At 58.8% G+C, this 69,238-nt stretch overlaps 2 protein-coding genes across 2 annotated transcripts; one reads left to right on the top strand and one right to left on the bottom strand.

Annotated features, from left to right (window-relative positions):
- The first annotated feature begins 20,696 nt into the window (after positions 1 to 20,696).
- LOC120762077 (actin-binding protein WASF3-like) lies at positions 20,697 to 47,891 on the top strand. Its single transcript, XM_040084096.2, is given in 10 exon segments — positions 20,697 to 20,741; positions 31,106 to 31,253; positions 33,358 to 33,492; positions 33,609 to 33,762; positions 35,213 to 35,330; positions 35,523 to 35,698; positions 36,134 to 36,394; positions 37,813 to 37,918; positions 37,920 to 38,190; positions 38,953 to 47,891. Coding segments are annotated over 9 exon segments (1,512 nt in total). The 5' UTR covers positions 20,697 to 20,741; positions 31,106 to 31,120; the 3' UTR covers positions 39,111 to 47,891.
- A 6,086-nt stretch (positions 47,892 to 53,977) lies between these two features.
- LOC120761939 (G-protein coupled receptor 12-like) lies at positions 53,978 to 55,728 on the bottom strand. The gene is made up of 2 exons (XM_040083731.2): positions 55,632 to 55,728; positions 53,978 to 55,175 (listed from the first exon to the last, which is right to left on the bottom strand). The coding sequence occupies exon 2, from the start codon at positions 55,171 to 55,173 to the stop codon at positions 54,127 to 54,129; it is 1,047 nt and encodes a 348-aa protein (XP_039939665.2). The 5' UTR covers positions 55,174 to 55,175; positions 55,632 to 55,728; the 3' UTR covers positions 53,978 to 54,126.
- Positions 55,729 to 69,238: the final 13,510 nt, after the last annotated feature.

The raw sequence follows: 69,238 nt of genomic DNA, 5'->3' as shown, positions 1-69,238 counted from the left end.
CACCAGCCAGGCCAGTTCGGGTGGGGAAAATCCCCAAATTGACATTGGGAGTGCTCAGCCTCCTTGATGGTTCCACGGGGAGAGCGGAAAACTGGGACCACGTGAGGCAGAGACAAGCAGAGCTCTGGATATCGCAGCCAGCGTCTCTCACCTCTCCCACACCACCCCAGCAGGCTGCGAAAGAGTTGCCAAACATCAAATTTTCATTTTCCCATCTGGGTTCCGGGGCAGCGATCGAGCATTTCGCTCATGACACTGAGAGTGGAAAAGGCTGGTGTGAATGGCTTTAGGATTCGCTCCCAGCTGTTCCTCCCAAGGGCTTCCAGACCCCCAGAATCAGCCCCGTGCCCTCACACAGCCGTGAGTGTGCACCCCACACCTGCTGAACAGGACAGGAAAAACCTGCAAGGAATGGAAATCTCATTCCCAAGGTGCAAGGGAAAAGCTGTCCACAGAGTTGTTGACGGCATCCCTTGTCAGTCCTCACCCCGTCCCCTCCCAGGCTGGGTTCTCACCAGCTCCGGAGAAGTTTCCCTGGCATCGGGACAGTCGGCGCGGCGTTTATTTAATGCTGGATTTTCCCCTGGGTAGGGGAATGGTGGGGAACAGGCAGGAGGAGCCTCACAAAGACCTCAAACCTCCAGCAGTGCCGAGGCTCCAACGAGTTTATATTTAAAAAAAAAAAAAAAAAAGATAAGAACCCAATAACACTGATATTCCCACCTTGGAAACGGCCTCTCCTCCTATTATGGCACTCCTATCATTACGCTCTGCAATTAAGTGATAAAGCTGTAATTGCTTTATCTGACGCAGATGGGCACAGCAGCAGAGCAGGAGGTGGCCTCGCATTCATCACCCTGGGCGTTTTAAAGCCACCCTGTCTGAAAGGATCCTCCTGCCTTGTGGACAGATAGACCTGCAGGACCCCCCAGCAGCTCCCCGGGGCAGCGGCGTCGCGCCCGTGCCGTGCCCTGCCCCGCTGCCATCCCCAGCTGCCGGCCACAGCACGCTCAGCATGGAGCTCACGGGATACAAGGGGCAGCCCCGAGTCCTCTCTGGCTGTGGGACGGCAGGAGCAGATGGTGGAGGGATCAACCCCACACCCCCAGTGACTCCCCGAGCCCTTCCCACATCCCTGCTCCGGCATCCTGGGGAGCAACAGGAGGCCAGGCAGTGGGGAGAGCCTGCCAGGGCGCAGGGCACCGTGAGAGCAGATCCCGGTGTGGGATCCAGCTGTACCAGTGGGATTGGGGCACTGGATCCAGAGGAGGTGACCCCAGTTTTGCAGCCTGATGCCTTGGCATGAGGAGCAAAGCCACACCCAGCCGCTCTCAGGCCACAGAAAGCCCAATTTGCTATTTCAATTCACGTTCATCGCTTCTAAAGGAGCTCCGATGAGCTGCGGCATCTTCCCAACAGCTCCAGCCCTGATTTCAGCCATTTTAAAGCATCGTGTCCCCTGAAACCTGATCCTTGCCATTTTTCCAAGCTTTTTACTACTTGACCTCAACACCGCTCCTGACCCTGGGGACCTGGCACCAGAACTTCGGGAAAGAAAACCCCAAAATCCTCCCCGGATGAGCGTTCCCCAGACACGCCCCAACGCCCCTGGCCATAAAGGGCAAAGCCCCCGCGCCCCTGCAGCCCCAGCCCAGGGGCCAGGGCCAGGGGACCGTGCCCGTGCCCCCCTGGCAGGGCGGGCAGGCTCCCGCCGGGAGCAGCCACAAGAAAGGCCGATGCGATTTGCATCGTTAGCATTCTTTCCCTTTTAATAACCCAAGGTGTTACCAGCAACACTGTTACTGATTTTTATCTCCGCAGCGCCTTTTAAGAGCCCCAATTTGTTTTTCTTGGAGATCTCGTTTTGTTTTATTAAAGCTGACACCGAAGAGGGGAAAAGGAGACAGTTCTGGGCCCAGAACGAAAATATCCCGTTTAAAAAACCCGTATTATTTTCTTGGAAACGCTTCTCCGTTGACTTTAATTAAGCTCTCCCAGGGCTTGCAAGCTTGGCGTGCTTGGCTCTCAGGCAGGTTTAATCCCAGACAAGCTCCCCACACCCCCAGTTGTCCCCGCTCCCACAAATCTCAAGGAACAAACTGGGTTTTGCTAAAATACGCGGATTAGTAGCTGGCCCACCATCAAGAACATCCTGACGTTGCCTTTTCGTCACCGGTCACGGCGTAAGCGCAGCGCTCTGCTCGCTTTGCCAGCAAATCCAAAAAGCAGCTTTACTCCCTTATTTTTTTTTTTTTTTCCGTTCTCCTTTATTTTATTGTAGTTTTATTGGCATTGCAAGGCTGGGGGGATGCTTCTCTTGTGCCTGACCATGCCCCAGAGCTATGAGTGTGGCCACAGCCCGGCTCTGCTGACCCCGGCGCTGCTGCTGAGCCTCGTGCCGGGTGCTGCCGTAAAATCAATAACAATCCCTCCCCGCTCCTTGGGAGAAGGAAGCTTTTCAGGATGATTGCAAACACTCCAAAAGTTGGGAAATCCCAGGAGGGAGCTTGTCTGGGCATCATCTGGCGCATGCCCATTATGTAATTACCGTCAATCTTTAATCACAGATGATACTTTTCCATCGGAATCGAATCAGACGGAGCATGGGAGGCGCAATCCTCACTGAAGGAGCTGCCATTAGATGTGATTCCCACCTCGGTGGTGGTTTATTCACTGAGCTCCCTCTGCTTTTTTTGTGCAAAAAAACCCCCTCCAGCTCCCTGGCAAACACCCAATCCCCGCAAGAGGGAAGGATTTTGCCTCCTTTTTGCACAGGGGATCTGCGGGTGGACAGATTAAGGCCGAGATCTCGAAACAAAAGCTTTGTTTTGGTGCTCGATGTGAGATGACCAGGGGCCTTTGGGGATGCCACCGGGCAGGGTGGCCACGTGCCCTGGGGTCCCCAGCTCAGCTGGCCGCCAGGGCAGGGTGGTGGGTGGGTGCTCAGAGCAGGTTCCTTGGTTGCAGGCACTGTGGTAGGGTTGTTTCTCCTCCCTGAGAAGGGCCCTGGTGTTTGCCCGGGGCGAACCCCAACAAGTCAGCCCATGCAGCGAGCGCCTGAGCTGCCGCAGAGCACGCGGGGCTGCCCGCCCCGCGAGAGGCAGCTGCTCTGCAGGGAGCCCTGGAACGCTTTGGGTCGGAAGGGACTGCAGAGATCCCGGTCCAACCCACTGCCATGGGCAGGGACAGCTTCACCGGGCCGGCTCGCTCTAACCCCATCCAACCCAGCCACGGCAAAGCCAGCAAAACCCACCGCCAGCTGCTAAATCCAAACTCGGAGCCAAAAAAACCCCTAAAGACGCAGAGGAGAGGGATTCGGTGAGCTCGCCTCCTCCAGCGTGGGGTTTTGCAGACCAGATCCTGCCAAAACCACGCCGCTGGCAGCAGTGACCCCAAAACACCGTCCCCAGCCGGCACGGGGGCGCCTGCAGCGGGACACGGTGTGGTGCACTGCTCCTCTGCCCTCGCCCTGCGGGACATCCCCGAGGTGGAGCTCCCCTGGGCCACGCAGAGGGGTGCCGCGGCTGCAGTCCCGCCATGCTGTCCTCTCGGTGATCCCATGTGAGGCCGGGATGTTGCTCAGAGCACACCGGGCTGCTCCTTGCGCAGAGGCCAGCGTGGCACGGCGCAACATGGCACGGCTGCCAAGGATGCCCGAGGCGAGTTCCAGCAAAACAACTCTCCAGGGACACAGGGCTGTGACCCAGCAGCTCTTCCCAAGGGTTTCCCCCCGTGTTTCACCCCGCTCCGGCTCTCGAAGGACGTGCTGGAGACACAATCACGCGTCGATTAATTTTTTAGGGATCTACGGCTAAAAGGGCAAAGGCTGGGGGCGAAACCCTACAAAGGCGCGGGTGGAACGCGGGGCTGTGCCCCCCTCCCTGCCCACGGGGCGCACCCCAGCGAGGCCGGAGCAGCGGCCGGAGCCGCGGGCGGGCAGCGCAGCGGGCAGGGCGTGCGGGCAGCGCCGCGTCCCGCCGGCCCCGGAGCTGGCAGGACCTGTTGTGCGAGGTGCCGGGGAGAGGCTGGAATGGCTCGAGCCTGCGAGCGTGTTGCAGCAATTCCCAGCGCACGTCACGGGGGTTTTGCAACCGCCCCAACTGTCTCGGGGTGGATGCGCCGAAAGGGCCCGAGGAGAACCGAGCGCTCCGGGGCCCGCGGCGGGCACGGCGACGCCCGGCGGGACAGCCGGGCACGGCCCCCGGCCACGGCCCACACCGCTCCAGCGGGCCTTTTTCCGCAGGGCTGAACGCCACAGGGCAGCATCTCCTTCCCTGGCAATAGGGAATAATCAATCCTTCGAGGAAGAGGAAGGGAAAAGCCAGCAAAGCCCTGCTGGGGTGGGCGCAGCAGCGTATTTGCACACGTGCTGGATCTGGTGTGCAGCCCTCCTGCTGCCCATTGCCATGGAGATGCCTTGGAATGCACGGGCTGAAGGCTCCGGAGATCCAGGGAAAAGCGATTCCTCGGGGAAAACACCGGCCGCAAGGTGTGGGTGCGTGGCCTCTGTCTCAGCCGGGAAATTCTGGCATCCTCCTCCATGCCCTGACCCGCTCATAAGAAACCCCTGAAGGGTGATCATTCCAAAAAAAGCGAGTGGGAGAGATCGAGGCATTTGGTGACGTGCCAGAAAATTCTGTATGGCCAGCAGCCAGCAGTGGGCAGAACCCCGAAACGGACTCGGTGATCCTAGCGGCCTTTTCCAACCTATTCCGTGATTATGGAGCGGGAGGTGGAGCCTCACATGATTCCAGCACGGGGGCTTTGGAAATGCATCACCCCAAATGGGTGGCATCGCCCCAAATGCCGCCGATGTCCCCAAGAGCCGCGTGTCACCTCATCCGGCCGCGCCGTCCCCTGCTGCTGGCACGCGCCACGCTGGCTGGGTCCCGGGAGCGCGTGGGATAAAACAGCAAAAGGCAGCTCTGGGCTGCTCTGGGCCGCTCTGGGCTGGCGTCCAGATGGTGCCAAACCCTGCTAGGCACAGCAGCAGTGCCACTGTCCCACCGGGGTCACCTCCCCGTCGGCAGGCAGGAGCGGGGCTGGCTCGCTGCCACCCAGGGAATTTCCCCCGTGCGCGCCCGTGGGACACAAACATCAGCCCTGGGAGGTGGAAAACCAGGTAACTCCTCCTCCCCCCAAACCGCCCAACAGGGAATTCGGCTCCACACCCGCCCATCCCGATGGTCCCCATCACACCACAAGATTTTTTGGAAGGCTGACGCTGGTGGTGACCCTGTGAATGGATGCGTCTGGAGAAACTGGATCAGGAGAGAGAGAGCCAGAGGAGCTGTCCCAGGGACACGGGCAGGTGACAACGCCCATGGGAGCTATGCACAGCCAGCCCCCGGGCGCTGAGCGAGGTCAGCGGTGCCTCCCAGCTGGGGCTTGGCCCAGCCTGATGGGTTAGCTCTGTTTTAAGGCGTCGGATGAGAACCATCCCAGCTGATGGGCGGCTTCCAGCTGCCGAGGGGTTTTGAGGAAATTAAAGGCTGACTTGTCAAACTTGCGGATTTCTCCCCCAAACAGGGAATGAAACCAGCCCGTTGTCACCTCGTGCCACCACATCCATGTGATCTGCAGAATTAACCCCTTCATCCTCCAGTCCCTGCTCCTCCTCATCCTCCTCCTACTCCCAGTCCAGTCTCAGTGATGGAGCGGCAACTCAGCACCTTCAAAGTTTAACCCACGATCCAAACCCCACAAAGTGGAGGTGGTTTTGTTCATTTAGTAGCAACTAAAAGGACCAAACCCCTCCAAACCAACTGCACAACTCTGTGTTCCACTTCTTCTTAGGCCACGGTGGGGTCATGGGAGCTGCCACCACTCAAGGACAATGGCCACCAGGAAATACAACCTTACATCTTCTTGGCTGGCTGGTGAAGGACACTTAAAAGCAAATTAAAAACCACTAAAATGGCAAATGTGCTGGCTGAGAGGGCCCCCGGAGTCTTGAAAAACAAGAACCTCCCTTAGAAACAGCACTCCGGCCTCCTAATAACCTTAATCGCTCCCGACAGCCCCAAGAACCAGGTTTAACAACATGACTGGGCTTTGTTTGCTTTTCAGGCTGCTTTATCTCACACGGCCCCTTGCAATCAGCTCAGGCAAAACCCCAGTTCCTCTAAAACTCCCCCCTGTTTCCCTGTAGACACAGACTGCATCTCCCAGAGCAGGGGCAGCTGAGCTGGGCGCTGGCATGCTGGCATCCCACCATGGGAAACCCCCAGTAAATCTGGGAGAGCTCCGTGCTGCCCTTTGTACTCCCCAGCTTGCAGGGCAAGGGAATAGAAACATCTTTTTTTAATCTCTCTCTGCTGGATTTACATCCCCATCTGGGCTACGTAGATACTGCTCGTGTCAGTGCATCCCTCTGTGGGGTTAGGCGAGGGTTGGGAGCCCGGATGGATGTGGGAAATGCCCCAGGGATGCTGAGATCCACAACACCAATAAAGCTGTGAAACAGGGCCAGCACAGCGCCCTGGTAATGAGTAAAAGCTCCAGGTACTGCAGATTTGGGCTAGAAGGTGACAACCACAGTGGCACCTCCAGGACACGGGAGGTCCCCAAGTGCCAGCCCTGGATGATGGCCCCATCATCCCAACTTAGCTGGGATCATTCCCAAGGAATTACCTCGTGCAATCAAAAGCAATGTGGCCAACGGGTTGAGGTGGGGGATTCTCCAAGAGACCTGGACTGGGACAGGACACAGGGAATGGCTCCCACTGCCAGAGGGCAGGGCTGGATGGGAGATTGGGAATCAGGAATTGTTCCCTGGCAGGGTGTTGAGGCCCTGGCACAGGGTGCCCAGAGCAGCTGTGGCTGCCCCTGGATCCCTGGCAGTGCCCAAGGCCAGGCTGGACATCGGGGCTTGGATCATCCTGGGACAGTGGAAGTTGTCCCTGCCCATGGAAGGGGTGGAACGAGCTGATTTTTAAGGTCCCTTCCTACCCAAAGCACTCTGTGATTTATCCTCAACTTGGGATTTTTCTTCCCAGCTCCTAAAGCTCCAGCCACACTCACCCACCCACAGAATCTTCTTCAGCCCAGAGAGGAGTCCAGGGTTTCTCCTCCCCCCCTTTCACATGACTGTTAACACTGAAAGGCTTTATTTTCTAAAAAGAAAACCAAAAAAACGAAAAACCCAACCCTTGCTTTTTCTTACCAAGCCTTCATTACAATGCTGGAGTAAAAATAGCCTTTTCCACCCAGGCTCACCTGTCCTAAGGATGTGAAATCAGCACAAAGAAATTCCCCAGCAAAACAGACGGGAATTCAGGAATAAAGGTGACATCAGCCCCGCCCCGGCCTCAGGATCTGGTCAGTCAAGGGCTGTGATCCATGCACCATCCCCAGGCACAGGGAGCTCCAGCAGCCTCTGCTCCCTGCCTGCAGCTGGAATAAAGGGGGAAAGCTGTTCCCCAGATTCTTGCACACAGATCAGAGGATGCTGATGGCCACAGGGATGCACTCAGGGGAGCTGCAGCCAAACCAGACCAGCTCCTCAGGCTGTCTCTCCGAATGCTTTCAGTTCCATTTCCAGGCACCAAAACATTAAATATTAAGCAAAGAGAGTTAATCTATACCTGGGATATTGACACAAAGCGGAGGAGGGGAGAATGAAAAAGATAAAGAGACCTTTTTTATTTTAACCCAAAATCTGCGTGCCTCCCTGCAGGCTGTCCCACCGAGGCTTTCCAGACCTCGGGCACGGTACCAAGGACGAGTTTGGAGGAACGAGATGCACCAGGAAATGTCACTCCCCTGGCTCTGCCCAGGGAGCTGGAGCACCCTCTGGGACCCTTGGGTGGCTCCTTGGCTGAGGGCACAGCCCTGGCAGGGACAAGGTCACCTTGTGGCCCCTCTCCCGAGGCTGGGGCAGCATCCGAGCAGCGGCAGCAGAGCAGACGGTGATGTAAGGAGATTAATGCCCACTTAAATCTCACCAGGACCCTGCTGCCACTCAAAAGGGCTTCTGGAGCTGGGGAAGATCAGGCTGCTGGGGTGGCTCATCCGGCCCTCGGCTCAGGGTCAGCCCTCACCGTGGGACCAGCACCGGGACAGCCACGGATCCGCGGCTGCCTCAGCACCGGAACGAGCCTTGTACAACCCAAAGGAAACGTCACCGCTCGTCTCCCAGCAAACACCCTCAAGCATCACTCAACACCTCTCCAGCAAAGCTGGTTGTTTTATTATTAATTTTTTTTTTTTTCCTGGCGAAGTGCTCACATGTATATTATTCTTTTTTTTTTCTTTTCTTTTTTTTTTTTTTTAAATATTCCGGTCTCAGCATTCCTCCACTCCCCCCGCAACAGGAAAACAAACCCGAAAGCACAGAATGTGCCTCGCACAGGCCCCGGCGCCCCGCGGGGCAGGGGCACGCGGTGGTCGCAGCAGCCCGCCCGCCCCAGCCCGCCGTGCTTGTTGACATAGGCAGCACAGTATATTTCTTTAAAGACAGGAGCCTATGCATTCGATGCATCGCTGCCACGGGGTTTGTTTTCAAAGCCTGACCCCGGACCTGAACTCCACGGATCCTGCGTTTCTCAAGATCAAACGCGAGAAAACGTGACCAATGCAAACAAGAAATAAACCTTGATAATTATAGCCGGGGCGGCTATTGTTTAGTGCCGACTAGCACCCGCTTGAGCATAAACAGAACCCTATTTTTAAAGGGATGCCTGACCGGCCGACAGCATCACTCCCCACTTCGCCTCCGAGCCCCCTCTTTGATACAAACCCACCTCCCTGAGACCTGGAGGTGGTTTGAGAGCCGAGACAAAAGGCCGAGGCCACGCTGGATGCCGCCGTGGGAGCGGGGAGCGGATCCTCGTCCTCCCAACCTGCTCCCTGTTGGCGGGGGATGCGGGGCACCCTGGGGTCCGGCTGTCGCTCGCAGCTGGCGGGCCCAGAGTGACGTCGGAGGACAAACAGACGGCACACCGGTCTTTTCAGGAAGGCCGTATCGCTCAGCGCTCGGAAAGGAGCGACGATATTTTTCCTGATTATGTTTGCACGCAAAACGAGCGCCGCGGGGAAATTATGCAACGCTGAGCGGGGAGGGGTGGGAGCGAGGGAGGAAGGGCTGGAGGGGGGCCCCAGGCTGCACCCCGCTGCCCTCAGCCCCTGCCAGCGCAGCTGCAGCCCCGGAGGTGCCGCAGATGGGCTCCGTCACCGCCGCAGCCTGGCAGCCACGGCTGGGCAGGGGTTATTAACGGCCTCCTCATTAAGCGCCCAGACCAAAATGCATATATTCCTCACCCAGGCAATTTAATTACCCAGCCCGGGTTCACCTCGCACACCCACACACCTTTCTTTTTCGAGGCCTCCGTGTGGTCACGGCCTTAAATAAATAGATGGCAGGGGCAAGAGGCAGATGCTGACTCCTACAAGCTCTGTCTCGGGCACAGAGCCTTTAAACCACCAGAACTCGCAGTATTTAATTTCTTTTGTTACCGCTTCTACCTTTAGAGCCCTGCCTTAGGCTTTCTAGATGCAATCACAGGCGGCAGGAAACAGAGAGCTACACTATGAGCTTCCTGGGCATCACACGCTCGCACACACAACGCACACGCTCCCAGCCCATCAATCACCCTAATTACAGCCGGCCACACGTCCGCAGCTCGCTGTGGCGCTCCGTTAGTGCCCGTAATTACACGGTCGCCTCGTTTCCCTGGTAAGAGTATCAGGGAGTTAATTTGGGACTGTAGATGTGGTGGATCCCGTAATGAAATTCATCCTGGCGCGCTCCCCGCCACGCTCGCCGGCCATGCGCCAGCTGAGGGAGGGAGCGCGGGCGGTGCTGGTCCACAAAACAAGGATTTGAGGTCCCTACACACGGCTGGCGCTCGTCTCTGCCCAGCACGCTCCTCGGTCCTGGCTGCTGCCCGCGCTCCATCCAGAGTCAGGACAGCACCACAGGCAGGCTCCCTCAGCGCCAAGCACTCGTCTCCACCTGGCAGGTCAGAGCAAGGCGGGCCACGGGTGTCCACCACAGGGATGGATGCGATCTTCCAGGGGGGACAGCAGGACCTGGGACAAGGCTGGGCCTCCCAACACCGGTGTCCCGCAGGCTGGCATCCCCTCTGCCAAGTCCGCTCCAACAGCGGGGTCTTGGGCAGCAAGAAACATCCCTTTTCTGCCTGTTAACCCTACCCAGCGTGCATCCCGGCCGGGCCCGTCGCTCCCACCACAACACGCAGCCCGCGGATCTCGCTTTTCAGGGATGCCCGGCGCTGCAGACCCCGCGCCGCCGCCGGAGCGAGGCGCGGGCGGCGCTGCCAGCCCTGCCCCGCGCCGCTGTCCCACTGAACGGACACGGCTGGCAGGGAGCGCGCCAGCACGGCAGATGCTCTCCCGCAGCCACCCCCGGCCAACGGGGCGGCCAGACGGAAAGCTCGAAAAGCCATCAGATAGAACAATAATAAAGAAAGCTAGAGGGGGCGGCTCACGCCCAGCAGCTGATTCACCAGCGCTGCTCCGCTCTACCTCGAGACACACCAGCAGGACAAGCCGAGGGTGTGTTTTTCAGCCGAATTACTTTTAATTGAGTACATCGGAGCTTAGAAACACATGATGCCGTCGGTTGATAAATATAGCCACGGCTACGAGGATAGAGGGGGCAGGGAGCAATCGAGGTTCAACACAGCCGAGAAGGAGCTTCCAGCTCCGGGAGGCAGCGCCGGCCGCGCCGCCGCACCTTTCCCCCGTTCCGCCGGGGCATCCCCGCTCCGCTCGGGCACCCCCCGCACGCCCCGCCCGGCCCGGGGAAGGGGCCGCGGAGCCCGTACCTGTTTTAAACTCTAGCGCCGGGTCCTCCTCGCCCTCGCCCAGGTCGCTCTGCAGCATCATGTAGAGGATCCCGAAGGAGTTGTGGATGCCGAAGATGGAGCCGTTGCACCAGGCGGCGGCGAAGACCACCACCCAGCCGAAGCCTCCTTCGGGGGGCTGGAAGGGCGCGGCGACCCCGCTCTGTCCCTGCTCAGCCGCGGCCCCGGCCCCGGCCCCGGCCCCGGCCCCGGCCCCGGGCTCGCTCTCGCCCGCCGCCGCCGCCGGCACCTTCTCGTCGCGTTGCGCCATCGCGGCCGCTCTCCGGCCGCCGCCCGCCGCCCGACTGCCCCGCAGCCGGTCCCACATGCCCGCCGTCCCCCCCGGCCGGCCCCCCCGCCCGCCCCCTCCTGCCGCAGCCTCACTCCCCGCCTCCCCTCCGCCGCCTCCATCCTCCTCCTCCTCCTCCATCGCGCCTCTCGGCCCCCGCGTCCCTACCTGCGGCGGGGGCCGCCCGCCCGCCCGCACCCCCCTCCCGTCCCCCCGCGGCGCTCAGAGCCGGCCCCGGGCCCGGCCGCGGCCCCGCACCGCCCGCCCCGAGCCGCCGCGCCGCCCCCGCCGCCGCATCCTGCGGAGGGCCCGGCCCGGGGCGGGTCCCCGCCAGCGCCGCCCCCGCGGGGCTCGGGGGGCGGCGGGGAACAGCGGGGGAGCCGCCGCCGCCCCCCGAGCCCCGCACGGTGCCCCGGCCGCGGGCATCCCGCGGGAGCGGCCCGGCCGGGGATGCTGCCGCTTTCCCCCCGCGTCCCCGCGAAGAAACCCCCGAGCAGGTGGCAAAGAGCGGGCGGGGGGACGCGTTTCCTTCCAGCCGGGCGTCCCGGAGCGGGGGGTTTGGAGTGCCCTGCCCCGGAAAGTTTGGAGAGCCGCTGTGTGACACCAAGCCGGCTTGCGGCCGGAGGAAGCCGCCAGCATCACCCCGGCAGCGGGGCTGTCCCCGGGGCCGCGGTCAGCCCCACGCTGCCTTCTCCGGGCGGGGGGACAGCAAGCACCCGAACCCAATGGTTTTGGGAGCTGTTCCCTCTCCTCCGCCTTGTTTTTGCAGAGAGCTCTGCCTTTTCTCTTCTTTCAATAAATAATTACAAACCCACCAATATATTAAAGCCTGTCTTTTCACACGCCGAAGGTATTTACACTTTCATATATGCCAAGTCTGAGTTATTATTCTTTCTTTTCCCTAATGGCTGTGTCAGTGTCAGATTCCTATCAGGGTAAAATAATACATCCCAACCTCCCGCTGCTCTTTCTTTACCTCCAGGGATATTAATTACAGGGCAGGGTGCGGAGCCGGCAGGGAGGCGGCGGCAGGGCCGCACCATCTCCCTGCCTCTCCCGCAGCCGGGGAGCAGCGCCCGGCCACGGGCTGCGGGCTGGGAAGGCTTTTGTCTACGTGCTGCGGCTCGCCGGGCTCGGAGAACCGCTCTGGGACACGGCTGCAGCGGGGAAAATCTCTCCTCGGCCCTCCCGCCTGCCCCCGCCGGCAAATCACTGCCAGCTCCATCGCCATCCGCTTCCTCCCCGGCAGAGGATGAGGAGCGGTGGCTGTGCCGGGCTCTGAGCAGCCTCTGTGCGCGATGGCGAGACCCGAGCCGCAGGGATGCGCCGATGGGAAACGCGGGGTCCTGCCCTCGCCTTCCCTCCTGGAGGGAGGATGAGCCCCAATCCCCGCGCCCGGTGGGGTGCCCGGCGGGAACGCCACGCTCAGGTCAGCCTCGCTGCTGGAGGAACTGCATTTTTATTTCCCTTCCTCTCTGGTGGAGTCTCCTCCCCGGATCCCCATCTCCACAACGCGGCCGGGGGAGGCTTGGGAGCTTTGGAAGCATCTTCCACTGCCCTCTGCCGACACAACGAGCGGCTGAATTTTAATATCCGCATCACCAGAGAGACGGCTGAGGTTCCCGGCCTGCTGGATTTATTGTGTTAAGCACCGGCAAGCTGAGAGAGAAGGGGCCTGGGGTACCCCGGGTGCTGCGCAGGGAAGCCGCCCCCCAAAATGTTAATTCTCGGCAGCACCAAGCAAGGCTGGGTTAAAAACAGCAGTGAGAAAGGTGGGAAAGCCCTTTGCCATAGAAAACACCAGATTATGGAGACCTCTTTCCTCTGGAGGTGCAGAAGGCTGTCACAGAGTGGGGAACAGGAGGTACATATTCCTTGGACCTTGGGCCAGGGAGCAGCATCTCTCCCGGATGTTGGCTGCACTGTGCCTGGACAGAGCATTTTTTAGCCCAGGCATCACTGGGCTGGACCAGACTGGTGAGACTAGGGAGTAAAATCACAGGAGGGGCTGGCAAAGTGGGGGTTAAAGTCTGAGCTGGGTGAGATGATGGAGGTTTAATGGAGGAGGGAGATGCAGCCTGGGAAGCTCTGGGAAACCCAGGCAGGAGCGGCTCTGCCTGCTGTAAGAGCACGGAGCTTCCCACCCAGAGGCTCTGCGGCTTCATCACCACAAGATGAAAGAAATGCCGAGGAAAACCAGATAAAGCTGCTCTTCCCTCTTGAACTCGATGCTAAAACACCCTTCTGTGTCTCCACGCGGTTTTCCTCAAAGCCCTGAGCCTGCCAGCTTGCTGAGGGATGCAGTGGATGGCAGCAGCACCTCCAGACTCTCCAGATCCACATCTGGCATCCCTGGAGAGCTGGCAGGGAGCGCCTCGTGTCACAGCTGACGAGCCCCCGGCCACCCGGGCAAAGCGCGGCTGTCAGCGGCGTGTGCTTGGCTCCAAACCCCGGTGCCAGAGCCTCTGCCAAAGGGATTGGCTCCTGCTCAACGTGTGTGCCTGCTTTTGCAGAAGGGGAGAAAGGAGTGGAAATATCCCTGCAAACACCTTGGGAAGCGCTGTGAGAGGACGTGGCCTTGGAGAACACAAATTCCCAGCGGCTTCACAACCTGGCTTGGTGGGGACATCTAAGGTTGTCCCAAGGACAAAACCTCCCTGACAGCATCTGCTGCAGGGCCGAAAGCTGTGGGAAAACATCTCTAGTGGCGAGCAGCTCGTGGCAGAGACATTCACGTGCTGGGCACAGCCCCTTCCTGTCGTTAACAATGCTCCTTTCTTTATTGGAGCTGCAGTTGAGACAGCTGCTACGTCTGGCCTGGCACAGACACTGCCCCAGAGAAAAAAGGAGCTCGGGGGCAGCCTTAGGGATGTGTCAGGACTCACTCCTTGGCAGGGATGCTGGAATGCAGCGTGTGGAGCCCGAGGCTTGTCCCAGGGAGAAGGCAGAGGACCAGCGCACTTCCTCTGCCTCAGCTTCCCAACGTTTAGGATCAAAAATATCAGGGGCGGCATTTCCCGCCTTTTTAGCAAAGACTGAAGTCGATTCTGCTTCGCTCGGCTGAAAAAGGAGGCAACTTAAAAGTGCTGGTGTGAGCAGTGGGTTTTCGGGGCACCTCGTGTCACCAAACCCCACATTTGGCTTCATTTTGGCAGCGGAAACCTCAGCACCGTGTCTGCTCCAGCGGCTCCCGGCTGGGTGAGGAACACGGTGCTGCTCAGACGCTGCTGCCCTCCCTGATTTCTCATGCACTTGAGCAAAACCCCCATTTCTGGCCCAAACAGAGGAACGGGGCGGATCTGTGTTGTATTAAAGGGCTTCTGCAGCCACGCAGCTGCCTGCTCGCCTTGAACCATCCAGCTGCACAGGTGTGCAGGGCATTTTCTGAGAGCGCCTCGCTGGTTTTCCATATTTCCTTTGAAATAGGAGCTGGAAAGGCACGTTCCTGTGGGGAAGTGGAAGTTCCTGCCCAGCCCCACCAACCCCAACCACGACTCCGCCACGTAACCCCGCAGGACCCGGGCGCGAGGTACCAGCGATGCTCTGCTGATGGGAAGAGCTCGAGCCGGCACACAAAGGAGGCAAGGATCCAGCTGTAAATTAATATTTTATAGAACACCGAGAAAAAAAATCAGAGAGGCTAATTACAGCGATAATCATCGTGGCCCAGAGGCATTTCCATGGAAGTCAGGAATTACCCAGGATTACCTCAGCCCTCGCAGCAGCCCGCGCGGGAGGCGAGCGCGTGCGGCCGTGGCGCGGCACCCGCCAGCTCCTCCTGCGCCAGCCGGGGGTCCACAACCCTGAGCGGAGCTCTGGCAGCCTCCTGGCATCCCTCTCCAGGTGTGCAGCCTTTGGCTGGTCGGGATGGATGGAGGGCTGGTGGGTTTGGGGCTGGCTGCTCGCCTGGGCCCCGCTGTGCCTGTTTGTCCGCAGTGTCACTGATGTGGGAGCCGTCGGTGACCCCAAGCTGCTCAAAACCCTGAGGGGTTCAGGGAATCGCTGGTAAAAATCTGTGGATGTGCCCCCAGGATAAGTTTTTATTTTTCCCTATGGTTCATTAATTTACTGTTATTAACTGATATTTGCATAGTTTATCCAGTGACGGAATGGATTCCCTCGGGAAAGGGGGAATTCCCCATCAGCTCCTCGCTTTGGAGGGCGGGGGCACTGCCCAGCTCCAGCTGCAGCATGGCACAAAGCTGGCTCGTGGCAAGCCCAGCACATCTCCGGGAGCTGCGTGGCCAGGAGTTCTGCAGGCTCCTGTCCCGCAGCCCAGGACAGGGGAGCAGCCTGGGGAGCCGAGAAAGCTTGGTGCAGCTGCTTTGTGCCCCTGAGCTCGAGCAGAGGACACTGCTGCTCTGACACTCAGAAAAAACTCTGGGGAGAGCCTGGGCTGAAGCTGGCGCTGGGCTGAGGGTGCTGGAGGCTGCTCAGATCTGTGGGTGCTGCTGTCTGCACCCTGCCCAAGCTGTGTGGGCACCCAGGGCGTGCTGCTCGTGCCCCCCGAGCCCGGGTGTGTGCGTGCCCGAGAGCACCCGGGAATACAGGATGTGGTCTGGGGGCTCCAGGGGCCGAGGCCTGGGGCAGTTGTGGCACCCTTTGGGTTTGCTCCTGGCAGTTTGAGGGTTTGTGACGAGCTGAGCTGCTCCTGGCAGCACTGGGAGCTGCTCTGAGAGCGGGCTGGGGGTCACCCGGGGCTGCAGGCAGGAGGGCACAGCTCTGTCCCCGGGCACAGCACAGGGGCTGCTCAGCCCTCCCGTCCAAACGTGAATCCTCCAAATCGCTACCGGGGGCTGTCACAGCCTCCTGGCCCTGACAGGCTGCACTTGCGCCTCTCTTTGGGTCACGGGAATCTTTCACTTCGCTTTTTGAGATGAGAACACCTCTGGTAACACCAGCACGGGGACAGGACCGCCGGCCAAGGCAGTCCGGGATGGATGTGGAATGTCCAGCCTGAGTGTCCGCGCTGAGCTGGCTGCTCGGGGAGGGGACGCTGGGGACACGGGCAGAGGGGACGGGAGTGAGGGTGCTGCAGCCGGGGCTGCAGAGCTGCCCGAGCTCCTCCGGGCACAGCGGAGCCACCCGAGCTCCTCCGGGCACGGCAGAGCTGCCCGAGCTCCTCCGGGCACAGCGGAGCCACCCGAGCTCCTCCGGGCACGGCAGAGCTGTCCGAGCTCCTCCGGGCACAGCAGAGATGCCCGAGCTCCTCCGGGCACAGCAGAGCCGTCCGAGCTCCTCCGGGCACAGCAGAGCTGTCCGAGCTCCTCCGGGCACAGCAGAGCCGTCCGAGCTCCTCCGGGCACGGCAGAGCTGTCCGAGCTCCTCCGGGCACAGCAGAGCCACCCGAGCTCCTCCGGGCACGGCAGAGCCGCCCGAGCTCCTCCGGGCACAGCAGAGCTGTCCGAGCTCCTCCGGGCACGGCAGAGCCGCCCGAGCTCCTCCGGGCACAGCGGAGCCACCCGAGCTCCTCCGGGCACGGCAGAGCTGCCCGAGCTCCTCCGGGCACGGCAGAGCCACCCTTGCTCCTCCGGGCACGGCAGAGCCGCCCGAGCTCCTCTGGGCACGGCAGAGATGCCCGAGCTCCTCTGGGCACAACAGAGATGCCCGATCTCCTCCGGGCACAGCAGAGATGCCCGAGCTCCTCTGGACGCGGCAGAGCCCCCCCTCCCCAGCTCCTCCGGGCACAGCAGAGCTGTCCGAGCTCCTCCGGGCACGGCAGAGCTGTCCGAGCTCCTCCGGGCACAGCGGAGCCACCCGAGCTCCTCCGGGCACGGCAGAGCTGCCCGAGCTCCTCCGGGCACAGCAGAGCTGTTCGAGCTCCTCCGGGCACAGCAGAGATGCCCGATCTCCTCCGGGCACAGCAGAGCTGTCCGAGCTCCTCCGGGCACAGCAGAGCTGTCCGATCTCCTCCGGGCACAGCAGAGCTGTTCGAGCTCCTCCGGGCACAGCAGAGATGCCCGATCTCCTCCGGGCACAGCAGAGCTGTCCGAGCTCCTCCGGGCACAGCAGAGCTGTCCGAGCTCCTCCGGGCACAACAGAGATGCCCGATCTCCTCCGGGCACAGCAGAGATGCCCGAGCTCCTCTGGACACGGCAGAGCCCCCCCTCCCCAGCTCCTCCGGGCACAGCAGAGCCCCCCCAGCTCCTCTGGGCAGGGCAGAGCCGCCCTTCCACCGCTGCCGGCAAGAGACGGGCTCTGGGCTGGGACACAGCCTCGTGTGCTCTCAGGAAACTGCAGCCGTCCCTTTTGGGGTCCCCTTCACCCCGTGCCGGTTTTCTCTTCCTGACGAGCGCCGGGAGCCGCGCTGGGGGCTGCGGGAGCGGCAGCCTGATGCGCTGGGAGTGAGGAGCTCTCCCCGCTGCCTGCACGCTGTTGGATGCGGCTCCTTCCCGACAAACACGGCTTAATCCCGCCCTGGAGCGCTCCGTAAAGAAATCAAAGCGTGAGTCATCTCCCTCCAAACCTCAAACCGTGTCACAGATTATCCCTCGTGCTGCTGAAGTTCTTTCTTCCCCCACACGCCTCAGCGCAAGGGGAAGCGAACGCGTTTCCCACATCGCAGCTCCCGCGCAGCTCCAACCACCTGTCTGTCCTGGCTCACTCTGCCCTCTAGCAGCGGCTGCATTTACAGCAGCCGGAGAATCAATCGTGGAACCGTGGAATTGCTTAGGGTGGAAAAGCCTTCATCCGGTCCAGCCATTCCCGCGGCACTGCCAAACCCAACCCTAACCCACGTCCCCAAGCGCCACATCTACACATCCTTTAAATCCCCCCAGGGATGGGGACTCCCCCGCCGCCCTGGGCTGCTCTGCCACGCCTGGACAGCCCCTGCAGCCAAGAGATTTTCCTTAACATCCAATCTAAACCTTCTCTGAGGCCGTTCCCTCTCCTTCTGTCCCTGTTCCCTGGGAGCAGAGCCTGACCCCCCCCCCGGCTGTCCCCTCCTGTCAGGAGTTGTGCAGAGCCACAAGGTCCCTCTGAGCCTCTTTTTCTCCAGTCTCAGCCCCTTCCCCAGCTCCCTCAGCTGCTCCTGGTGCTGCAAACCCTTCCCCAGCTCCATTCCCTTCCCTGGACATGCTCCAGCCCCTCAATGTCTTTCTCGAGGAGCCCAGAACTGCCCCCAGGATCTGAAGTTCTGTTTCTGTGGGTGCCTTGCTCTGCTGCACCCCCAGCCTCCAGCCCAGAGCACCCCTTGGCTGGGCAGGGGCACGGCCAGGGATCTGGGGAAGGGCTGTGGGGTCACTGGAGCCTGCCCTGGCTCTGTTGGCACCCTTGGCATGGACGTGCAGCTGCCACGGGCAGAGCTGCGTGGTTTTCCTGCAGTCTCAGCCCTTGAAGGAGTAATTCACGTCACTCCTTAGCCAGCCTGAAAAATCCCTGCCAGTCACTGGGGCTGGGGTGTGGACACAGCCTGGAGTGGGCTTGGTGTGGGCTGGAGCGGCCTGGGAAGGGCAGAGCCCTGAGGTGGGGTCCAGGGAAGGTGTCTGTGCCCAGGGCAGAGTATTGGGATTGGATTGTCCTGGGAAGGTGTCTGTGCCCATGGCAGGGAGTTGGGATTGGATGTGCAGGGAAGGTGTTCATTCCCATGGCAGGGAGTTGGGATTGGATGTGCAGGGAAGGTGTTCATTCCCATGGCAGGGAGTTGGGATTGGATGTGCAGGGAAGGTGTTCATTCCCATGGCAGGGAGTTGGGATTGGATGTGCGGGGAAGGTGTTCATTCCCATGGCAGGGAGTTGGGATTGGATGTGCAGGGAAGGTGTTCATTCCCATGGCAGGGAGTTGGGATTGGATGTGCAGGGAAGGTGTTCATTCCTGTGGCAGGGAGTTGGGATTGGATGTGCAGGGAAGGTGTTCATTCCCATGGCAGGGAGTTGGGATTGGATGTGCAGGGAAGGTGTTCATTCCCATGGCAGGGAGTTGGGATTGGATGATCCTGGGAAGGTGTTCATTCCCATGGCAGGGAGTTGGGATTGGATGTGCGGGGAAGGTGTTCATTCCCATGGCAGGGAGCTGGGATTGGATGTGCGGGGAAGGTGTTCATTCCCATGGCAGGGAGTTGGGATTGGATGTGCAGGGAAGGTGTTCATTCCCATGGCAGGGAGTTGGGATTGGATGATCCTGGGAAGGTGTTCATTCCCATGGCAGGGAGTTGGGATTGGATGTGCAGGGAAGGTGTTCATTCCCACGGCAGGGAGTTGGGATTGGATGTGCAGGGAAGGTGTTCATTCCCATGGCAGGGAGTTGGGATTGGATGGTCCTGGGAAGGTGTTCATTCCCATGGCAGGGAGTTGGGATTGGATGTGCAGGGAAGGTGTTCATTCCCATGGCAGGGTGTTGGGATTGGATGTGCAGGGAAGGTGTTCATTCCCATGGCAGGGAGTTGGGATTGGATGTGCAGGGAAGGTGTTCATTCCCATGGCAGGGAGTTGGGATTGGATGGTCCTTAAGGTCACTTCCAACCCAAATAATTTTGGGACTCTGGGACTCCCAGGTTTGGGTTTTGTTGGACCCCCAAACAGATGAGACTCCTGCAAGTGTTTGCACTCACCGTGGTCCAGTGCTGGCACTGGGGCACAGAACCATGGCTGGTTCAGGCTGGAGGGCATCTTCAAAAGCCTTCCAGTCCAGCCCCCTGCCATGGCCAGGGACACATCCCACTCTCCAGCGTGCTCCAAGGCCCATCCATCCTGACCTTGGACACTTCCAGAGGTCCAGGGGCAGTCACAGTTTCCCTGGGCACCCTGTGCCAGGGCCTCACCTCCCTCATTGTAAAAACTCCTTCCTCATATCTGGTTTAAATCGCCCCTCTTTTATTTTAAAACCGTCACTTCCTGTACCATAACACCAGGTCCTGCTAAAAAACTTTATCACCATCTTGCCCGGAGCCCCTTCAGGCCCTGGAGGGGGCTCTGGGCTCTCCCTGGATCCTTCCCTTCTCCAGGTGAGCACCCCCAGCTCTCCCAGCCTGCCCCCAGAGCAGAGGGGCTCCAGCCCCTGGAGCATCTCTGCGACACGACCAAGGAGAGGACCCCGAATCCTCGGGCACCAGCGCCTGGTGACGGTGACAAGCCGGGGAGAACCACGCTTTTCCTGGAGCTCCATCACCACCCCAGACCAACCCCGGCCTTGGCCTGGATGTGATCCGTGGGGAGACACCCGGGGAGCCCGCGGGGCACAGGGGAAGCGTGAGGAAGATGGTGGCACCTCCACACCTGGAGAAGACGCTGCCCAAACCTCCCCCTCCCAGCGGAGCATCGCCTCCCCTCCGCACCGCTCCGCACCGCGCCGCGCCGCGCCGGCGGAAGGATTTCCAGCGGGATGCTCCAGACCCGCGGCTCACGGCCGGAGAGCCGCGGGGAATCTGGCATTTATTAGAAGTTGTGAGGGCGGCTCCGGGGGTGCCGCGGCCGCTCGGGGAGCCCCGGGCGGGCGGTGCGGGGCGGAGCGGGGCGGGGGCGGTGCGGGGGCACATGCGCCGTGCGCGCACTGCGGAGCGGAGCGGAGCGGAGCGGGCAGCGCCAGCGGAGCGGGGCGCGGGGCGCGGGCAGCGGCGGCGGCGGCGGCCGCAGCCCCGCACGGCCCCGCACGGCCCCGCACGGCCCCGCCGAGGCAGGGCCCGGCCCCCCCCGACCCGGCGGAGGTGAGCGCAGGGGATGCGGGAATGACGCGGCGCAGGGAAATTGGGGGGGTCCCTGTGCCCCCAGGGGTGAGCGCGCATGGGGGGACATCCCTTGGAGGGGCGTTGGGGGCTTTGCAGCATTTTTGTGGGGGTCTCCCTTATCTTTTCATCTTTTTTTTTGGCCGGGGGGGGGGGGGGGGCATCGTTGCGTGGAGGGGATCCCCCACCGCTCTGCATCCTGGCGTGGGGGGTGGCTGATCCTCTGCTGCTTTACATCTTTCCGGCGGGGGGTGGCTTTCTCCATCCCTTTGCATCCTTTCGGGGGGATCCTCCATTCCTTTTCACCCTTTCCGGGGGGGGTCTTCCGTCCCTTCTCCTCCTCGCGGAGGGGTGCGGGGGGGGGGGGGGGATGGCCGCTCTGCATCCCCGTTTTGCTGCATCCCCCCCAGCCTTGCAGCCGAGCCCGGGGGCGGGGGGCTGTCCTCCATCCCTTCGCATCCCTGCTTTGGGTTCCATCCCTGCGAGGGGGGGGGGGTCCCTCCGCGTCGCAGCTATCCACGGCCGGGGGAGGGGGGGGGGGTGGAACCCTGCGGGTTTTGCACCTTTCCCGGAGGGGAGGGGAGGGAGGGGAGGGGGTCGGGCTGCTCTCATGGCCGGGATGGGGAGGAGGGATCCCGGCAGCGCTTGGCACGTTCGCACCGCGGTGCTCCGGGCCTCTCTGCACCCTTGCGCTGGGGAGGGGGGCTGTGCGCCGTCCCTCGGCATTCCTGCGTGGAGAGGGAGGGGGCCAGGCTGCTCTGCACCCTCGCGTGGGGGCGGGGGTGGGGGCGGGGGGCTTCGCCTGTCATCCTCGCCACGCTGGGGAGGGAGGATCCTTCCTCTTGACATCACCGCGGGGGATAAACCGGGCCCACGGCTGCCTGTGCACCCACAGCCAGCGCAGAGCAGGGCTCATCACTGGGGAGCTGGGGGGGTCCGGGGGGCTCTGCAGGCCGGTGCGAGGCTGGGGACGCAGAGGGGACAGCGCTGAGCAGGGCACAACCTGGTGTCACCTGTCACGCGTGGGCCCACACTCCCCATCCTGGTGCCCTCCCAGGGATTTGGGGCGCCGCTGGGTTCAGAGCCCCCTGGGTGACCCCTCCCAGGCCGGGTCACCCCCATGGGCAGAGCCTCAGGTGGTCCCAGAGCCCCTCGGAGGTGCCGAGCCTGGGCCTCCACGCTCAGTGATTCAGCTACTTGCAGGGAGCTTTAATTGTATCGCCTCGAACTCGAGTCCTTGCTGCCTCGTGGCGCGATGGAACACCCGCGCATCGGGCTGGTTTTAGCGGAGCCAGCGGCCGGACACGCTGCCGGAGGAGAGGAGCGCAGCCCCGGGCTGTGCGGGCTGCTCGGGAGCGGCAGCATTAATAATTCATCTCCCAAACTTCGGCGTGCCAAGGCACACCCCTCACGCTGCGGCTCGTCGCCTGGCTTTTAAAGAGGTTGCTGGCATCGTTTTCTCGTTTAAAAATTTTGGTGTTTCGGCGGTGTTTGAGTGTCTCGGTAGCTGCCGGGGTGACGGGTTGCGGAGCTCGGTGAGGAGGGCAGGGTGATGGCAGCATCGGCACAGCCCTGGCAGGTAGAGGGTTAACGTGCACCGGGCTGCGCGGTCGCAAACGCGGAGCAGGAGAAGGAAGGGCTCTTCCCCAGAACGCTGTGATGCAGCTCAGACCCCAAATGTCCGCTCCTTTTGCCGGGAGCTGAAGCCCGCGGTGAGAACTGGAGATGAAGCACATCTTGCTTTGAGCTGTCGTCTCCCTTGGCCCAGTTCTGAACCAAAGATGCTCATCCTCCATTTTATGGCGGATGACAAATCAGCCGCCGATGCCAAGATCTTGACAAGTTACGAACAACAGCCCTCGAGCCAGAAGTGTTAAGGAATAAAAAAACCGAAGCAAGAACGGTTTGGGTTTTTTTTTTTCTTTTTCTTTTTTTTTTCCCCCTCCTTTTTCAAAGCTGCTCATCCAAAAAGACACCCTCCTCGCTGCACCCCGCGGGCGAGAGCCGCGGCATTCCGCACGTCTCTGAGCAGCCAGGCTGCAGCCAGCTCCAGGCTGGGATGTGCCGCCCCTTGCCCACACCCGCCCGGAGTTTTGTAGGGTGGGCTTCCAGCACTGACGGGAAAACCCACGGGTGGGAGCCGGCTGGGAGAGCTCTGCTCCTCGGCTGGAGATGCCAATCCCGCGGCTGTTCCCAAAGGCAGCGGCGGCAGCGCTTTTCCAGAAATCCCCTCGCTGCTGGCCGAGGGTTTCCCCGGTTTATCAAAGCGCCTTCTATAGCGGGGAGAAAAAGGCCGGTTTGTTCGGCAGCGTCCCGCACAAGCCGGCGGCGGGCGAGGGAGATCCTTCTGGTAATGAGCTGGGCACAAAAAGGGGGGGGAAAAAAGCTGTCATTGAAGGTTTTCCTTTGGTGATAGAGTCATTAAAAACAACACATGATTCCTGGGCCGGCGGGGATCTTCTGCAGCCAAAGCAGAGCTGAGATCCGTGCCGTGTTCCCACAGCCCCTGACTCCTCTGAAGATGAAGGCAGTGCCGCTGCTCCCGGGCGTTCCTGGCACAGGAACCGGCCGTGGAGCAGCCGTGGGGTGATGGAGGAGGCTCCTGCACAGTTCCAACCACATCTTTCCCCCTCCAGCATTAGGATATGGGGATGGATGTCCTTTTTTTTTTTTTTGCATGGATTTTGCACGGATATGGACTTTCTGATCTCTATCCGTGGCAGAGACAGAGCCAAGGGGTGAATGGGAAGGACCTGGAGAAGCGGCCCTCAGCTCCATGCCTGCCCCGTGCCAGGGGACACTGGGGGCTCCCCGTTTCTGAGAAATCCAACAACAGAACCCAAACTCCGTGTTAACTAAACCCCAAGGAAAGCTACTGCCTGAAAATCCCCTTGCCAGAGATGGGGCTGCTCAGCCTGGAGAAGAGAAGGTTCTGGAGAGATCTTGGAGCCCATTGCAGTACCTCAAGGGGGTTTATCAAAAGGAAGGAAAGACTTTTTACAGGTGGAAATAGCAATAGGTCAGTGGGGATTGGTTTTGAACCAAAAGAGGAGAGATTTGGATTAAAAGTTAGGAAGAAATTCTTGGCTATGAGGGTGTTGAGGCCCTGGCACAGGGTGCCCAGAGCAGCTGTGGCTGCCCCTGGATCCCTGGCAGTGCCCAAGGCCAGGCTGGGAAGGGCTTGGAACAGCCTGGGGTAGTGGAAGGGGGTGGAATGGGATGAGTTTTAAGGTCCCTTCCAACCCAAACCCTCCTGTGATTCTGTGGTTGACAGAATTTGCTCTCACCTACTCTAAAAGAAACATCGTTCAGATAAAGCCCCTCCAGGAGGATGTTTGCTCTAAACCAGGCTCACAGCAGGGCGAGGGTTCCGTCCTGACCCCGGGGTAACGAGGCAGGTGCTTTGTTTTCATCCTCCAAGCCGGGCTGGTGCTGGGGTTTAGGGACACTTCAGTTCCTGCAGCGGAAACATTTCACAGTGGGAATGGGGTGAGAAAAAAAACCCCAACCCAACCGCCAGCGGCGGCATTCGCCGCTAGAGCTCCCGAGGAGCATTTTTAGCCCTGGTTTGAGGCTGTGTCGGGCTTTGCTGCGCGCTGCTCGCTCCCGGGGCTGGCAGGGGAGAGGCGGGCAGCGCTGCCCGCTGGGACACAGGGCACGGCTCCAGCCCGGCCAGGGAGCCACGGCCGGCCCGGCACAGCCTTGGCAGGAGGGCCTGGCCCTTCCCCAACCCCACCCAAATCTGTTCCCGGCCGGCAGCAAAGGTCCCTCTGCGCCCCGCGGGGCCGGGACCTCTCCCCTCGTTTCACGGCGAGCTCACAGCCTTCAGCTCCCCAGGCTGATATCCCGGGCGTGGGGGACAAAAACACCATCCACACCCCGGGGTTTTGCACCCGCTGCTTTGCTGACCCTGCAGCGGGGCCGGGATCCTTTCCAGGGCCCCGGACCCTCTGTAAAGCCGGGCTCCTTTGGGATGCAGAGGTCTCAAGAGAGGGGCAGGCAGTGGCATCGCTTCTCCCACGCCCACCAGCCCTCAGTGCCGCCCTGACAATTTACCCTGGCTGAGGTCCCGCCCTCCTCTGCTTTATTTTGAGCCGGGGGAACGCTTGGGATCCAGCCGGGTTTTAATTTATTTAATGAACCTTTGGACGGCAGCTCCGGAGCGCTGCTCACCTTCGCGGGGAGCGCTGACGTTTGTCCTGCCGGGTGCTCTCGGCCTCTCGGGCTGGCGACAGATGAAGAGGTGGTGGCAGATGCATTTTGTAAATTAGAGCCACGGGTCCGTGCGGCGCGGCTCCCGCTCCATTTTGTGGGAGGTAAATAACTCAGCAGGTCTGGCCCGGCTCTCCCAGGCAGGTTTTCCCTGCACCACAAAGAGCTGCCTGCACGGTTTTTCCTGCCTGAATTTCTCCGGAGACAAAAAAAACCCCTTCAGCCCCTGTAGGCTACCGGCTCTGCTCTCCCGTGGCCCATAGGAAAGCAGGAGTTCAGGGCCACCCGAGCCAGGGGTTCTCCCCCAACCATGAGGTGGCTGCTGGTGGCCTCTGTGTCCTCTGCAGGTTTGTCCTGTTGCTCTCCGAGCCGTCCCACGCTGGTTTGCACCGCGCTGCGACAGAGCTCCGCAAATCCACACCTCGAGGACCTGCTGCTTTCACACCCAGCTCCTATTTCTGTCTGCTCAGAGCATCGCACACCCCCAGATCCTTCCCAGCCCTCTCCTGTGCCAGATCCACCCTGCCAAATCCACGGGACGGGCTCCTTCAGGCACCTACAAGCCCCATGAGTGTCGGCTCTGCCTCTTGTCCTTTCCCTGACTTCAGATTCAGAGGTTTTGCTGCTCCTTTCACAATTTTGGGACTGCTTTGTGCTTCCCTCCTGCTCCCAGCCCTTCCTCACCTCTCCCACCTCTCCATCCCAAGCATTCTGCGCCAAACCCTGGTCCTGAGCAGCCACCGTGAGACCTGGCACTTCTTGTTTGTTTAATATTTGCTTATAATTTTTTTTTTTTTCAAGGTTAATAGATTTTTCAATGTATCTCTTGTTTTTTTCACTACTCTGCCTCCTGGAATCTGACCAAAGATTTGCTGCCTTGCAAAAATCTCTGGTTCCTGGCAGTGGGTGCTCCTCAGGGCTCAGGAGGATCCTGGGAAGCCCAAATCGGGAAAGAGCTTCGACTGCAAGGGCTGAGCAAACAAACTGCCCCAAAGCTTGGCCTAGAACTGAGCTTAGTGCAGGGCTGAGCTCAACTCCCAGGCTCGAGGCGTTTGCTTCACCGCACACTTCACCCAAATCCGAGCTCGGGGTTTTTCCCGGTGGTCTGACACAGAGTGAAGGAGGTTTCCCTCATTCCTGCTGCTCCATGCACCCCCCAATTCCATCAGAAATCTCGGAGCTGCCTGGATGTGCAGCCTGGACATCCTTCCCACCAGTGCTGCTCATCTCTTCCGTGCCTCCTCTCCCACGCCAGGTTTCTCCTGCAGGGAACACCCAGGAAAAACGAACCCCAAAATTGTTTTCTGCTCCAGCACAGCCCAGTGAAAGAAGGTGGGAGCCAGGACACTTCTCCCTCCTCTCTCATGTGACATGGAGCAGGGCTCCAGGGCTGCAGGTGCTGAGACCTGACCAACCCAAAAATCTGCCACGGGAATTATCCAGCGCCAGAGCAATCTGTGGCCACCAGCCTGTCCCCTCCTTGCAGGGCCACCCAGAGCTCAGCTGGTCCTTCGGGCCACTTTGGCTCTGCCTGCAGGGCTCTGAATCACAGCCCAGCGGGAGAGGGTGGGTTTGGGGACAGGGAGGGGCTGAGGGCATGTGAAAAGCTCTGACAGAGAATGTGAGGAGGGATGGCTGGACACAAAACTCCTTTTTTTGGACCCTCTTACAAGGTGAGAGCTGCTTTTCTGCCCTGGTGGACCCCAAGGGTCTAAACTGCCAGATGTTGGTGGCTGCTGAGGTGAAGGGTAACATCTGGAAGGAGCCAGCTGGAGGGGTCACCCTGCAAATCTCATCCCCAGCCTGGTCTGCAGGGACCGGGGCAGCCCAGAACTCCCAGGGGCCGCTGCTCGGTGCTGCCAGCATCTCTGGGTTCGGGATGCTGCTGGCAGTTTGTTCCTTGGGGGAAATCAGCATCTCAGGGCACAACAAACAGCTCCCTTGTGTCTCGTGTCCTCCCCTGCCTCAGCTCGGATGTGACTCCCTTCCCAGCTCCAGCACTGGGTTTGGGAAGCAGCTGGCAAGTTGGTGAGTGCCTCCCAGAACAAGGTTTAGAGCTGTTGGCTCTTTCCAGTTCAGGGAAAAGCTGAGTGATGGGAGAATCCCCACAGTGCACCTGGAACATGAACCAGCCCCTGGCTGGTCCCATTTCTCCTGCCTTCACCCTCCAAGAAATTCCTGCTGAGCTCCTGGCTCCCATTTTCCTCCTCCTGCATCCTGACACCACCTCCCACTGAGGGCTCCAGGCTTCCACTCAGGAGACAGCGAAATCCCAGAGGTTTTAGTCCATGTAAATGATCCTAGAGCCTGCACCCAGACAACCCCTGCCCTTGGGAGCCTGAGGAAAAAGATTTTGCCACCCCAAATCAGCCCCTTGAAGTCTTGGGAATGGCCTGGAATGCCAGCAGGAGCAGGAGCAGCGCTGGGCACAGCTCAGCAGCCCTCTCTGAGGCTCTGGCCAGGCCGTCAGTGCTCGGGGTTTGTGTGCAGCCCCTTGGTGGGTGTGAGCAAGAGGACAGAAATGAAACTGGCCTCTCTGGAGCCGCGTGCAGCCCATCCCCACCCGGAGACCTGCTGTCCCATGGGTCAGGAGAGGCCTAGAGGTGGCAGGTTTTAGGGGAGCCGTCGGGATTTCACGGCTCAAGTCAGAGGTTTGGCGCTGTTGGTGCAGCAGGTTGAGAGAGCCCTTGACAGGGAGGAGCTGTCCAGGGGTTCTGATCCCTGTGCCCCATTACTGGGGGGATTGGAAGCAGCTTCTCCTGTGGTTTGATCAAACTTGCCTTTACACGCTGTCCTTGCATAAAAATGTGCCCAACTCCTCTTTGCCTCCTGCTGCTGCAGGCTCTGAGTCTCGTTTGGCCCCTTTGGGGTGAGATTAAAGGGATTTTCCTCCTCCAGGGATGCCCTCCCGCAGCACAGTCTCAAATGCTGCCATCACACCCCTCACCCCCTCTCTGCCTCTCTTCCAAACTGTCCCTGCTGGGAAGTTTCAAACCACAAATCCCTTTTTTTTTCTCCCCCTTCATTCTGCTCCAAGTCCCCGAGGGGGCTGTGGGCTCAGGTGGCCCCGATTCCCCCCGGGTCCCCGTGCAGGGACAAAAAGCCCCGGGTGCCCGTGGCTGTGTCCCATGGCCCAGAGGGACGCTGAGAATGGCTCTTTGTTCCCTGTTTCTAATTGCTGGGCCCCGGCAGCTCGTTAAGGGCTCTGCCCTGTGCCCCGCAGTCCCTGCAGCCCTGGGATGTGCCAGGGCTCAGCCTCCGAGCGCAGATTTCGGGCTGACACATAAAACCAGCTCGGGGTGAAGCTGCCAGCGTTGCTCGGCTCTTTGCACAGCCTGGGGGGCTCGGGGGTGCCCAGAAAGGGGGCAGAGCAGACACCCAGAGCCTCCCCGGCAAAGGCTGGCACAGAGGAGCAAACAGCTGGCAGGAATCTCGGGTTTCGGGAGGCAGGGACAACACCCCATCCGTGAGCCGTGACTCTGGGAAGCACCGCAGTTTGCTCTGAGCCCGGAGCACCGCACGGCCCCGCGGAGGGTTCGGGACCCGGGTTCTCCCCGTGGCACCCCGAGTGCCCCGGGCAGAGCCCAGCCCTGGGGAAAGGCTTCGGGCTCCTTCACGGGGGGAGCTTCGATTTGCATTTGAAAACAGCGGAGGAGCTGCTGCTGCTGCTGCTGGGAGCACTGGCCGGGCGCTATCAATGGGAAACTGTTCCCTCTAACGCTCCCGGGGCCAAAAAATGTGAACTCTGCAGATCGCTGGCTCCGCTGTCGGCACCCGGCGGCTCCGCTCCCGGCCATTCACGGGAGCCGCTTTTCCTTCGCTGCCAAAATCCTGGGAAATTTGGGGCGGGCAGGGAGTGCTCGGGATGTGAAATGCGGAGATTCTTCGGGGAGTGCTCGGGATGTGAAATGGGGAGACCCTTAGGGGAGTGCTCGGGTGTGAAATGGGGAGACCCTTAGGGGAGTGCTCGGGATGTGAAATGGGAGATTCTGCTCTCTGGGAATGCTGCTGGGGCTCTCTGGTCCTTATCAGCCCCAGCCAAAGGTTTGCCTTTGCTTCGGGAGCTGAGCCGAGCCCGGTGGAACCTCAGACCCCCTTGTGTGAGACTGTGGGGTCGCTGCCTGGCCCTGTCCCGGTCCCAGGGGCTGTGTCCATGTCCCAGTCCTAATCCCAGTGTCCGTGTCCCAGTCCCAATCCCAGTGTCCATGTCTCTGTCCCAGGGTCTGTGTCCCTGTCCCAGTGTCTCTGTCCCAGTCCCAGTGTCTGTGTCCCAATCCCAGTGTCAGTGTCCCAGTCCCAATCCCAGTGTCAGTGTCCCATTCCCAATCCCAGTGTCTGTGTCCCAATCCCAGTGTCTGTGTCCCAGTCCCAGTGTCTGTGTCCCAGTCCCAGTGTCTGTGTCCCAGTCCCAGTGTCTGTGTCCCAATCCCAGTGTCTGTGTCTGTGTCTGTGTCTGTGTCTGTGTCTGTGTCTGTGTCTGTGTCTGTGTCCCAGTCCCAGTCCCAATCCCAGTGTCTGTGTCTGTGTCCCAGTCCCAGTCCCAGTCCCAATCCCAGTCCCAGTGTCTGTGTCCCAATCCCAGTGTCTGTGTCCCATTCCCAGTGTCTGTGTCCCAATCCCAGTGTCTGTGTCCCAGTCCCAGTGTCTGTGTCCCAGTCCCAGTGTCTGTGTCCCAATCCCAGTGTCTCTGTCCCAATCCCAGTGTCTCTGTCCCAGTCCCAGTGTCTGTGTCCCATTCCCAGTGTCTGTGTCCCAATCCCAGTGTCTGTGTCCCAGTCCCAGTGTCTGTGTCCCAGTCCCAGTGTCTGTGTCCCAATCCCAGTGTCCCAGTCCCAGTCCCAATGTCTGTGTCCCAGTCCCAGTGTCTCTGTCCCAATCCCAGTGTCTCTGTCCCAGTCCCAGTGTCTGTGTCCCATTCCCAGCAGACATCCCTGTGGATAATAAATGCTCCTTTTCCGCCTCTTTTCCCAGCCTGTTTTCCCACCATCCACCCTTCACACCAGCGGCGTACCCTGTCCCCAGCACCCCACACCCCGTGGCACCCGTCCTTCGCCCTTCCCTGCAGCTCCCGTGGGTGCCCAGTGGGGATGAGCCTTTGGGTGTGGGCACCTCCCTGCACCTCCTTAAACCCTGCAGAAAATCAACCATCCCCACGTCAGGGGGGGACAGGGGAGCAGGGGGCACCCAGGGATGCCGCGGGGGCACCCAAAATGCTGTGGGGACACACACAGAGGCTGTGGGGGCACCCAAAATGCTGTGGGGACACACACAGAGGCTGTGGGGGCACCCAAAATGCTGTGGGGACACACACAAGAGCTGTGGGGGCACCCAGAAATGCTGTGGAGGCACACACAGGAGCTGTGGGGGTACACACAGGTGCAATGGGAGCACCCAGAAATGCTGTGGGGGCACCCAGAAATGCTGTGGGGATACCCAAAAGTGTTGTGGGGGCACCCAGGGATGCTGTGGGGGTGCCCAGGGATGCTGTGGGGGCACACACAGGAGCTGTGGGGGCACACAGAAATGCTGTGGGGACACCCAAAATGCTGTGGGGGCACACACAGCAGCTGTGGGGGCACCCAAAATTATGTGGAGACATACACAGGAGTTATGGGGGCACCCAGGGATGCCGTGGGGACACCCAAAATGCTGTGGGGACACACACAGGAGTTATGGGGGCACCCAGGGATGCCGTGGGGCCATGCAGGGAACCGGGATGAGCTGGCCACCACAGCAGCTTGTCTCAGCGCAGCGTGTGCACAAATAAAACCCCGGAGAGCCTGCAGCGAGCTGGAAATAATGGCATTACAGGCGCTTCCTTGCTTCTCTTTGGGCTGGATGAGGCTTTTCGGGGCCGGCTGAAGGGCTGCAGCGCAGCGGGAGTTTGCTCCCGGGTCGAGCACAGCTCTGGGAAGGGAGTGGGAAAGGACAGGGTGGCACAAGGTAGGGACAAAGCCCTCACCCCCACCCTGGCGCCCGCGTGCTCGCCAGAGCATCCCCCGCTCGGAAAACCCTGCTGCACCCGTCCTGCCGCGCCCCGGGGAGAGAGCTGAGCGAGCGTGGGGGGGAACAGGCCGAAAGTTTCTCGTGCGTTTTCATTTATTTTCTTCTTTCTCCTTTTTTTCCCGGGAGAGGCGTGAGGGCTCGCCATGCCGCTGGTGAAGAGGAACATCGAGCCCCGGCACCTGTGCCGCGGGGCCCTTCCCGATGGGGTGACCAGTGAGCTGGAGTGTGTCACCAACAGCACGCTGGCTGCCATCATCAAGCAGCTGGGCAGCCTCAGTAAGTCCTGGCGCGGCGACCCCGGTGTGGGGCGGCACTGGGGTGGCACTGGGATGGCACTGGGATGGATTGGGATGGCACTGGGATGGCACTGGGATGGATTGGGATGGATTGGGATGGATTGGGATGGCACTGGGATGGATTGGGATGGATTGGGATGGCACTGGGACGGATTGGGATGGCGCTGGGATGGATTGGGATGGATTGGGATGGATTGGGATGGATTGGGATGGATTGGGATGGATTGGGATGGCACTGGGATGGATTGGGATGGCACTGGGATGGATTGGGATGGATTGGGATGGCTTGGGATGGCACTGGGATGGATTGGGATGGCACTGACATGGCACTGGATGCCAGAGTCGCTCCCATCAGCTCCAAACACACAGAAACAGGGGTTGTGTGAGAGCTGTGTGGGCTGCAGCCACCCCTAATTCAGGGGGAATTGAAAACAGGAGGGTGCTCAGGGCTGAGCTCAAAATGGGGCCTTGGTGACGTCTTGAGACACATTTTCCTCTCACCGCCGGTCTGTGCAGTGGGGGACACAGAGCCTTCAGGAGCCCCAGAAATAGGGAGGTCAGGTGAAGATTTAAAACACTCCACGCCATCCTTTTTAAAGGTGGAGCTTTTTGAGGAAGAGAGGTCCCTATCAAAGGTCCAAATCCTCAGCTGGCTTCCTGCCCTGGGATTGATCTCAGCAGAAAAGGGGCAGATGAGAGCACTGCAAATGCCGGTGTGGAAGTTTAATGGGGGCAACGTATTTCATGCTGAATATCCACTTGAAATAGAGAGAGAAGCTATTTTACACACCTCCAGAAGTAGATTCTGCTCTAAAATACTCCCAAAGAAATAAAACCAGGATTTAGGGAGCAGCTGGAAATGCAGTGGCTCACACGAGCAGCACCCCACCTCTGCTCAGGCTTCCTAGTCCAGGGGAAAAGGGAATCAAAGGTGACCGAGCTCGTGAATGCCCTGGTGGGGTTTTAAAAGTGATCCCTCTGTTCCTGGGAACTGTTCGGGGTTGGATGAAACTGTGAGGATCTGGGGTGATGGGATAGGGTGGGATGGGGTGGGATGGGATGGGATTGGGATGGGATGGGATGGGATAGGGTGGGATGGGGTGGGATGGGATGGGATGGGATGGATGGGATGGGATGGGGTGGGATGGGATGGGGATGGGATGGGATGGGATGGGATGGGATGGGATGGGATGGGATGGGATGGGATGGGGTGGGATAGATGGGATGGGATGGATGGGATGGGATGGGGTGGGATGGGATGGGGATGGGATGGGATGGAGGGGATGGGGATGGGATGGGATGGGATGGGATGGGATGGATGGGATGGGATGGGATGGGATGGGATGGATGGGATGGGATGGGATGGGATGGGATGGGATGGATGGGATGGGATGGGATGGGATGGGATGGGATGGGATGGGCTGGGATGGGATGGGATGGGATGGGCTGGGGTGGGATGGGATGGGATGGGATGGGATGGGATGGGATGGGATCCATGGGATGGGATGGGATGGGATGGGATGGGATGGGATCCATGGGATGGGATGGGATGGGATGGGATGGGATGGGATCCATGGGATGGGATGGGATGGATGCTGTAGCCTACAGGTGTCGACAGTGCTCTGCTAGACACCTCACTCAGCTCCATTATAGGAATAACCCTAATCCTAAATAAATAAGCTGTGGCAGGGATGCCCTGAGAGAAGTAGGAAAAGTCCTGATAAAGTGAACCAAATTGCAGATCCTCTCTGCTGTGGCGCTGTCCCCACTGCCCTGCTCTTGGTTTCTACCAGGGCTGAATTTCCCCGTTGTGTGACGCTCCTTTCCCTGCCCGACATGTCCTGATGGATCCAAGAGCTCTTTGGGGCACCGTGAATGCTCTGTGCTCCCGTGGGTGCTGCTCTCATTGGAAAGGGGGTGCTCCTTTGTGCTCCCCCGCCTCCCTGCAGCACTTTGGGAGAGGATGAGGCTCGGCTCCCAGAAATCGAGGCACCCCACGGAGCCGTGGGGCGGGTGGTGGCCCAGGGGGCGGGCTGAGCAGGGCCAGCCGCCCGCTGCGGTGACAGGCGCGGTGTCCCCACCAGGCAGGCACGCGGAGGACATCTTCGGGGAGCTGTTCAACGAAGCCAACAGCTTCTACATGCGGATGAACTCGCTGCAGGAGAGGGTGGACCTGCTGGTCATCAAGGTGACGCAGCTGGACTCCACCGTGGAGGAAGGTGAGGGGCCGCTTCGGGGTGATGCCCAGACGCGCCCTCGGGACCGCGCCCCCGCCACGCCTCGCTCGGCGGGCTGAGGCCACCCCTGCATCCCTTGTCCTTGCTGTGCCCCCCAGTTTCGCTGCAGGACATCAACATGAGGAAAGCCTTCAAGAGCTCCACGGTGCAGAACCAGCAGGTGGTGTCCCGCAACTCCATCCCCAACCCGGTGATGGAGATGTACCAGCGCTGCGACAAACCCCCGCCGCTCAACATCCTCACACCCTACAGGTACGGGGCCCTGCAGGTACGGGACCCTACAGTTATGGGACCCTACAGGTACGGGGTCCTGGAGGTATGAGACCCTACATGTACAGGGCCCTGCAGGTACGGGGCCCTGCAGTTACAGGACCCTATAGGTATGGGACCCTACAAGTACGGGACCCTACAGATATGGGACCCTACAGGTATGGGACCTTATAGGTATGGGACCCTACAGGTATGGGGTCCTGGAGGTATGGGACCCTACAGGTATGAGACTCTACAGATATAGGACCCTACAGGTATGGGACCCTATAGGTATGGGACCCTACAGGTACAGGACCCTATAGGTATGGGACCCTACAGATACAGGACCCTATAGGTATGGGACCCTACAGATATGGGACCCTACAGATACGGGACCTATAGGTATGGGACCCTACAGATATGGGACCCTACAGATATGGGACCCTACAGATATGGGACCCTATAGGTATGGGACCCTATAGGTATGGGACCCTACAGATATGGGACCCTACAGATATGGGACCCTATAGTTATGGGACCCTACAGATATGGGACCCTACAGGTACAGGACCCTACAGATATGGGACCTTATAGGTATGGGACCCTATAGGTACGGGGCCCCGGCTCCCTGGGGCTCCCAGGGGGCCCTTCCCATGAGAAGGATCAGGTGTACCCTCCATCTGCAGCTGATTTCTCCAGCTGCTGTGCTGCTGTGGGTTTCTTATCTTCTTTTCTTCTCTTAGAGCTGGGATTAATGCACGGGAGATGCAGTTTCCGTGTTTGGACTCGGGTGTTTATTAATTCTTATCTATGGCACAGTCTCACGAGTTGTGAGCTCTAGCTAACAAGGTAGAAAATGGCTCTGTCTTTATCTCTTTCCAAGGCCTTTTAAGCACAAATTGTCCAATTATGAGATGACACCTAAATTATTTTTACTTTTAGCCAAATAACCAACCACCATGTGGACTTTTTCATCCAATTATAATGCACCACCCAAACCCATGAAGAAGAAGGTGAAAGAAGAACTTAACCTACACCCTAAATCCTCCATCTTGGTTTATATATATTACTGTGTTCTAAACCCTTAAACTTTAAGTTTTTCACCCTGTGCTGTCACACACTTCTATTCAAACCACGCACCCACAATCCCAGTGCTGTCACTCCATTTTGGAAGCTGTTCCACGGCCTCACGTCCATGCAGTGCTTGCTCAGGGGTCAGTGCCTGCTGGAACAGGAAGCCTGAAATTCTCAGCACCCAGGGTTCCAAGATGCTGCCACCCCCCTGGCACGGGGTGCTTGGAATCCACGCCCTGCAGGTGGTGACCACTGTGTTGGATGTGTTTGCGCTGGGGCAGCAGCTCGAGGTTGTGGTCACACCAAAGCCCTTGGGAAGGGGAACAGAGGGTCTTCTCCTGTGGCTGGTGACCTTCTGTGCCCCTTTCCCAACCCCCAGGGATGACAAGAAGGACGGCCTCAAATTCTACACCGACCCCTCCTACTTCTTCAACTTGTGGAAGGAGAAGATGCTGCAGGCGACAGAAGACAAGAGGAAGGAGAAGCGCAGGCAGAAGGTGGGTGGGGGCAGCTGGGCGACAAGGGGCTGGAGCTGGGGGTGCTGGGGGCAACCACCTCCTGGTGCGTCCTCCGTGCTCTCCTCCCCTGCACCGGCTGCATCTCACAGGGCTGGGTGATGCTCCCCAGGGCCTGCTCCTGGTGCGGAGGAGCCAGGCTGGAGGTGGAGCCATGACTTTGTGCTCCCGCAGGAGCAGCGGCTGGTGGAGGACTCCACCCGGGAGGTGAAGAAAGTGAGGAAAGCCCGCAACCGGCGCCTGGAGTGGAACATGATGGCGTATGATAAAGAGTTCCGGCCGGATAACAGGTTCTCACCATCCCCCTATCACATGGCGTCATCGGAAGGATCACTGTCCCCAGATAATAGGCAGGTTCTACCTCCTACACCTTCAGCTCACGGCTCTCCTTTGCTTTGCTCTTCCTCTCCGTCGTTGCGGGGGACGTGCTGCCCACAGCGGGGTCGGGGTGCTCAGCCGTAGGCCTGGGGTAGCTTCATGGATAGCTGGTGTCCCCAGGGTGTCACCCTGGTCCTCAGGGAGCCTTGGCACCGGGATAAAACCTTGGCATCGGGATAAAACCTTGGCATCGGGATAAAACCGGAGCGCTTTCCGTTTTGCAGCTATGTGAAGAGAGTGCTTCAGCTCTGTCGTGTCCTCCTCCCCTCTGCTCTCACTCCGCTGTCTCGTACATCGCTGTTTCCGCGGCCTTTCCTTGTTTTGCTGTCTGAACCCCAAAACGCTCCCACTCCCTCGCCCCCGGGCGCGTACGGGAGTACGACAGCGGGGTTTTTCCCGTGCTGCAGATCCTACGCCTCGGACGCCGCCGACCACTCCTACCCGGCCAGCCCCAACCACCCGGCGCAGCTGCTGGCCCCGGCGGCGCACCTGGCCGCGGCGGAGCACAAGGAGGGGGTGCTGGCGGCCACCAACCCCCCGGAGCACGTGTTCCGGCCGGCCGCGGGCAGCCGGCAGAACAGCCTGACCCGCCTGCAGCAGCCCCACGCGCCGCCGCCCGCCGAGGCCGTCCTCAACGGGCCCAGACCCCACCTCGTCAAGGATTACGGGTAAAGCTTCGGCCAGCTCGCTGCTGGAGGGGCGTCCGGGGGAAGGGAGGCTCGGTGGGGGTCTGAGCCCCCGTTTCTGGGCGGATGGAGCAGGGGGGAATCTTCCCTTGATATCCAGTCTAAACCTCCTCTGCAGATTTCACGGTCCCAAACTGCCGGTGAGAATCGAGGCCAAATCAGTCAGGAGCGCTTTTGGGGGAACGTCACCCCGGATAAAGGGGCAGGGCGGATGGAGGGTTTTCCACTGGGGTGGTGCCTGCTCTGACCCATAGCCCAGGCCACCTGCAGCCCCCCGGCACCATCCTGACCCCGGGACAGAGCTTTTGTTGGGGTTCAGAGCAAACCAAGCCAGAGCAGAGCCAGCTGGGTGCTGGGACGGGTGCTGGGATGGATGATGGGTACTGGGATGGATAATGGGTGCTGGGATGGGTGCTGCCATGGATGATGAGTGCTGGGATGGATGATGGGTGCTGCCATGGATGATGGATGCTGGGATGGGTGATGGGTGCTGGGATGGGTGATGGGTGCTGGGATGTGTGCTGCCATGGATGATGGATGCTGGGATGGGTGATGTGTGCTGGGATGGGTGATGTGTGCTGGGATGGGTGATGGGTGCTGGGATTCGTGCTGCCATGGATGATGGATGCTGGGATGGGTGATGGGTGCTGGGATGGATGATGGGTGCTGGGATGTGTGCTGCCATGGATGGTGGGTGCTGGGATGGGTGATGGGTGCTGGGATGTGTGCTGCCATGGATGGTGGGTGCTGGGATGGGTGATGGTGCCATCCTGGCTCTGGCAGCCAGGAGGGCCAGATGTGCCCTAGAGGACATCAAGCCCAACATCACCAGCCAGGCAAGGTGGGAGATCGTCCCGCTCTGATCCTCACCTTGAATATTTGGGGCAGTTTTGGGCACCACGATATAAAAAGTCTTTGAGATACTAGAGAGTGTCCAAAGGAGGCTGTGAAGGTGGTGAAGGGTGTTGAGGAGAAGCCGTGTGAGGAGTGCTTAAGGGAGAAGAGGAGACTGAAGGGAGGCATTGCAGCCCACAAATTCTTGAGGGGAAGCGGAGGGGCAGATGCTGATCACTTCTCTGCGGTGACCAGCAGCAGGACCCCAGGGAACGGCCTGAAGCTGTGTCAGAGGAGTTTTAGGTTGGATATCAGGAAAAGATCTTTCCCTCAGAGGCTCGCGGGGCACTGAGCAGGCTCCCAGGGAACGGTGACAGCACCAAACCCGCCAGAGCCCCAGGAGCGTTTGGACCAAACTCCCAGGGATGCACAGGGTGGGATCGCTCGGGACGGCCCCGTGCAGGGCCCGGGGTCGGCCCGGATGATCCCCGTGGGTCCGTCCTGACTCGGCCCGTCCCCCCTCTCCGCCGTTCTCGCGGCTCTGACCCCCGCGCCCCCCGTTGCAGCCCGCAGCCCGTGCCCATGGCCGAGTACTTCGTGCCGCCGGCCCCACCGCCGCCGCCGCCCGTCATCCCTTCGGCGCAGACCGCCTTCGACAGCCCCATCTCGGCTCCCCCCCGCGCCGGCCCCCGCCTCGGCAGCAGCCCCGTCCTACGCCCCGTCGCCGCCCCCGGCGCCCCCCGGGCCCTACTCCGCCTCCCCGCCGCAGAGCGGCCCCATGGGGCCCCCGGTGGCTCCGCCGCCGCCGCCGCCCGGGCCCCCGGCCGTGTCCGCATCGCCGGCGCACTCCGCATCGCCGCCCGCGCCGGAGCCGCGGAAGCCGCAGATCCCGCTGATGCCCATGAGCGACGCCCGGAGCGACCTGCTGGCAGCCATCCGCAGGGGTGAGGGAGCGCGGGGAGAGGGAGAGCCGGAGCTGCGGGAGACGGAGGCACCCAGGGCGGGATGAGCGCTCGGGGGCCGGGTGGTGGGTGAGGATGGTGGGAATGAATGCGGTGTAGAGGTGGGGGATCCGCGGTTGGAGGCGGGATGAAGCGCCGTGGATCGCCGGCGGCTCTCAGGTGCGTGGCTTCCTCCCAGGCTGGAGCGCTCCGAGGTCTCTCATGTTTCCCTTCCCTGCAAATCTCCAGGTCAAGCGGTAAATTGAACCTTCCGGAAGGTTCAATATCTTCAGGCTGAGTGGAAGCAGAGGAGGAGATTTATTCTGTGATACAGCTTTGTAATTGTGCAAATTCATAAAATCCTAGAATGGGCTGGGTTGGAAGCTTAAAGCTCATTCCACCCCCTGCCATGAGCAGGGACACTTTCCGCTATCCCAGGTTGCTCCAAGTCCCATCCACCCTGGCCTTGGGCACTGCCAGGGATCCAGGGGCATCCACAGCTGCTCTGGGCACCCTGTGCCAGGGCCTGCCCATCCTCACAGGGAAGAATCTCTTCCTGACATCCAACCTGAGCCTACTCTCTGTCAGTTTACAGCCATCCCCTCTTGCCCTGCCAATCCTACCCCGTTATCCCATATAACTTTGTCATCACCAGGGCAGCAGTGGGCGCTTCCCTCTTATCCCAGCCAATGCTTTATAACCAGGGGAGGGGTGCTGCACATTGGGTGCACTCCCCCTAAAACCTCCCCCCGCCTTTTCCTGTAGGAATCCAACTCCGGAAAGTCCAGGAGCAGTGGGAACAAGAGGCCAAAAAAGAGCCCGTGGGCAACGACGTGGCGACCATCCTGTCGCGCCGGATCGCGGTGGAGTACAGCGAGTCCGACGACGACTCCGAGCTGGACGATAACGAGTGGTCGGACTGAGGGGCCCCGGGCCGGGCTGGGCTGGCTCGGAGCTCCCGGCTCCGTTCCAGGTGTGTATAGGCACCTTCCCCAACGTCGCCGCCGGCGGGCGCGGGGGGTCCCGCCCGCTCAGGAGCTTTGCTTTTACACCGTGTCCAAAACCCTTCGGGCAGCAGCAGCAGCAGCAGCACTGGTAGGATACGCCTCGGAGGCAGTGAGACCAGAAATTAGCAGCACCTTCACAGTTAATGACCTCCAAAATTCTCTGAAGGCAGGTTAATAAGATTACTCCAGATTTACACCTGGAGCAAGGCCGGAGAGTGGCGCTGAGTGTGCAGAGAGGAGGGAGCCCCAGAGGCAGCAGTGCTTTTCCAGCTAAATGTTAATTGCGATAACAAGAAGCTCCTGGAGAAGAAGCCTTGTTTGCACGGCTGGTGCCACCAGGGGAGCGCGGGGTGGCCCTGTGGGCTCGGGGACACTCTGCTGCTGGCGGTTTTGGGGTCAGGCAGCTCCAAGGGGCAGGAGCCCCCTTCCCTACAGAGCAGCACTCCATGTTTAGTAGCGGTCACACCGTTGTGTTGTTGCTCCGTGGACAATCGTGGAATGCTCTGGGTTGGAAGGCGCCATCCAGTCCAGCTAGAGCTGGGACACCTTCCACTAGAGCAGGTGGCACGGGCAGCCCAGGGTGCTGGTGACCTTAGGCTGTATCCACCCTCGGAGCTGGTTTTCTAGGAGCAGAGGGGGAAGGCGAGGCTGGCAGGGAGACACAGCCTTGTCTGGGCTGGTCCCAGGAGAGGTGTCCAGGGAGATTCCCCAAGCCCAGCTCTCCCTGGCCTTAGCGTGACACCCTTTCAGTGTTATTTGAGAAAAAGTGAATCAGGCAATCTGCTGCTTTCAGGTAAACTCTCAGCGTGCACTTTGCAGCCCCACAAACTGTGCCTGTGCAGCTGAGACCAGCTCAGACCCAGGCGCTGATTCCCCCTGCCTGATCCTGCTCCGTCCCCTGTCCCACGTTCGGACACTGATGGAGGTGCTGGGTAACCAGGCTTTTATTTCAGCACTGAAAATACCCATCAAAACAGAGCGTGACCCGTGGAAGTCTTTCCACTGAGCTACAAAGGGAGGAGGCACAGAGGAAGGCAGAGCAAAGGGGTGTGAAATACTGGAAATACCACGGGCAGGTGTGAAAACCTGCAGAGAGCTGGGAGAGGTTCCCCACCTGTGGAAAACAGGCCAGGACCAGCTGTGGCTTGGGCAGTGGGATGGTCCCAAACCCACCCTTGTGCTCCCCCGTACCACGAGTCCCTGGATGGGGAAAGCCTGAGCTCTGTGCCCAATTCCCTGCCTCCCCCAGTATCCCTGAAGGAGATGGTTACTTCAGCAGTGCTTTGACTCTGGAGAAGCAGCCAGACCTGTAAAAGAGGTGGGAGGCTATGGCTGAGACCCAAACGCTGATCCTTACATTCGCAAAATCCCAAAATGGTTTGGGATAAAGAGCGGCTCATTCCAACCCCCGGCTGAGGGCAGGGACCCCTTCCACTAGGCCAGGTTGCCAATTTCCTGGGAAATGCTGGTGTTGAGCAATGTCCCAAACATCTGCTCATTTGCCCCCAGTGACCGACCCCTCATGGCCAGATGTGGTGAATCCTCTGCCCAGCTGCTGGGAAATGCCCCCCAGGAGCTCTCCCTGCTCCTGAGTGGCACAAAATGATCTCCTGTCCCTTGGGTGTGACACCTTCCACACCTCCACAGCCGGGCTGGGAGCCGTGGCGCCGAGCGGGCTTGAGCAGGGGCGCAGAATGGATTTGGGGATGTGGGAGAGGGCAAGGCAGGAAGCAGCAGAAGGACAGGATACATGGAATAACTCATCTGCAAAACCCCAGGAGCAGCAGGGACCAGAGGGGGCAGGGACACACCGTGCCCTGCAGGTGGCCAGGAAATTCCTGGTGCTCGCTGAGAGCTCTTGATTCTGATGTTGACCCTCTGAGGTGCAGGGAAAGGGCTGCAAGAGCTTTTTACAGAGAGCCCCTGCGATGGCCAGGACCTGCTTTTCTCGGGAGGGCAGCTGCTGTTTGGCCTGGAGCAGGTTCAGAAGGAAGCTGTGTAAAAATTCAGGGCAACGCTTAAGGTGGTGTTTCTGGTGGAGCGTCCTTAATGCAGATGCAATCACAAAACCGTTTGTAAGTGCAGGGAAATTTGGTTTATTCAGGTAATTTAGGAGGAGCAGTAACCTTTTGTGAGAGAGAGAAAATAGCAGGGGCTGGAGGAGCTGCTCTTACCTGTTGCAGAGGGCGAGGGGCTGCAGAGTCACTGTGAGACCCAGCAGAGCTGAGGAGTCCCTGGGAAAAAGGGCTCAGGGACACCGAGGGCTGGCTCATCCCTTGGCTCCGTGACTGTCCCAGTTCTGCGGAGCTGAGCCAGTCCTGGTGGGAGCTGGAGAGCTGCCCAGTGCCCCTAAAAGCTCGGCTCCCTTCTTGTCATGCACCAGTTGCTTTGTGTGTGTGTCACGTGGGGCCGTGGTAACTGGGGCAGGGCTCCACGGGCGTGTGGCAGTGTCCCTGGGCCCTGTCACTGCCCTGTCACCCCACAGCACCTGTGCTGGGGCTGGCAGCTGCCAGGAGGGGACCCTAAAGGGTGTTCAGGTCACCCAGGCCTTGCCTGCCCTGTGCTCAGGCCACATCTGCAGAGCAGGTACGCAGCTGGCAGCCCCAGGGGGGCAGGAAGGGCTCACCCCCGTTCCCTCACGTCTTTGCGTCCTTGCACCGTGTCCCCACGGGCATCCCAGCACGTGGTCACCCACCCTGTTCCGCCGAAGGAAATCCCCCGATGACACAAGCCTGGGGCCAGCCAGCAGCAGCGTGCCCTCCCAGCGCTGCCATCCGTCACCATCCTCCTCCTCCGGGGACCAGAACCGCCTGGAAACCCCTCAGCTGTCTCGGTAGCAGGGGTGGGATTCCCCCGTCCTCATCCCAGAGAGGTGTCTGGTGGAGCAGGAACCTCAGGGTGGGCTTGGACACCCATTTCTGCTCTGACCGTGGCTCTCCCAGCCCCTCCCCAAAACACCACAAGGCAGGGATCATCCAGGTGGGAAGAGACCTCCAGGACCTCCAGAGCCGGAGCGTTAATGCCACACGGCGGCACTGAGAGCCCCAATCCCCCGAGAGCCCTTCCATCCCCAGTGCCTTCCCCTGAGGGACTCGGCCACGCCGGGCCACCTCCATTTGAGGCAGGTTCACCTGGATTTTGCTCGGGTGACCTTTGAAGTGACACCAATTCCTCGGCTGCTCCGGGCTGGAGCCGCTGGGTTGTGCCACGCTAATTAACGCTGTCTGTGTGCCCCACATGCTGCACGCTCTCTGTTTGGTACATACGTGCCTCTTCCTGTAGGTTCTCCCCAAAGTAGGCCACGCCGTGTTACACAACCCGAAACGCTCAAATCCTCACGCGGGCTGGTATAAAAGTGAATATTTGAATATTTCATCTGGCTCGGCAGACGTTAAAAAACGCAATCCAGGTCACAGATGATTGAATTTCTCCTCTCTCAAGAGTCCCAGAATTGGGCTGAGGAGATTCTCCTCTACATTGAGGTATCGTGTTCCCTGCTAAAATATAGCAGTGGCATTTCATTGCCAGGGGATGATCACAGAGTGCCAAACACTTAATGAGCCCAACCGATCTCCAGAGAGTCCCTTTTCCCATTTTATCTGCTTCTCCCTGCTTGCCAATTTAAGGGCATAGATTAAAAATAATAAACACGGCCGTCAGCGGCGCAGGGAGGAAACATCCAGTGTCCATACAGATGGATTGGGCTGGAGCCAGTGGAACAGCAAATGAACCATTGTGGTTCTCCTTGGAGATACTGATGGAAGGCTGTGATCCTTGAGGTCCATCAGGAACCTCTTGGAGGTCCCAGGCTGATCTGAAAAGGGCCTTTCCAGGGCGCGCTGTGCCCGTGGGGAAGGCTCAGCAGGTGTGACGGCTGCTCCTGCTCGGGTTGCTGGGGGCTGGTGGAAGTCCTGCAGTGCTCACTCCTGGCACCGCGCTCCGTGTCCCCCGGGCTCAGAGCGACCGCTGGGGCTGGCTGGTGGCTCTTAAAGGATCAGTGGCCTGAAGGAAGGCTGGATTGGGCAATTTCTAATTAATTTCCCACCCGGGGAAGGGACTGAGAGAGGAGCAATCACCCCATCCCACCAGAGCTCCTGCTTCTGCAGCTGTTTCATCTTGGGAAGGTTTTACTCCAGTGACAAACTTCAGGCTGAGCTTGGCTTCTTCAGAGAGCTCTTTCCACAGAAGAGCCCTCAAATTCCCCACCCCCCCGGCCACTTTTCCATCTCTCTCTCCCTTTCCAGACACCCAACAGCCTGCACAGAAGCTTTGCAGACTCCCCCGAGCCTGAATTAACCCCTTTAATGCCGGGTGGAAGTTTTGCTTGGAGGGAGGCAGGTTGTAGCACTGGAGGTGGCATTTTTGGAGGGCGCGTTCCAGAGGTCCCCATCTGGCAGGAACTCGGCGCCACTTCCTTGTGGATGGGCCAGGGGGTGGCCATGGGAAGCACTGCCCATGATGGGAGGCTGGCAAGGGGAGCACAGGCTGTTCCTTTCACTGAGATTCCTGCTTTTCCTGTAGTAGTAGTTATTTAGGGGTAAGGTTTTCTCAGCTGGAATGTCACTTTACAGGTTAAAAAAGAAAAAAAAAATATAAAATAAAATAAAAGTAAGGGCAAGGAGTCTGTCCTGAGGAGTTTACAGTCTACAGCAAAGACCACGTAACCTGCACTGCACTTTAGAAGCCTCAGATGCCCACTCCCCCGTTCATTTCCCCTCGGCTGGGCGGCAGCACCTTGAGGACTGTCGTCCCTTCCCTCGGTGACCCCCGAGCAGCACCACAGCCGCTGGTGACAGCACCGCGGCTCTCCTGCCCCTCGCCCCCCACGCAGAAGTGCCTGAGCCACGTCCAGGAGAGCCAAGCCAGGCTGGGTTTGTCCCTGCAGGGCTCCCTGTGCCCTCTGGCAGCCCCCACGCCAGCTGTGCTCCGTGGGATGAGCACGGGCGGGGTGGGAGCGGTGCTGGGAGCCCCCCTGCAGCCACCCGGCCACCCGCAATCCCTGTGGCAGCCTCTGGAAAACATCCTCTTCCAGACACCTAAAACCCACACCTGGGCTTCGAAGCAGTTCAGTCTTTTTGAGGATCGGAGGGGTTTGGTTTTCTGTGCGAGTCTGATTGCTCCCAGGTTCTCCAGGCTCCTCTCTCTCACGCTCCCCCTTCTCTGGGTGAGAAATGTGCCTGTGTTTTGCTAGCCGAGGGAATAAATGAGCCAAACCTCCGTCGTTAGGAGCTGCAGGGAGGAGGTGCTTGCCCCAAAGCCTCGGGGCTGTGCCCAGGGGCAGGGTGGGACAATGGGATGTCCCCAAGGGAGGACGCGGTGGTGGCAGTGCCACCAGGCAGAGCAGAGCCTGCAGCAGGGCCGGTGCTGAGGGAAACCCCCAGGCAAGAGCTGCATGGAAATGTCCCCCGAAGGCAGAGCTGATGAGACATTACCCAAATCGGTGTCTGAGACACCGACAGGACCCTGCTGGCGCTTCACCCTCCCCTGGGCATCTCCCGGCAGGGATCCTCTAACCCCTCCCTCTTCCCAGGAGCAGGATTAAACCTCTCGCTGGTTCTTGTGAGCCCAAATGTGTGTGACAGGAGCCTTTCCCTGCACACTTTTCCCCCTGTGGAAATTCCCGGGGGAGTTTTCAGCTCAGTGGTAACCCCAGCACTCGGTTCTGTCCGAGGCTGGGAGCGCGGAGAGGAGGAAATGAGGCAGGAGGAAACCAGCCCAGCGTTTTAGGTTGGTTGTGCTCACGTCAGCCTGAGCAGGAGAAACCTCAGCCAGGTCAAACCCTGAGCAAAGCCACGGAGGGCAGCGAGGGGAATCGATCTGCGTTCGGGGTCAGCGTGGGATCCAGCTGCGGCAGGAAGGAGCTGAGGCAGGTCCCAGGGGAAGCTTTCTGCAGGTGAGGATGGAGGAACCGGGGTCAGAGAGGCTCTGCCCTGGGAGGCTCCTCACCTTGTGTGCAGCCAGGGAGCGGTGGAGGTGCCCACAGGGCATTTCTGGCACGTTTGTCATTCCCCCGATGCCCTCCCTGGGGTCTGTCCCGGTGGGTGACAGCCCCAAAGCATCCCTCAGCCGCTTTTGCACCCCCTTGGTTTTGGTGTTGATTCTCAAATAGAAGAAAGATAAAATGTGCTGAGAGGGAAAGGGTGTTGACCCACAGCTGTTTCTGCTGGATTTCAACAGTCAAAAGGCAGCAGCTCCTCTGGACCATTCATGATCCACAGACTGCAGTGAGTAAACCATGAAGGTGGACAGTTTAAAATTTGCCCTTTGATTCGGGGTAGCTCAGTTGAGAAATCTAAAAATAAAAAAAAATTTTAAAAACCACATAAATCTAAAAATAAGCAAACAAACAAAACAAGAAAAAGCCAGGAAACTAAAAAGCAAACAAACAACTCACACGTGATTTCCAGGAGGATAAATTAATTGTTCCCTTTCCTTCCCTCAGCCCTCGAGGGAAGGTCAGACACAGCAACGCTTCCCAGTCAATCAGCCACAGAATGAAGCAGGTGCCGCTTCCAAAAACCCCAGGGAAGCGGAGTTTAAGGAAAAGCAATAATCACAGCACCCCCAGTGCAGCGAGGAGAGGGGCTCATGCCACTACAGGAGGTGCTTTTTTATTCCCTGGAGGCCCCTCCCCAGCTCAAGGGTTTCAAATCCCATCGATTTTCACCTCTTGCTGGTGCTGGTGCAATCCTGATGCCTCAGCTGGGATCGCTGACTCCGTGGAAAATCTCTTCTTGCCATGGAAAAGCCACAAAAGCCTTGTGTTAAAAAGGGAGAGGGCTTGGAGCCGGGGGCAGTCCTGTGATGCCCGTGGAGAGCTGGTGGTCTCCTGCTGGCAGCAGGAGCGGCTTTGGCAGAGCCCTGCCCGGTCCCCAAAAATCACAGCGGTGAGCATCAACGCCCCCCGCGCTGCTCCCCCTCCAAATTCCACTTTACACTGAGGTGTTTCTGCTCTGTCTGTAGTTCTGGCCACTTTTCCACACATGGGGCTGCTCTTCCTGGTGTTGTTTTTTTTTTTTTTTTTTGGTCTCAGGTCAGAGCAGATCAGGTGAAGAAAGGAAACCACAGAGTCCCAGAACTGTTTGGGTTTGCAGTCTGGTTTCCACCTTCCATGAGACCAGCTTGCCCCAAGTCCCACCCAACCTGCTCAAGTCCCCACAAATTAACAAAACCCTTTCCCTCAAAATGCATTTCCAGCACCTCCTGGGGCTGATGGCTTCTCACCTCCACAGACCTTCTTAATTTTGGGGCTGCCCGACTTGTTGTGGGGATCTGCAGCAGGGTGTGAGTTCGGGGTGATGCTGAGCTGCGCTGGCACCTTCCTCCCCTCTGCTTTCAGCTGTGCCCCGTCCCAGAGAGGGCTTGGATCCGGAATTCCTGCTGGGAACAGCCCGGGGCCAGGGCAGCTCCTGATGACACAAAGTGCCTTTCCCGGAGGGAGCCTCCCGGGGCGGGTGGTGCTGCTGTGCTGGCAACGGGCACAGCTCACCTGGGCTGGAAACCTGGAGCTGCCCAGACCCCACGGGATTTCCTGGGATCCCCTGGGATCCTCTGGGGTCCCTCCTCCCGCTTAGGGAGCGGCTTCCGCTCCGGTCGTGGCCGACCCAGGGAGAGCTGCTGCGGCAGGCTGGAGGTGTGGGAGCGGTGCCCAGGGGACACGGGAGGTGTGGGGAGGGGACGGAGCCTGTCACCACTGTGCTGAGGGACAAAGGCATCACACACACGTGCTGTGGGTTGCTGCTGTCATGGGGCAAGCGTTCAGGAGAGCCTTCCTCCTCCTCCTCCTCCTTCTCCTGCTGCTGCTGCTGCTGTCCCAGCCCAGGGCTGCAGGGACAATGCCAGGAGCCATCTCAGTCCGGCTTTCCATCCTCCTTCGAGCCAGCAGGGGCACTGACACCTCTGGGCGAGGCCAGGTGCTGCAGCAGAGTTATTTTGGAGGGAATTGAAGGCAGCTGAGGATCGTTCCCTGTGCCCTGCAGATCAAGGCACCTCGGACCCCCAAACCCCTCCAGAATCTGAGCTCAGGAGACCTCCTGGAGCACGGGGGCACCAACCCTCCCAAAACACAGCACCGGTGAGCAGCCGGCTCCAGATGAGCGCTTTAAAAGCAGTTTTGCCCCCCTTTTGGCACCACCTGATCACACACCGAGCCCGGAGCCAGGAACTGGGCTGCTCTTTGTGGAGCAGGGCTCCAGCTCTGCGGGGCTGGCACAGAGGGGGACAGGAACACCTCGGCATCAGCGGGGCTGCCCCAATGCTCCTGCAGAAGGCTCGGGTTTTAAACCACAGCAGGAGGATGACTCCATCTCCTCAGACAGGCGCCTTCCCAAGGGAGACTCACCCGCTGCAGGTCGCTCCGAAGCCGAGGCAGGGAAGGAGACGTTCGCTGCCTGCTGGGCTCCGTGGCCGTGTGCACTTAGTCAGTAGGCGTGAGTAGATGTTGCTGCCCGTATCTATCTCCCCTACCCAGTTGCTACGTGTGAACAAGTGTATTTCTCCCCAGTGTTGTGGGTTCTGCCTGTGGTGACACGAGGACGGACAGGTAGGGATGGTGTCGAGCTTCCCTCCGTACAGGGCAGAGAGGAAACCCGGATGGACCCGAGGCAACCGCTTGTGACTACATTTGGTCAAGAAATGTCATCTGAACCCCTAAACTGTTGACACTTTATGCATGTGCTAATTGAATTTAAAAGAAGAAAAAAGGAAAGAGAAAGGAAAAAAAAAAAAAAAAAGGAAAAAAAATTAATAAAGATTTTAAGAGGTTACAGTAGGTTTGGGTTTTGGCTTTTTGTTGGCTTGTCCTCTGCTGGGAGTTAATCAGCCCTGTGATGCTCCCTTCCTCTGTCAGAGGCTGGGGCACGGACGGAGCAGCAGAAAGCTGTGATCTCTCTAAAACCCTTCATTTGGAGGATCAAGGCCTCGAAGATCAATTCATTCCCCGGGGTATTGAATCCCTGACTGCCTGGGCAATCAGAGGGCAGGGTCTGTGCTTGGAGGCTCCGAGCAGCAGGAGCTGCTCCTTCCCAACCCCTTCATGTCTCCAGCAGCTCTTGTCCTCATCCAGCTCCTCCTGATCCCAGGGGAGACACAGACCCAGGGTGAGGGAAAGCAGAGACCCGTTCTGGACTCTGAAATGAAAACACAGACACACAGAGCGTGGCACATACCTGGGACAGCAGCCCAGGCCTTCAAAGGTTTTAATTTTAAACCCTCCCCCTCCCCTATTTTTGGATATTCTCTTGACAAATCACTTTAACGGTTTTATTTACAGTAATAAAAATAAATTACTCTTACAGATGAATGTATAATATTATACACAATAGAGATACAGTGCAATAACAGCATTGATTTGTTTTCACTCGGTCATAAAGTGCATCGAAGGGGCTTGATTTAACCGTAATTGAATGATAACTGTACATTTTCCTTGGAGATCAGCTTTCCCAGTCAGGCTAAAAGGCCTGTGACAACGCTGACAGCAGCACGAGGAGCTGTCCCGACTGCGGAGGGGTGGCGGCCTCATTCCCGGGGGCTCAGGAGGGACGGGAATGAACGGGGACGAGCGATCCCCGTCCTGTCCGTGCTGCTGACAGCGGCTCCAGGCTGAGCACGCAGCAGGCTCTGCCTCTGCCGGAGTTTCCTGCTGGGCTTTGCCACCAGGAGCTCGTCCCTGCCTCGGGCCTGGAGGATTTCCCTCCCCGGGAGGATGCTCGCTGTGAGCTGCGCCCAGGGCGCGCCAGCGCAGTCCTTGTCCCCGCGATGGAGGAGAGGCAAGGCAGGCTCCAGGCTGCAGCCAGCGCCGCCCCTCACCCCCAGCCCCTGCCCAGCTGGGATAAAAGCTTTTCCCGCGACGAGCCGGCTGTTTCCCAGCTCGCAGAGCCCGCAATGAGGCCAGAAACCTGTGCTTGTGCTGCGGGACAGCCAGAGCCCTGCCCGCGGCAGCGCCGGGCACCGGGCGGGGGTAACCTGGGAACGCGCCTGGCAGCAAGAGGAATTCCTGAAGGCAACCGCTCCCCTCGGAGCTGGAGACAATTTACTGGCCTCCCGCGAAGCCAGGGGCTGTCAGGAGCTCGGGTCTGACTCCGTGCTGGATGGAAACCCCACGTTCTGTGCGCTGCGCCCTGCAGCGCAGCTCCCCGGGGGAATGGGAGAGCTCTGCTCCCGGCGCCGCGGGGACAGGGCAGGAGCTCGGGGGGGGATTTGCGGAGGGCAGCGGCACCGACAGCAGGAGAGGAACAAATGGTCCAAAGGGAGCTGCCTCCCCTCCCCACGAGGGAAGGCGGGAACGAGAGGAATTACGAGGAAATGCCGCGTGCATCCAACAATTACTCCTGACAATTAGAAGTGAGCTGTTAATTCATCGCTAACAATGGCGTGAGTCTCGATGCTGGTCAGGACACACCAACACAAGTGAGTACCAATGGCTCTTTGAAAGGTCTCCCCAGCCCAGATTTGATGCTTCCACGAGAAAGAGATCATCACCTAATGAGAACAGTAATGGTTCCTTGGGGGTTCATTCCAGGTTCAATTGAAACTCTTTAATTGTGGGGCTGCCACATCAGGACTGAGATCCTTAGAATTTTACTGCTGGTTACTGACATGGAGCTGGCTAAAGAGAGACGTTTTCACTGCTCAGGGTCCCAAACTGACCAAAATGAAAAAGGAAAAACAAGAAAACAAACCCCAAGGTAAAACTAAGCAGCTTTGTTGGTAGTGTCTGTACATTTTAGTAGGTTTTGTGTGTGGTTTCTTTTAAATTTCCCGTGCTGGGACAGGGAAAAGGGCTTGCTGTAAACGCACAAGCTCCCCCCAGCCCTGGCACATCCCCACGAACCTCAGGGCAGCTGCGGTTACAGCCCAGCCCACGGCGGCCCTGCCCCTGTCACAGTGTATTTGAGGAATGTTTTCTCCTTTTTTCTCCTCCTCGCCCTTTCCCCATCCCCTCATCTCACCCAGCCAAGCACCAACGCCAGAAGTTTTCACATCTACATTCTGCTGGCCACCAGCTCGTGGTGGAAAAGCCAAAGGCACCCAGGAACCTGTAAATAAATCAGCAAAAAAGCAGTGGATTCATTTCCCTGGCCGTGCTGATCCCTGCCATAGGCTCAGGGCTGGTTGGAAGCCACCTGTAATTACTCAGGACCAGTTTTCTGCCCATTTCTGCTGCTGTAAATCCAGACCAGCTCCTGGACAGCCCAGAAGAGACAAGAATCTAAGCCCAGCCTGGCTCTGGGCTCTCACCCTTTATCAAAAGCTCAGAGTTTGAAAATACAAGATGGCATGGTCCTGGCCAGGGTGAGGATGGAGAGATCATCCCAACCAAACACCCACCAGCCCTCTCCAGGCAGGTCCAGCTCCCACCTGGAGTGGCCGTGGGGACTCTGTGGGAATCCAAACCTGTGAGTTTCCACCAAGCCAAAGCCCCCGTGCTTTGCAGGGCTGCCAGTGCACCCTTCTGCCAGCTGAAAAGCACAATCGTTAAACCAGAGGCTTTCAGAGACCTCAGTTTAACAGAATCCCAGCTCGGGGAGGCCTCCCAGCACATCCAACAGCAGAAAACGTGGAGCCCTGGGATGCACTGCCGTTGTTCTGCGTGCTCCTGGTGGTGCCCAGGAAGGGGACAGGGGTTGCCGGGCTCCTCTCACCGAGTGTTGGATCCTCGGTGAGCCCACAGAGGATCCACCAGCTGCAAACCCCGTTTTGCCCGGGAGTGATTCCCTCCCCACCAGTGCCTCCTCCACACACGGTTCCCATTCGTTCACGGGAATGAATTCTGTTTGTGGCCTCATCCTGAGGCCCTGCATTCCGTCCTAAACCGGTCCCAAAGCCAGCCCCAAACTCCTGGACGTTCCCACCCCGCGCACAGCAGCGCTGCCTCCCGAAGTGGTTTAAGGTTTGGAATGAACTTTTCCTGGCTTTCCACATAAAGAGGCCCCAAAATCCATCAGCTCCACTGATGTCCAACGTTGCCCCTCCAAGCTTTTCCAGTAAAAGGTTTTCCCTATGGAAAACAAAACCAGAACAAAACCAAAGCGCTGAAGGTAAAATGGTCAGGGGTTTCCACAAGGCAACGCACGGCAGGTGAACGTAAACCTCTTTATCCTCTTCCTCAGTTCCCCTAATTTCCTACCCCTTTTCCTCTGATAAAACAGGAAAAACAGCAAAAACACCCTGGACATTGCACTATTTTTATCAAGGGCAATGACTGCAAAAACGGCAATTTATCAAAATGGGGGGTTATTTTAGAGGAGATTTCTTGAGACTTTTCCTGAAAGCTAACAAGTGCTTTTAACAACTTCCACGGGCAGCTTTAACGTCTCAAAGAGAGAGGGGCTGGACCATCACACGGAAAGAAACGAGATCGTTATTTTACAGGAACTCTGGGCACGGAATAGGCTGGGACCACGTCCTGCTACTGACCGTGAGCGGCCTCAGGACATCACCGGCCAGAATTCGGAGTTTGCCTTCGCCAAAGTGGCTGAAAACGCGTTTGGGCGAGCCCCCAGTGTCCCAGTGAGGACATCCCCACCTGCTCCTCACCTCGGGCTGGCAGGGGCTGTGTCCTCAGCTTTAGCTCCTCACATCCCAAATCCTTCTCCTCTTGCTGTGGAAGGCCACAGGGAGAAATTTTCCATCGATCCTTTGGCAAAGTTTATCAGCGTATCCCTCAAACTGAGACACATTTTACGTAAGCAACTAAACTCCAAAAAGAATATTGTTAAAATCAAGCTCTTCAGCAACAGGGAATGTACTGGAAAGCCAAGAAAATGCAACTTTTTTTCCTGTCAAGGTTTCTCTAGAGCTGATTAGTTAAACTACCTTTCATCTCAAGATACAAAACGAGCTGCCCCGAGAAACAAATCCTGACTTGTAGCTAGGGTTGTTGTATAAAAACATTTCAAATGTTCACAATGTTTCCAAAAGGGTTTAAGCTATTGAGTTTTTACTCTGAGGAATTGCAGGGACCTGGCCGCGCTTAAGAAACCAGAAGAAATAGAATGAGTAAAGTGTTTGTATAAATATTAATCTTTCTTATATATATATTTACTTTAAAACTTACACCGACTCCACATTGTGCTAACTGCCCGTTGTCCAAGGTATTCATCAAAGGAAATGGAAAAAAAAAAAAAAACCAACCCAACCCCAAACGCACAAAACATAAAACCCCAAAGACTGGCCACCTCTCCCAGGCAGACAACAAGTCCCAGCCCCAGGCACATTTGGGAGATTCAGAGTTTTCTCATGTGCACTCAGCTCCGAGGAGCGAGGGATTCATTGCACAGCCCCAGGGACAAACCCCACCTGGCGCTGTCTGGACCAGCCATAAAGTGACTCTGCACCCTCTGCAGCCGCACAGAGCAGGAACATTTCTTCCACTCTCACAGACTCACAGAACCTTACGGGTTGGGAGGGACCCTGAACCCCCCCAGTGCCACCCTGCCGTGGCAGGGACACCTCCCACTGTCCCAGGCTGCTCCAACCCGGCCTTGGGCACTGCCAGGGTTCCAGGGGCAGCCACAGCTGCTCGGGGCACCCTGTGCCAGGCTCTGCCCACCCTCACTGGGAACAATTCCTGATTCCCAATCTCCCACCCATCCCTGCCCTCTGGCAGTGGGAGCCATTCCCTGTGTCCTGTCCCTCCAGCCCTTACCAAAGTCCCTTTCCAACATCACAACAAAATCAGCAAAGCAGAATATTTGGGTATCAGGCTCAGCTGCTCAAGCCTCCCGTGCCAGGGCCCCGGGCAGCGTCCCCGTGTGCCCAGAGCCACCCCGGCTGTCCCAGCCCCAGCCCCGCCGCCTCCTTGCTCGGGCTCTTTCTTGCTTTATCGGTGAATGCACGATTCCACCTCCCGGCCAGAAGAAAGCGCAGGATAAAGGACACTTCATCACGGTCTCACTAACACCACAGAGCACGTCACACAGCACGGGAATGTCGGGGCCCGGCGCTTCTCTAAGGAAGCGAAGTGAAGCGGTGACACGCGTGGCGACAGAGGCTTCCCCCTCGGGGACCGCAGCGAGCCCGGACCCCTCTTTGGATGCAAATCCCACCCCATGTAAACAACTCGTGCGGGAGGGGGGAAAGCGGCACCCCACTGCCCCAGCCGCTCAAGGAGAGCCCTTCCTCGGCCTCCCAGGCTTCGGGGTGCGGGGCACCCTCAGCACCCCCTCACCGCCAACCCCGCCCCGGTCACATTTTCGGGGGCCGGGGGAGGAGGGAACGGATTCCCCGGGTGTCCCCATCCCTGCGGCAGCCCCAGGGGTGCCTCTCACCCCGGGTGCCAGGCAGAGCACAGAGGCGCGGCCCCGCCGGAGCTCCCGCGGTGCTGAGCCGGCCCCCCATTATTGCATAGCATCGCAGGCCCTGATTTCAGGGGTGGGCACGGCCACCCCACGCGTGGGGACCAGCCCCGCCGGGGGGGACACGCCACGCCGCCCCCCCGCTCCTGTGGCCTTCCCCGGGGGTGTCCCCCGAGGCGTGGGACCACCCGCTGCTCCCCTGGCTCCTTACCCCGAGGGCAGACAAACGCCACCGTTCGAGGATCCTTTTTCTTTCCCCCCCTTTATTTTCTTTCTTCTTTTTTTTTTTTTTTCCTTTTTTCTTTCTATTTTTTTTTTTTTTTGGTGTTTTGTGTTTTTAAATAAAAAATAAAATGCGTAGGAAAATAACTTTTCTAAAGGAAACCATTATCATTCTGCTCTCTCTCTCTCTCTCTCTCTCTCTTTCTTTTTTTTTTCTTTTTTTCCCTTTCTCTCTTTTTTTTTTTTTCTTTTTTTTTTGTTTTTGGCCACCTTTCCATGGAACGAGATGTGCTGACCGGGCGGGGGGGGCTCCTCCCTGTAGGAAACAACAACGACAGAGGGGAAGAAGAAGAAGAGGAGGAGGAGGAGGAGGAGGAGAGCCAGGGGAGCAGCTCCGGCTCCGAGCTCAGTCCTCACACGTCGCTGGATGTCCTTGGTCGGGAGGAGAACGTGGAGGGGATGCACCCGCAGCAGGCCAGCCACAGCGATTTCTGGATGTCCGGGTTCCTGAAGGCGTAGATGATGGGGTTGATGAGCGAGTTGCAGGTGGCGGGCAGCGCCAGCGAGTAGGTGTACACCGCGGGGTAGCTGGAATCGGCCACCAGCGAGTAGATGGCGAAGGGGATCCAGCACAGGGCGAAGGTGCCGAGGATGAGCGACAGCGTGGAGAGCCCTTTGCGGGTGGAGCTGGCCTGCGCCGTGGCGATGAACTGGTGCTGCACGGCGATCTGCTGGGCGTGCCGGAAGGCGATCTTGCAGATCTGCAGGTAGAGCTGCATCATGAGGGCGAAGAGGAGCAGGAAGGTGACGGCCAGCACGGCCGCGTTGTCCTTGGTGACGGGCCGCAGGATGCTGCAGGAGCTCTGGTCCCGCAGGCAGTTCCAGCCCAGCAGCGGCAGCAGCCCCACGCCCAGGCACAGCAGCCACATCAGCAGCACCATGGCGCAGGTGAAGCCCAGCGTGCGCTCGCTGTGGTAGGTGAGCGCGTTGTACAGCGACAGGTAGCGGTCCACGGTGATGGCCAGGAGGCTGCAGACCGAGGCGGAGAAGGCGGCCAGCAGCAGCCCGGCCGCCGCCAGCTCCGCCGCCTCGCTGGGCGGCCGCAGCAGGTAGCGCACGGCGAAGTTGGCCACCAGCCCCAGCCCGGCCAGCAGGTCCGCCAGCGCCAGGCTGCCGATCAGCAGGAACATGGGAGCCCGCAGGCTCGGCGTGTAGAACAGCACGGCCAGCACCAGCGCGTTCTCCCCCGCCACCGCCGTGCCCGTGGCGCACAGCGCGATGTCCCAGGGGCTCACCGAGCCCGGGGCCGCTGCCCCGCCGCCCGGAGCCGCCGTGCCCGGCCCGGCCGCCGCCGCCGAGGGCCAGGCGGGGGGTTCCGAGGCGTTGCCGAGCCCCGGGAGCCGCTGATGCTGCGGCTGCGGCGGCCACGGCTCGCCCATGGCGGCGGGGCCGTGCAGCATCGCTGGGGAGAGAGGGAGAAGGGGACGGTGAGGGGACGGACCCCGAGACCCCGGAGAGCAGCACCGAGCCCCGAGATCAGCCCGGGCAGCGCCGCGCCGAGCCCGCACCTCGACCCCCGCCCGGAGCCGCACCGAGCCCGGGGAGAGCGGCACCGAGCGGGGGGAGAACCGCACCGAGCCCGGGTACAGCCGCACCGAGCCCGGGGAGAACCGCACCGAGCCCGGGTACAGCCGCACCGAGCCCGGGGAGAACCACACCGAGCCCGGGTACAGCCGCACCGAGCCCGGGGAGAACCGCGCCGAGCCCACCCCGCGTTCGGAGCCCCCCGCCCCGGGACACCGCGCCCCTCGCCCGGCCGCCCCCGCCCGCCGCATCCCCGCCCGCTCCCCCCCAGCCCGACTGCAGCTTCCCCCGGGATCCAGCCTCCCCATCCCCGGTTCGCCGGCCCCACACGCACCCCTGGCCGCTATCGCCCGCCGGGCTGAGGCCGAGCACAACTCATCACCCCGCTGCCCGCAGCCGCCTCCATGCGCTCGGCTCCATGCGGGGTCCGCAGCCACTGCGCACCCGGTGAGGAACCGGCCGCCCCCTCCTCCTCCTCCTCCTCCTCGTCCCCTCCCCGGGGCACGGCCACCTTTGCTACCTATTTATAGCGCAACCCCTCCGCCACCCCCCCCCTCCCGCAGCCCTTTCTTTTTTGCGCGCAGTGAGTAAAAATAAACACTATTAATAGGCCAGCGCCTGTATGCGGAGCCGCTGACGGCAGGGGAAGGCAGCGGCGAGGGACAGCCTCACGTTAAGTTTCTCCTTCCTCGCTGCCTTTCCCTCCTTTGGAAAAAGCTGCGAGGTGCTGGCGGCCTGCGGCAGCGTCCTGCCCTGCCCGGCGGAGTGAATCTCCCCGCCCGAGGAGGCAGCCCAGGTGTGAAGGTCGGGGCTGCGCCCGCAGCTCGCTGCCATCCCCCGCCGCCACCATCGCCCCTTCCCGCACGCAGCCGCCGCGCCGGGGCTTGATTTTTTTTTACCTGGTTTTAATGCTCGAGGATCAGCTCGCTCCCCCCGCCCCGTTTTTGGTTTTTGTTTTTTTTTTTTTAATTTTTTATTTTTTTCCTCGCCGGTCCTTCCAGCCCTCGGTGCGAAGCCTCATTCCTCGGCGAGCATCGCTAATAACGTCGGCAGAGAGCTGGCACCGACACGCGCTTAATATTCCTGCCCCATTGGATCTGCTGATAAATCTCAACTCTGACGTCAAAGTCTTCACTTATATTCATGATCCAAGTCTGTGAATCAGAGCCGCTGTGATCAGAATAACAACGAGGCCGGCTCCCCGCTCCACATCCCCATCCACGCCCGCGGGCACGCGCGGGGTGCGCGCCCCCGCCCCGCCGCTCCTTCATTCACCGGCTCCGCCGCCCCCTCCGCGCCTCGCCAAGGTCGGGGCCGGCCGCACCTGCGTCCTGCGGCTGCGGCTCGGGCAGCGGCCGGGCCCCGGCGCGTCCGGCAGGGTTTATTTTCACCGCCTGTGCCGAGGGATGCCGAGGGATCCGGGGATGCCAAGGGATCCGGCCGGGCGCGGCTCCGGTGCCGCCGCCCTCAAGGACAACGGCCCGGACGGCGGCACCGGGCAGCGGCGGCTCGGGGGGCTCGAGGACCCTGCGCGGCCGGGCCGGGGCAGGGACATCCCTCCGCCGCAGGGAAACGCCGCATCCCGGAGCCTTCGCCCCGCACGGGCTTCCCTTCAGCCAGCGAAAGGCTGGGATGAGGAGGATTCCTCTGGGATTGGAGCCTGCCCAAGGACAGGGTCTGTCCCCCTCACCGCAGCACCCTCCCATCCCCAGAGCCTCCTCCCCGAGTGTTTGGGACAGGGACAGCCTGCCAAGGGACAAATCCCAAAGCCACGGTTATTTTCCCGGCTACAAACGGCTCCGTGATTCATCTTGGGAGCAGGATCATCGAGGCCGGGATGCTCAGCTCCTGGATCCGCAGGATTTCAGCGACACCTTCTCCCCTCTTCCCCACTGGTTTCATAACACTCCAGCTTCCCTCTTTCATCCCCGTCTCTCCTCCGGGCTGGAGCTTTGCGGTGCAGCCAGCTCAGCGCCGGGAAGGATTTCCCCCTCCTGATGCGCAGCGATATTTAGGGCCAGCAGCGGCCATCCTGGCTGACCCCAGCCGCCCCGATTGGGAGCATCTTGGGCTCCAAATGATGCCGAGCCCCATCCCGGGGGACACGGATCCATCATCTACCTGGGGCCGCGGGACTCGTGCCCGAGCGCCGTGAGCCGAGCCACAGCGGCGGCCCCAGAAGGGGCGGAGGAACCCGAGCGAGGAGCTGAATGAATTCTCTCCCGCTCCCGGTGGTTACGCACGGCAAAGGGGAGGCGGCTGAGGAGCTCTGCCCCGCTCCCCTCGGCAGCGCTGCCTGCCAGGAGCGGGGTGAGGCAGACGCATCCAGAGGGGGTGCGCCGGCCGTGCCTGGTGTTCCGAGGGGTCAGAGCGCACCCGGGACGGGCCGGGGGCTCGGCAGGGCTGAGCGGGGATGTCCCTGCTGTCCCCAGCCCCCGGGCGGGGATGCGCGCAGTGACCCTGTGTAGCCATTGTCACCCGGAGCCGCCCCTCGCAGGGACACGCTCCCAGCTGATCCCAAACCTTGCTCCTCCTGCTCCACCCACCATCCCACCCTTCCCGCACCGCCCCTGCGGGGACCCTCAAACACCCGGCGCTCCCGCAGCAGCCCCTTCCTTCCCACCTTCAGTTCCTCCCCTCGTCCCACCACAGGTCTGCCGCCATCCCGGGATGTTTTTTCCCGTGTCCCTGGCTGTCCCTCTGCTCCGGCAGTGCCCCTTCTCCACACGCACATCCCAGTGGATTTCACCGGGATGGGAGCTGCTGCTCCTCCTGCCCAGGGAAGAGCAGCCCCGTGTCTCCAATCTTTTTTTTTTTTTTTGGCGTTTCACCCGTGCAAGAGGGTGCAGTGGGTTGGCAAAGCACGGCTGGGGCACCCCAAGAATGTCACCGAGACACACAAAGCAGTCACACGCAGACAAGAGATTTTCACAGAGGTGCTTCCGAACCATCTCCCAGCTGAGAGGGCGGAGAGAAGAGACCCCTTTATTTATTTCTTACTTTTTATACATTTGTGGGTCTAGCAGAAGATTGGCTTTTTGGGGTTTCCACCCCTCAGCCTCAGTGGCCAGACCAATTGTCAGTTACAATTGTTTTCAGGTTAGAAATATGCAAACAAAGGGCAGAGAATGAAAAACAAAGGATTTGTTTATGTTACATCTGTGGGAAAAGGTAGAAGACTGCTCTTAATGTTGTACAATAACTAAAAAGATCTGACTCCATTTAAGAAAATCAAAAGGCTCAGAAAAACCAGGGTAACACAAGAACGCTGAGACCTTCTGGTGACAAAAATGACATTATCTGTCCCCATTTAAAGCAGGGCTTGCTGTCCCTGGAGCAGCCCTGCTGCACACGGGAGGATGAGGTGCTGCACACCCTGCTCTCAGTGCCTGAGAATCTGCTTTTCGTAGCTGTATTCGATGTTCTGAGCTCCCCAAGTAGCGGCAAGGCCGTTCTGGCAATACTCAGATATCTGTATTTAAATTTATGATCTGCATTTAAATGACAGGCTCAACAGAGAGGGGCAAAGATGGAAGCTCAGCGAAGACACGAGGCCGACAGAAATTACAGAGCAAGGGGCCACCGGCCTCACCTGGGAGCGCTCCCAGGAAAAAGCCTCCCTCCTTCATCCCTCATCCTCCTCCTCGGATTTTGGCCCTTGGGAGAGCACTCAGTGCTGAACGAGGCAGGTTTTGGTTCGGCCCTGCCCCGTGGTGACGCCGGGTGCTCCCAGCACACAGCAGGGCTTCACCCCGGGCTCACCCCGCCTCGGATTTTGTGCCTTTTGGTTAAAACCAGTGGTTGGCCGGTTAAAAGCGGGGTGACAATCACTCAAGACGTGGTTGTCCCAGGCTCAGCCCACTGGGAGCCAAAGCTGGAGCAAGGGCTGCTGTTTAAGGGCCCGCTCGTGGTACAGAGGAATAACTACAATTGCAACTCTCCGTCGTTTTTACCTCCAGAAGTACAAAAATCGGCTTCACATCTTCTCTTTGGGGAAACGTCATCACCTCCCGGCATCCCATCAGCTTTCCCCAGCCCGGCTCCCGCTCCCGTGGGAGCATCCTGTGGCTGAGCTGACAAATCCACGGGCTCACTGCCTTGTGCCCCCTGAGCCAGGCTCCAGCTCAGCTCTGCCGGATCCTTCCCCCACCTTTCATTTATCCCCGCATCTTTTCCGCAGCGAGCCGATCCGGCCTCATTCCAGCACCTCCGTTGTTCCCTGCTACTCCAACGGCGCTTGAGGAGCTCTAGGAAGGAAAAGCACGGCTATAATTAGCAGTGCTGACTAATCAGGGTGGCAAACAAGCGCTCGGAGCCCGCCGGGCTCCCCAAAACGGGGCCGTGGGGGCCGCGCGCCGCCGGGGAGCGCGTGGAGCCCTACCTTCAAGGGCTTTGCATAATTCCTGGTGGAAACGAGGCCATTTTCTCACTGCTGCCACGGGAGAGGTGGGAATTCTCCCGGTGCTGCTCCAGCTGCGGCATCCCAGCCCGGTGGGAAGAGCCAGGGCTCCACGGCGGGTCAGGGTGGGTGAGGCGCTGATGCCAAAGCCAGGCCCTGGGGGAGCTGGAGGGTGGCAGGCAGGAGTGTGGCCGATAAAATCATCCACCTGTGCGGAAAAGCAGCTGATTTTCCTGAAAAGCCTCTCTCTTGTAGCTGGAGCGGGCTCCCTCCAGGCCCTGGCTCGCAGGGCTGAGCTCTGCCATCCCCCTGCAGGTTTCACCTCCTGGAGAGCCACGGGTGGATTTTTGGCTCTCCCGGCCCCAGGAAACGCCTTCCTGTCCCTGGGTGAGCTCCCTGCGGGCTGTCCAGCCTGGGGACAGCGGGGACAACGTGTCTCACTGCCCCGGTGCTGCTCCACACCCAGGGAACGTTCCCCATTGAGGGAATGTGCCAGGAGGGAAGGAGAGATTGATTCCAAGGCTCGCTCCGACTTCTGATTCCCACCAAACACTCAGGCCAAGCCCGGGGAGGGATTTTTGTTCCTTCCATCAGTGATATCATCCCCACACTAACGGTTTTGCTCCAAGTCTTTTCCTGAGCCAGAGGGACACGCTTTGGAGCACCTTTGCTGGCACACGCCGTGCCGCCATATGTCACTGAGCAGGGCTTCTGGGAAAAGGTTTCTTGGTTTCTTTTTTTTTTTTTTTTTCCCCAAAATAAAGGGTTTTGCACTGTTTTACTCCTTCTCCCAAGCTGTATGTGTTGCTCTGGCTGGGTGCCTCATCGGGAGTGGCTGTGTTTCCCTAAACTGCCATCCAGCCATAGGGAACACCGGGAGCATGCAGAATATCAGGCAAAAATATTCGGGCATATGAGTGTGATAGTCAACAATTAACAAGAACCCAATTTTACCTGACGTGGCACGGAGGTAAGGAAGGTTTTCTAGGGGTTTGGATGGGGAAAAAATAGGAAAGATCATTAAAAAAAAAAAAAGAAATCTGGAGTTTTTTACCTCCAAGCACTGGGCAGCCGCCCCTCCCTGCTGTGCCCTTGCCACCTGCTGCCACCAACGTGAGTTTTCCAAAAGCAGGCTTGGAGTGAGCTGCTCCAAACCCTGGAGCTGTGGCAGAGAAGCAGCTCTGAGCACCAGGATGGGCCTGGGGCTGTGTGGAAAAGCCCTTGGCTGCCCAAAGCCAGCACCAAGAGGAATCCACAGGTGCTGGCAGGGATGGATTCGCTGCTCCGTTCGACCCCTGAACCCCTGGTGATCCCTCCTGGGGGATTGGCACTGGGGGAACACGAGGCAGCCCAGCCCTGGGAGCAGCTCCAGCCTCCCCAGCTCCTCTCCCCTGGGCAGGAAGGACGTTTCCAGGGTTCCAGAAATCCTGGGGAACAAATGCCAGCTTTGGGGCGGAGCTCAAGGCAGCTCGACATCCCCACACTGCTCCTCTCCATTTACTGATTTTTAACTCGGGCTTCTGGGGTTTCGGCAGGGTCCTGTGTGGAGTCACAGCACTGGGCTCCCCTCCTGAGCACAGGCACATTCCTGGGAATCAGGCTGGGGAACCACAATGATCCAGAGCCCTGCTCTCTCCAAGATGGGGTGGGTTTGGACATCCCCCAGGAAAGGTTACAGCTGCTTGCTGGGAGAGAAATAATTTGTAAAAAGCAAGAGCTTGGCTCGGAAAAAAATCTGTTTACTCAAAGGGAGCCATGAGTGGGGCTTGGCAGCAACGTGCTCACATCCCAACCCTCAGCCTGAGCTGCGCCCACCTGGATTTTAGGGGTGTGGAAGTGTTTTTCCCTCTCTGGGATTTGCAATTTCTCCTTCAGCACCACTGTCCAGAGCTGTCCCAGCACTGGGGGATAAAAGAGGCATTTCCAGGAGTGTGAACACCCAGCCACAGCAGAGAGCTGCTGAACATCCTGGGAATCTGCCTCCTCCATCCTCCTGGCTGGGGTTTGAAGCAGGGAGGTTCTCTGGTCCCACAGGAATTCCCTCTGCCCTGGGGGTTCCACCCCGGAGCCGTGCCGGGCTCTCCCCGGCGATGCTGGAGGTGGCTCGGCTGACAAACATCCTCCCCCTGAGATCCCCACGGATGAATCCACAGCAAAAAGGCACCTGGGGGAGGGAATGGGAAAAGCAGCAACAGGGGAAACCCTCCAAACACCTCAAAACCGCCGAATTTGAAGGGTTTTGGGGAGATGAAGGCAGCAGGACGGATGGGGAGAACGAGGCGCAGAACTGCACCTTCCCACCCAGTTTTGAGCTATTTCCCTGGGGGGGTTCTGAATTGATTTTTTTTTTTTTAGTTTATTTTTTTTCCCCTCCTGAAAGGTCAGCTCTCTTGTCAGAGCTGGAAGTCACAAGCACCATCCGTGACAGGAGTGGAATCGTGTTCGGTGAGTCACTTGTTTAACAGGAAGAGCTGCTGGTTGCTATAGGGATGGCGGCAGAGGGGAGAGGATCCCTCCCTTACCCTGCTCGCACAGAAAACGCAGCGGGTCCAGGCCAAGCCCCCTCGGCTGGAACTTTTCGACTCAGTTTGGTTTCCCGGCTGCGGGGATGGCCGGGCTCCTCGAGCAGGGGACATCTCGGAGTTTGGGGACACCGCAAGGGCTGGGAAGGGCCGGGAGGGGTCTGGATGAGCGCTGGGCTTGGCACAGGGGGAACGGGGAGCTCCGGGGGGATTTGGGGTGACAAAGGAGCTCCCCGCCGTCCCTCAAGGCTTGTCCCTCTATCCCAGAGAATCACTCCCGGGGGTGCCTGGCCCCTCTGCACTGGAGCTGCTGTCCTGCTGGGAACGGGGACTCCCGGGCTGTTGTCACCGTGACCCGTCTCCTCCCGGCCGGGTGACCGCCAGCCTTTATCCCCCGGGCTTTCAGCACCCCCAGCCCGCAGCCAGGCTCCCCCCAGGGTGTCCCTGTGAGCACCTTCCTCCCTGCCACTGCACTTGGACCTGGCAAACCCAGGGAGGGATTTTTCCCCTCTAATTACAGCATTTTCATCCTCAAAGCCTTCAAGGTGTCCCAATCCCGGCACCCAGAGCAGCACAGCGAGCGTGGCACAGCCCCGTGCCAGGGCCTCCCCTCCCTGTGCCCTGCACGGGTGCTGGTGCCTCCCAGCCAGGAGAAATGACCCCAAATCAGGGAGTTTGGGCTACCACGGTGCCCTGGCAAGGGGCACAACCCCGGTGGGGAGCAGGGCTGGGTCTGGGTAGGGCGATCTGCTCAGCAGGATAAATAGAAGAGGGTTCATGCGGCACGAGAGCGGCTGGAAAACTCCTCAGCCAGCCCATCGCTCCATCCGCTGCTCCCGGCTCTGCCCTGCTTTTGGGACAGCCCAAGGCGTGCTGGAGTGAGGGAAATGGGGAAAAAGCAGGAGCCCAGCTTCTCCCAGCACCTGAGGGAGAGGAGAACACCCCTGGAGCGGAGCTGAGGGAGCAGCTTTGGCTGCCAAGGGGACAGCAGCGGTTCAAATCCATCAAAGGTGCACCAGGGGAAGGGAGACCTCCCTGCACACCTCCCAGCAGCCTTGGGGGGAAATCAGGGCGGAAATGGATGGGGTGAGACCCAAAGAAGGTGACTCCCCATCCACGGAAGTTGTTGGATGGGAATTGGAGCATCCTGGGAGAGGGAAAGGTGTCCCTGTCCCTGGCACGGGGTGGACACGAGCTGGTCTTTGAGGTCCTTTCCAAACCATCCCACGACGATTCTCCGATGGCCATCACCAGTGCAGAGATGGAGGAGGGGTCTGTGGCTCTGCAGAGCGGCTGCTCCGAGGTTTTGGGGCATCCTGCTCCGAGGTTTTGGGGCATCCTGCTCCGAGGTTTTGGGACATCCTGCTCCGAGGTTTTGGGGCATCCTGCTCCGAGGTTTTGGGGCATCCTGCTCCGAGGTTTTGGGGCATCCTGCTCCGAGGTTTTGGAGCATCCTGCTCCGAGGTTTTGGGACATCCCAGCTGCCCCCAGGACCCCTCGAGGAAGAACCGGTGTAAAGGTTTTGGCTTTTCTTTTCTGGTAAGGTCACGATGAATAATACTTGAGAAACCCTAAGCTTGAGTTTGGACTTGGAATGTTCATAATCCCTTATCTGTTCCCAGTATTTGCAGGCTCACACAATGCGAGCTCTCAGAAAACGAAGGTAAAATGGAGAGCTTCTAACTGTTTCTAAAGTTATTTAAGCAATAACCCCCTAATAACGAGATGACACCTCTATTGTTTATACTTTTGACTTAATAATGACCACCCAAGGCTCACAGTGCAGACCTTTTTCACTCCATTACAAAAAACCACTCAAACCCATGGAGAAGGAGGTTAAAAAAAAGCACTCAGATAACACCTAAAACCCTCCACCTTGACTCAGATGTATTGCTACAGACTAAAACCCCCAATTCCAAGTTTTTAGGATTCCAGCACACCGGCTCCCTCCCAGCAGATTCACCAGCCCTGTTTCTCTTTCCAGCGCTGGGATGAAATCCGTGCCGGTTCTCCAGGAGCTGTCACTCAGCAGCGTTTGCTCTTCTCACGAATGCGACTGACAGGCAAACCATTAAACACGCCCAGGGAAAGTGCAAACTCCAGGAGCCACTTTGCAGCCTCAGGGAGCAGAAGACAGTCGAGGAGGGATGAGGGAGGCAGATCCCAGTCGGCCACGGCCCCTCCCAGTAGCGGATACTGGGAGCCACTGCCAGGAGATGCGAGCACCACGATCCCGGCTGGGATGCCACCGCACAAGAAGTCCCCCTCAAGCTTCTGTTTTTCTGTCTTGGGTTATGTAACCTGAGAATGTGTGTTCTATTTCATCTGTGGAAAGCTGTTTTTTGGGAGATGTTTTATCCTTCCTTGTAACTCCAGGGGCGAAGGAGGAGGATGCCCTCTGATAACGGCCCAGCCATTAAACCCAGGTGGGGCAGTGTTTGTTATCTCTGTCACCTCCCCTCCATCCTCCAGGGGACATCTTCTGATAATGGGCCATCAGGGCCCACCAGTGACATGACACATTCCATCATCCCACTGGGAGATGTTCCACACAGGGGGGAGGAGCCAGCTGTTCCTAGCTAGATAAAAACTGGGACTGAGGGACACAAGGGATCCGGTTTTTCCACTGGATTCCTGAAGGAAGAATGGACCCACCTCATCACCACTGGACTTTCTACAGGACCATCTCTACTCCACAGAACCACATCTGTTACTCCAGGAGGATTTATTTGGACTGCTTCCAACACCCTGAGCAACAGGGTGCCAGGTCGTATCCCTGACTCTGTCAGGGTTTTTCCAGGATTTTTGTTTCCTTGCTTCTTTTTTTGTACTAATACATTTGTATTTTCCTTATTTTCAACATTCCTAGTAAAGAACTGTTACTCCTATTCCCATATCTTTGCCTGAAAGCCCCTAATTGCAAAACTACAATAATTTAGAGGGAAGGGTGTCACCGAGACACTCAAAGCAATCACACGAAGACGAGAAATTTCGCAGGGCAGAGAGGTTCCTCCGTGCCAGCTCAAGGCTGAGTCAGGGCGGAGAGAGACCTCCTTGTTTATTTCTTACTTCTTATACATTTGTGGGTCTAGCAGAAGATTGGCTTTTTGGGGTTTCCACCCCTCAGCCTCAGTGGCCAGACCAGCTGTCAGTTACAATTGTTTTCAGGTTAGAAATACGCAAACAAAGGACAGAGAATGAAAAACAAAGGATTGGTTTATGTTACATCTGTGGGAAAAAGGTAGAAACTGCTCATAATATTGTACAGTAATTAAAAGATCTGACTCCATTTAATGAAAATTCAAAAGGCTATAAAAAACTCAGAAAAACCAGGGTAACAGAAGGGGGTTTACATTCTCCATTCCAAGGGAGGCACCAGCTTTCCCTGGCAGACACCTGTCTTTCATAAACCAAGACATTTTCCCTTCCCGTTTTCCCACCGCTCCCACCTCCTCAGAGGCTGCTGCCCCCCGGCACAGCCCTTGTGTCCCACGGCTGTGTCACCTCCGTGGCTCCGAGGACGGACACATCTCCTCCTGCTCCAGTTCCTGCCCCGCAGCCGGGGCCCAGCACCGCACCCCGCTCCTTCCCTGCGTTATTTCGGAGAGGTGGGAGCGTTTGATGAGGTATTTTTAGAAGATAGCGCGGCTGCCAGCTCTCCCGGGGATCCTCCTGTCCCCGAGTCGTCGCTCTCGGAGCACTTGGCTCAAGCTGGGTGGAAACGACGAGGAGAAATTGGATTTCCCAAATCCAGCAGCCTCCTCCCGGCGGGGGAGGAACGGGAAAATTTAATAAAACCGAAGCTTGGCTTTTCTGCTGGGTCTGAGGTTCAAGGAATTCCATTTAAACCCGGCTTTAGGTTCAGTTTTATACCACACATGAAAAACCAGGGGAAAAAAAAAAAAAAAAAAAAAAGAAGTGCAAAATCTCCATTCATTTTTTTCACTTTACTACTCCCTAGGGGTGAGTCAATAAAAATAATTCCATTTTGCTCTGTCTGCTGGCTTCAGACATCCCTTAACGGCCTTTCCTGATCCTCACCAACCCACATCTGTCTCCACATCTCAGGGGACACCCTGGGCACCTGGAAGGAGATGAGCACCCTCAGCACCCTGGAGGTTTTGGGGCTGTCCCTCCTCCGTCCCCACCAGCTCTGCTTTGGCTCTTCGCTGCTGAAATGACGGCAGAGAATTCTGAAGGAATAAACTGGATTTTGTCCAGACTCGCAGCCTTTCGCTTGGAGAAATATTGTGACTCAAAATCTGAAAATGAACAGTTTAATGTTGGGGGAAAAAAAAAAAAAAAAAAAATAGAAGGAAAAGGAGAATGAAAAAAAAGAGGACTTGGGGAGGACGGCCAAGAATAACCCTCCCTGATCACCCCCACATGCTGCCTCGTGCAATTCCTTGGGGATTTGCTGAGGAGGAGCAAAGGAACCTGGAGCAGTTTCCAAATGGAGCAAAATACTGAAGTGTTTTAATTTATCTTGTCCAGGTGATGGGAAAGGAGGATTTTTACAGGTGTGGGTTGGACCCAGACGGGTTTCTCCATGCAGGGATTCTCTGGGATGGAACTTCCCACCTGCCACAGTCCCCAGGACCTGCAAGGACACTGCTGTGCTTCCCAAACACCCAGGGCATTCCAAATCACCCAAAAGGACCACCAGCCCCAAACTGTGGGGCAGGAAAAGGAGTCCAAACAAGGAGGCAGCTCTGGAATCTTGAGTCATCAACGTGACATTCCTGGCTGAACAGGTTTTCCTGCTGGCTTTGGGGTTTATCCCACAAAGATCTCCAAGATACCAACCCTGTGGTCCCAGGGGCTCTGGACACAGCTGGGCCTGCACAGCAGTGCTGACAGATGGGATTTCCCTTCCTTTGGGGCATCCCATCCCACCCCATCCCATTCCATCCCCACCCCATCCCATCCCATCCCATCCCATCCCATCCCATCCCATCCCATCCCATCCCATCCCATCCCATCCCATCCCATCCCATCCCATCCCATCCCATCCCAATCCCATCCCATCCCATCCCATCCCATCCCATCCCATCCCATCCCACCCCATCCCATCCCCTCCATCCCATCCCAATCCCATCCCATCCCATCCCATCCCAATCCCATCCCATCCCATCCCATCCCATCCCAATCCCAATCCCATCCCAACCTCCTCAGCCCTTCCCTGCTTTCTGCCTGGCAATGATTTGTTGGAGTAGCTGTGGCTGCTCCACAAAGAAGGAAACCAAAGCATTTAATCGAGTGCTAATTAGGGCACTTAATCACTACCAAACTCGGCTCCTGCCGAACTCCACCTGTGATTCCAGGGATTCTCAAACTTCAGCTGCATTTGGCCTCAGCCTCCCATGGGCTGGAGGCAGCAGCAGCTCCAGGTTCAGTCCAGCTCTTGATGGCTTGTCCTTTCGAATTCCAGGCCTTAAGTCCGAGTAAATGTCTCTTTTCTGCATCAAAATCCCTCACACAACGCGTCCTGCTAAAGCAGCTCGCTCCAGTCAGAAACCAAAGTGAAAAAAAAACAACTGGAAACAAAAATGAACTCGGAAACAGAATGAACTCGGGTGGATGTGGGATGTTCCCGACTCCAAACAGCTCCCAAACCCCATCCCTGCCCTTCACACTGCCTGGCACGTGGAAATCACCAGGGAAGACCCAGCTGGGACCATCTGAATGTTTTTAATTGATTTTACACAAGCTGACGTGTTTTGCACAACCACTGCAGTGTTTTGTATTTGTGTTTGTTATTTGTACTTCGGAGCTTTTAAAACAACTGACAACCACTAAATGCGCTCATTATTAGCAACTCAAATATTTAACAGGCTGCTGCTGCTGCTGTGTAATTAATTCATCCTTCCCTTCCCAGCTCTCTCTCTCCTGCAGAAACATCCCCCACACTCCAGCACATCCAAACAAGAACCATCAGGGAGGGAAGGGATTGGAAGGGACCTCAAGGATCACCTCAATTCCTGCCATGGCAGGGACACCTCCCACTGTCCCAGGCTGCTCCAGCCCCATCCAGCCTGGCCTTGGGCACTGCCAGGGATCCAGGGGCAGCCACAGCTGCTCTGGGCACCCTGTGCCAGGGCTGCCCACCCTCACAGGGAATAATTCCCGCCCAAAATCCCATCTAAACCGCCCCAGCGTCACTCTGGGGCCGTTAATTCTGACGCAAGTGATGTGTAAAGATGAAAGCATTTCCCTTCACAGAATAAAAGGACAGGATGGCCCTGGCACCACCCCACCGCTGTTTTGAACCTTCTCCACCCTGAGCTCTCCCTCCCAGACATCTCATCCCACCCGGGCTCTGCTCTGGGGGCCACACAAGCTCCACAGCCAGGCCTGGGTGTGCAGGAGCAGGAGGGAAGCAGAGCAAAGCAGCCCCGAGGTTAATTAGTGCAGCGAGAGCAAGCGCCGGCAGGACTTTACATGTTGGCAATTAATTACCTCTCAGGGATTATTTCCTTTTGCTAAATGCCCACAACAGGAAGGTCTGACTTGTCCCAGGGGTTTTTGTCAGAGCATTTTCTTTCTCGCGCCGATCTAATGGGATTTGTTTGAAATATCTCCTAAACAGAGCTTTAAAAACTCCTGGTAACCAGAACAGGCTGAGCACCACCAGCAGGTCAGGAAGCACCTCAGTGCTGCAGACCCGAGGGCAGAGCCTCTCCACAAACGCTGCAGGATCTGTGGAATTTGAAGCAAAACACTATTTCATAGAGAAATAATAACCACGGGATGGTCTCCACCCTGGCTCCAGCAGAGGTTCTGCAGAAGAGCTGCAGGGACCAAGCCAGCTCCCAAATCCCAAATCCCAGCAGCAGCCCTGCCCTAGCAGCACTCAAAGCTCAAACCACTTTGCTTTCAGCTCTCTCTTGCATTCGGTTGTTTTCTCCCCGTTTCCAGGGAATGCTCTTCCTGCAAGTTCAACTCACATTCACCAGAGTTAAAATGAGCTCAATTTATTTCTTTCTTGCTAAGGTGTGACCCATTTAGGATTTGCAAGGT

Source organism: Hirundo rustica, chromosome 21 (genome assembly GCF_015227805.2).
Source record: "Hirundo rustica isolate bHirRus1 chromosome 21, bHirRus1.pri.v3, whole genome shotgun sequence".
Classification (NCBI taxonomy): Eukaryota; Metazoa; Chordata; class Aves; order Passeriformes; family Hirundinidae; genus Hirundo; species Hirundo rustica.
Note: the sequence above shows the minus strand (reverse complement) of the source record. Positions and strands in the feature narration are given on the sequence as shown.

What these genes read in the sequence shown, in the direction of transcription:
- LOC120761939 (XM_040083731.2), bottom strand. Translation starts at nt 55,173, where the DNA reads ATGCTGCACGGCCCCGCCGCCATGGGCGAGCCGTGGCCGCCGCAGCCG.